Source organism: Gobio gobio (genome assembly GCF_949357685.1).
Source record: "Gobio gobio genome assembly, chromosome: 15".
Lineage (NCBI taxonomy): Eukaryota > Metazoa > Chordata > Actinopteri > Cypriniformes > Gobionidae > Gobio > Gobio gobio.
The window spans coordinates 14,525,225-14,597,313 of record NC_137108.1 but is presented as its reverse complement, the minus strand read 5'-3'; the positions used below and the strand labels follow the sequence as shown (position 1 = coordinate 14,597,313).

Below are 72,089 nucleotides of genomic sequence, written 5' to 3'. Positions count from 1 at the left end.
ATTTCACAAATGCCAATCAACAGGCAGTGGGTGGTGCTTGGCGCTGATTGTTTTGAAGTTGAAGAGTCGACAGACATGACAAATCGATCTTTGTGTGGTGTGGTGACATCACGGAACACCAAGGGTGCTTCTCTTTGGCACTTAATCTGGACTGAAAGACGTTACTTTAACCCTAATAGATGTTAGTTGTTACCTAACCCTAACTCCTCGCTTCTTTTCCTTGCATCTCAGTGCCACCCCCGATACGAGGGAAGGGTGCAAGGAAAGAATACGAGGATCAAGGAGTCGAAGAAAAACTTTTTTGTATATTGGAATATTCTTGATCACTTGTGGGTCTGCTCAAAATGCTATCAGCCTCGCTCAAGGGCTCTGCCCTTATGTTGATGAAGTTAGGTTATTTTAGAAATTCATTCATTTTCAAACAAACCATTCTCTTCTACATCATCTGCAAATTACAGCAGTGCCCTTTTAACTTGATCAATTCCTACCGCCATATTAATTTCCAATCAATTCCCCAATTTCCTCTTGCCACTTGCCAGACCCAGACAGACAAAAATAATAAATCTGAAAGGATTATCCAATAAGCGCCAAGCATCGCCCACTGCCTGTTGATTGGCATTTGTGAAATGTCTTCTAATATTATGAAAAAAATATTTGGGAAAATCGTGCTTTGGAAATGCATGATTCGTCAAATAGGCGTCTTTCGTAAATGCAGCATATTATTATGAAAAACGGCTTTATGAAGAAGCACATTTAATAATGAAAAAAATGTTTTTTTAAACAGTGTGTGTGGAAGAGGTAGTTGTGAAATATATTAAACAATAAATGTTGTGTTTTCATGTAATTTTACAAAATAAATACATTTATTTATTTAATTAATCATTAATTATGAAATTTAGGGCTGCAACTAACGATTATTTTGATAATCGATTAATATGTCGATTATTTTTCCGATTAATCGATGAATCGGATACCAAAACAATTATTTCCAATCCTTTATTCAAAAACAGAACTGACAGGGCAAATTCACAGTGCAAAAAATCTTCAGAAAGTGCACAGGTTGCTACAATAAATCTATAAATCTTTTTTTTATTTTTATATAAAGAAAAATACTAATCAGAAAACTTAACAGGATGTTAGAACTTGTTCTCTACACTACACTCTGACGCACACACTCACAAACAAAATTAAATGGGTTTAGTTAAATTGTAATGCATTAAGAATTTCTCTAAAATGTCCAAACCCATTATATACTCCTGGAGAAAACATCTAATGTATTAACCTATTAATATGAATGATATTAAAGTTTAAACATGCAATACAGACACAGATTTAACTGCTGTGACATATAAAAAAATATTATGTAACAATTAAATAAAACTACTCCTCCTAAAGAAGAACACAATGTCTTATTTTCAATGAAATGATATGAATTCTTTATAACAACTTGCATACAACATTCCTTATAGATGAAATATGGATTGAATAATTAATGTATAATAAATATAATGAATCCTTATTAAAACTAAAGAGGTGATTTTCTCTGTCTTTTGTTGTTTGGTTAATATTAAGAGCACAAATGGAAGCAGGTAAATGGACTGCTGTCACTTTAAGACCGAAAAGATAATAGATATTAGTCATAGTTTTTGTCATTCAAAGCTGGTTTTGATTTTCATCTCGTTTTTGTCTGTGAAAAATGTTGTTGATTAAAATATTGATAAATTATGTTGAGCCTTGTCTGACAGCAGATACTGAATCAGGACAACGCGCTTCTCTCAGAATCTGACAGAAGTGTCACCAGTTTTCACACATATCTTTCAAAATAAAGATGGCATCGAAAAAACAGAGTTATGTTTGTTGTTGTTTCTTTGACTGCACACAATGCGACTCGCTCAAAACAGTCTTGCAACCCACCAGTTGAGAAACATTGACGTAGTCTATAGCCTCTTTTGTTCGCCATTCACTGTTGTTCTGCTGAAGCTCATTCGGCACCTGTACCTGACTTGCGCCTGTCGCTGAGATGTTGGAGTGCGCATCTGATGTCTGAAGTCTCACGTTTTTTGTGGTCTTAAAGAGACGTTTTTGCGTTTAAATAAATGAAATTCTTGTCAAAAAAAGAAGAAAACAAAAAGATACACAGCAGTTGTGAGCGGGGTGGCCAAAGGGGTGGCCAAGCTTAAGCCAAGGGTGGCCGCAAAGTGTGTTTGATATATGGACCAAGTTTTCAGACCCCACTTAAGGGGGTGCTGTCGAGTCCCCCTGCCACACCCAGGTACCCGCTTCAGCCCAGCTCTGATGGCCGCGCATTCCGACGCGTGTGCAAAGTTTCAAGAGTTTACTCCCTACCCCTAAACCTACCCATCACAGAAAACATTCTGCATTTTTACATTTTTAATAAAACATTGTTTAGTATGTTTTTAAAGCTATTTAATTTACGGGGACACATGAAATGTCTACAAATGTATGTCCTCATAAATCACATAAGCGCACACACACAGAGAGAGAGAGAGAGAGAGAGAGAGAGGCTTAACAATCTCTTTATTAGACCATTTGTCTTTCTACCTCAAATCATACAATTATTTTACAAAATAATTTACATTATACAAATTTAAAATCAACATTTCATTTTCTCCAATTTCACAAAGAACTTCCCCCACTGACCAAACTTCAGAAAACATTACAATGTCATTTACCAATTTATAATATGTATACTCTATCTTAATTCTAGCTGTTATCATCCCTTTTAAAACCATCTCAGCATTTATTGAACCAATCCCCAACATTTTATTTTTCCTAGTTTTCCAGATAGACAATTTTGCAGACCCTAACAAAAAATTCAGTAAACATTTCTTCCTCCTTTCCTGAAAATTATATTTTGGTCCACTTATAAAACTCTGATAAGAAAAATGTTCTCCAAACCTTATAAAGGTTGAACCCGGATGAACCCGGATGAAGATCATCAAGGTGTGGCCTGCGGGGGTTGATTCCACACTCCAGGAAAGGTTTCTACACACAGACTGGAGTGTGTTTGCTTCTCAAGCCACCAGTGGTGCTCACACAGACATTGACTTCTACACCTCCTCTGTATTGGATCATATCAATACCACCATTGACAGTGTTACAACCCAGAAACAGATCACCACATACCCAAATCAGAAGCCATGGATGAACAGGGAAGTGCGACTCCTGCTGAAGTCACGCAATACTGCCTTCAGATCAGGAGATGCACAAGCCTACAGTACATCCAGAGCAAACCTGAAGAGGGGCATCAAAAAGGCCAAGCACTGCTACAAGCTAAAGATAGAGGGTCACTTTTCCAACTCTGACCCTCGACGCATGTGGCAGGGCATCCAGGCCATCAGTGACTACAAACCCCCCCACTCCACCCCCGCAGCCACTGATGTCAACTTCCTGAACGAGCTAAACCACTTTTATGCTCGCTTTGAAAGAGACAACAGAGAAACTGCCACCAAGCTCAAACCCTCAGCTGACCCACCAATCACACTCTCCACCACAGATGTCTGCAAGTCACTGAGCCGGATCAGCGCGCACAAGGCTGCTGGACCAGACAACATCCCTGGTCGTGTTCTCAGGGCATGTGCGGAGCAGCTCGCTGAGGTTTTTACAGACATTTTCAACCTGTCTCTTGCCCAAGCAGCTGTACCATCATGCTTTAAACGCACTTCCATTGTGCCAGTGCCAAAACACTCTAACCCGAGGTGCCCTAATGACTACCGCCCTGTAGCACTCACATCCATCGTCATGAAGTGCTTTGAGCTGCTGGTCCTGGAACACCTAAAAGACTCTCTACCATCCACATCGGACTCACACCAGTTTGCCTACCGCAGCAATAGGAGCACAGAGGATGCCGTTTCCATGGCACTGCACTCTGTGCTCACTCACCTGGACAATAAGAACACTTACGCACGCATGCTGTTTGTTGACTTCAGCTCAGCATTCAACACTGTCATCCCAACCAAGTTAATAGCCAAACTTGGAGACCTGGGCATCAATACCTCAATGTGCAACTGGATTTTGGACTTCCTAACTGACAGACCCCAGAATGTTCGTTCAGGATTCACCTGCTCCACATCCATCACTCTTAACACTGGTGTACCACAGGGCTGTGTGCTAAGCCCGTTTCTCTACTCCCTCTTCACCGCCGACTGCAAGCCTGTGTACGGATCTAATTCTATCGTCAAGTTTGCGGACGACACTACGGTGATTGGTCTCATCAGCAACAACGATGAGACTGCCTATAGGGAGGAGATCCAGCACCTGGCCACATGGTGCACCGAAAATAACCTGCTCCTCAACACCACCAAAACGAAGGAGCTCATCGTGGACTTCAGGAAGGAGTCAAGAGGCACACACGACACCATCCACATCAATGGAATGGCTGTTGAACGTGTCTCCAGTTTCAAGTTCCTGGGGATCCACATCTCGGTCACATGTCGTGGACAACCAACACCTCCAGCCTGGTCAAGAAGGCTCACCAGCGCCTCTTCTTCCTGAGGACACTGAGGAAGAATCAGCTCTCCTCGGCTATCCTGGTGAACTTCTATCGCTGCGCAATAGAAAGCATCCTGACCAACTGTGTGGCAGTGTGGTATGGGAGCTGCTCTGTTGCGGAGCGCAAGGCACTGCAGCGGGTGGTGAAAACTGCCCAGCGCATCACAGGGACTCCACTACCTGCCATTGAACACATCCAGAGGAAACGCTGTCTGCATCGAGCTCGCAGCATCCTCAAGGACTCCTCTCACCCAGCCCACAGACTGTTTTCTCTCCTGCCCTCCGGCAGGCGTTTCAGGATCCACCGGACCAGGACCAGCAGACTAAAGAAATTTTTTTTCCCCAGAGCTGTCTCTTTACTGAACTCAAACCCCCGTTGATCCACTCCCCTCATATACTGATAACTCTCCTACCTCACATCCGCCTTCACTTTGTTATTTGCACTACCGACTGTTTATTACAGTAACAACTGTTTACTTATGCATTTTGCACTACCACACCGTAACTGGATGATGCTCATTTGCACTGCCGACTGTTTTTACAGTACCAACTGTTTACATTTGTATTTTGCACCGTACTTCTAACTGTAATATGCAATCACTTCCACTGCACTTTTACACTTTTTTTTCGGATAGCTTCTGTCCATAATTTATTGCACTACCTTAATCCACTGCCATATTCCTCATTTTAGCCTAACATATCATTGTATACCTCTATCTGTAAAATTCTGTTTATAGTAAAAGCCATCTGTATATTATATTCATAGTACATATCCACCTGTAAATTCTGTTTATAGTAATAACCATCTGTATATTATTCACTGTACATATTCACCTGTAAATTCTGTTTATAGTAATAACCATCTCTCTATTTATAGATATATTTATATATACTCAGTACATATCCATGTCCTGCACTTATGCAAACGTTGTATATTCTGCACTTGCTGCTATTGCACTTCTGGTTAGACCTAAACTGCATTTCGTTGCCTTGTACTTGTGTAATGACAATAAAGTTGAATCTAATCTAATCTAATCTAATCTAATAAAACATTGTGTTAAAAAATAAAAAACTCCCTTCAGCCTAAAACAATCAATAAATAAGTGACTAACCGTTTCTTCTAAACCACAAAATAAACACTCTGTCCCCACTGCTGGATTCAAGCGTGCCACGTGTCTGTTCGTAGCTATAGCCCCGAACAACAATCTCCACTGCAGGTCTGCAGTACGCTTTTCAACAGGCAACTTATAAAGAGACCTCCTTAAAGTCTGTTCCAAACACTTCCGACCACTTCCATGTCTTCACTCCTCTTAACACAGTCTGATGAGTAACTTTTACACACGTTATATACATTTCTTTCTTCTTAATATCTTGAAAACTTCCCAACTCGGGGTACTCAAACGACAGAATCGAATTTCCAGCTCCCTCATTCTCCTCCTGTACAGCAGCAGAAACTTTAATGGGTGGAAATGTATAATCCTCAATCCAATCCTGTGATAGTGCCTCTCTACTAGCCCCAGGTAGAGCAGCCCATACCTCTTCCATTATTCTTCTCAGGAGGCGAAGAGATCTCAACCCAGTCGCACTCTGCAAAGACTCCGCTGTTTTCCAGCCATCTCCACTTCTCAGATCCCCCAACTTGACAAAACCAGCCTTTACAAAACAGCTTTTCACATATTTAGAGGACAAAATATTTGTTCGTATTAATGGGTTGTGGAACAACGGTTCTCCTATTATCCAGTCCTCAGGTTTTAAAATGTCTCTGTGTATAAAAAATGTCTTCTTCCAAGCTGTTCTCATTGACTTATAAAAAGGGGTTAAGTCCTTCAAATCCACTTCGTCAATTTGCAGTAGAAAAAGCTGTTTGTCTTACAATAGACCCGATGTTTTCCGTAGAAGAGCACAAGCAACATTTATCCACCCAGCATTCTCTTCAAACAACAGTCTCTGTGCTGCTTGTAGTCGAAAAGCATTTATGCGGCTTCGTACATCTATTAGGCTTTGCCCTCCTTCATGCACTGGTAAATAAAGTGCAGGCCCGGGAATTCATTTTTGACCAGACCAGAAGAAATCCACCAATTTCCTCTGAATATCCTTAATACTGTCCTCTGGTGGCTCAAGTACGTTCAGTTTGTGCCATAACATAGAAGCTGTCAGGTTGTTGGTAATTAAGACTCTGCCTCTATATGATAGTTCAGGTAATTGCCAATTCCATTTAGAAAACTTGGCAACAACCTTTTCCAGCAGACCCTCCCAATTTCTTTCTTTATACTTATCGGTCCCCAGAAACACCCCCAAAACTTTAATGCCTCCCCTTCCCCATTTCAGTCCTTCAGGAAGTTGAGGTGGCCCCTTATCAACCCAAGATCCCAGAGCAAACCCTTCACACTTTGCCCAGTTAACCTTGGCTGAAGATGATTTTTTATACAGGTTTATATTTTTACAGAGTATCTGAATATCATTTTGACCAGTAATAAAGATATTCACATCGTCTGCATACGCAGATATAGAATACCTTAACCCTGAATTATCACCTGGTATCATTAATCCTTTTAACTCTTTTCTTAGTTTAAACAATAAGGGTTCAATGGCTAAACTATAAAGTTGTCCTGATAGAGGACATCCCTGCCGGATTCCTCTTTTAACAGGGATTGGACAACTCAAGCCACCTCCTATCTTAAGCATAATAGAAGCATCTTCATACAGTATTTTTATCCACAAAATAATATTCTCCCCAAATCCAAACGTTTTCAGCACAGTAAAAAGGTACTCATGACCTACCCGGTCAAAAGTCTTCTCTTGGTCAATAGATAAAAACCCCACATCAAGATTATTTCTCATAGACACATCAATCACATCCCTCATAAGAAACAAATTGTCCATTATTGTACGCCCAGGAATGCAATAAGTCTGTTCTCTTTCCACCACAAAAGGCAAAATATGTTTTAGTCTGTTGGCTAAACACTTAGACAGTATTTTATAGTCTGAACATATTAACGACACTGGGCGCCAATTTTTCAACAACCCTAAGTCTCCATTTTTTGGCAGCAGTGATAACACAGCTCTCTGACAGCTTTTCGGTAGACAACCCCTTTTAAAACTTTCACAAAATACATCATACAAATCATCTCCTAAAACACCCCAAAATGCTTGATAAAACTCCGCTGGTAACCCATCGACTCCAGGTGACTTTCCTGTAGAAAGCTGTTGCACAGCCTTTGAAAGTTCATCAAAAGAAATCATCATGTCCAATGTCTTTTGTTCCTCAGGCCTTAATTTAGGAAGGTCCTTTAAGAACTGGTCCATAGATGCAACATCACAGTCCGTATTGCCAAATAGTTCTTTATAAAAATCAATGCCCAACCTTCTCATCTCTATTGGATCTGAAGTCATTGTTCCATTGTCCCTTTTAAGATGAAACATACATTTCTTTTGTGCTTCTTTCCGTTCGAGGCCAAAAAAATAAGCAGTTGGAGCATCCATTTCTTTAATTGCCGATATTCTAGCTCGAACTAGTGCACCTTTCACTCTTTGTTCCAACAATGACTTCAACTCCATTTTTTAATTTTTTATAATATTCATTGACCCACAATCATCAACATCATTCCTTCTTTTTTGCATTTCATTAATCTCAACCTCCAAATTTTTCACATTTCTCTTCACTATGGCCGAAGCATTATAAGAAAATTGTTGACAAAAAACTTTAATATGAGCCTTTCCAACCTCCCACCATTGAATCAGATTTTCAAAATGAGATTTCCTCTGTCTCCAGGTATCCCCAAAACTACAAAACTTCTCAAAAAAATCCTTGTCTTGTAGTAATTTTACATTAAAATGCCAATAAAATTTAGGTCTTGAAGTTTTTACTATGTTATAATCTAAAGTCACCATATGATGGTCTGAAAAACCATTTGGTAATATACAAGTATTAATAACTCTGTTTATCTCAGATTTACTTATATACAACCTATCCAATCTTGCTCCTGTCACAACAGAATCTAGCATCTTAAACCAGGTATATTGCCTCACCAACTTATTTCTACTTCTCCACACATCCACTAAATTAAAATGATTTGTGATATCAAGAAGTAATTTACTAGATTTTAAGTGAGGCTCTTCCCCATTCCTATCCATTAAAAAATTTGGTGTGCAACTAATCGCCTCCCATTACAACACAGGTATTTCCATCATCATTTTGTTTTATTGCATCCTTTAACTTTTGAAATGTTATTTCACGCTGCAATCCTATATTCGGAGCGTACACATTAATAAAAAGGAATTTAATACTTGGAATTTCAGCTATAACCAATAAAACTCGACCTTTTTCTATCTCTATAGTTTTCACAATTTTTAAATCAAGAGATTTTGAAAAAATAATTGCTACTCCCATACTAAAATTAGTTCCATGACTTAATTTACACTCGCCTTCCCACCATCTATACCACTCTACTTCATTATTACTATCAGAATGTGTTTCTTGTAAAAAACTTATTTTAACATAATTTAATTTAATAAATTCAGAAACCATTGCTCTTTTAACTCTATCTCTTCCCCCATTGATGTTTAAGGATCCTACTCTAACAACCTCCATAAAATTGCAATAGAGGGAAAAGAGAGACAGAAAAGATAGAAAAAGAGACACCCTTAGTGAATTACAAATCATTTAAATTTCCTTTTCTTTAGGGTTTTCCCCTTCCTTATTTTCGTGACAAGCTTTTTCAGTCGAAACCTTTTCCTCTTATTTTGTTTGTCTTCTCCAACTCTTTTCATCCAATATAAAACCGAACGTTCAAATTTCTTTGTATCAACAAAGTAATCTTCCACTTTGCTACTTTCCCAAACGTCTCATCCAAAAATTAATCTATTTCTTCCAAAGAATAAAACTGTTCACATCCCATCTGAGATAAATTGGACACCTCTGAAACATCTGACAAAGCATCATCCTCACTTTCTTCCTCTCCTTCATTCTCAACCATTTCTCCTGATTGTTTGTCCTCTAAAGTCACCATTCCCTCATTTCCTGACAGATCCCCATCAACTAACATAACTTTTTCAGCACTTTCTACCTTTTCCACTTGTTCTGCATTTTTCACAGTTTCTGTTATCACCATTTCTTCAACCACCCTGGTCTCACCATTAACAATTTCTACCATCTTATACGTTTCCGTACTGGTCTCACCCTCAGTAGGCTTACTAACACTAACTGAATCCTTATCATTTTGCACATTTTGCTCCTCAGTTTCCACCTCTTGTTCCACAGTTTTCTCCATACTACTATTCGTATCATTACTCTGACCTGTCTCGTTCAGCACTCCTCTATGTGGGCATGACAACCTAACATGTCATTTGAAATTATTACCCTTACCGTTGGGGATATTAGAGGCTGAACAATGACAAACGCTCCACTTACCACAATTCCGCTTTCTACCAACCGGTTCACCAACAGTTCCTCTTTCAAAAACACCACCACGGCCTTATTCATCCGGGACGCTGAAATTATGTTTTCATGTCCCACTCGCTCAGCTACATCCAGCAACACCTCCTCAACTGTTATTCCAACTTGAGTGATGCATCTGATTCCATGACGGAGCGACAGAGACGGCGTTCGCACCAGGTGCGACGCCATCCCTGCACCCACTACGTGAAAAACAAACTTTACAACTCTTCGATCAAACTCAAAAAATTTAACTTCTAGATTTAATATTAAATCTAAATATCGATTTTATTCAAAAGAAGTAAGAAAAGACAATAATCGAAATTAGAAAAGTCCATAAACCATCCTCTCCCACAAACCGGAAGGGAGAGAGAGAGAGAGAGAGAGAGAGAGAGAGAAAGAGAGAGAGAGAAAGAGAGAGAGAGAAAGAGAGAGAGAGAAAGAGAGAGAAAGAAAGAAAGAAAGAAAGAAAGAAAGAAAGAAAGAAAGAAAGAAAGAAGGTTTTTTTATCCTGCTTCAAAACGAACACAATGCTGCCATCTTGTGTTCATTGAGGGAAGGGCAGCACACACAGGCACAATAGATTATTCAAAGAAATATTTATAAAATAAGTAATAATTAATTTAAAGACATATGCATCATCCGTGATCTTGGCAAACACATCACATGACGATTTTATTTCAAGTGATAGTTATTTATTTGTGATAGCCTATATGAAAGGGTTAAATGTTAAATTATCATCATCAAGAGAGAAAGTCTCACACACACACTCTAGGTGTTTCTCAATGTCAAGGATCCTTCCTCTGCAGGACTGGTCCTTCCAAGTCACTTCCTTCAGAGACTAGGCGAGGCTCCTCTTTAGCATTCGGAGAACAGGTAAATGGAACAGGCTAGCAAGTGCGCGTCAGCCTCATTACGTCAGTGAAAAGGTCCGTTAGCCATCAATAACATCATTTGTATAACGGTTGTAATTTGTACTGGCATTTAAAAGTTAAACTTTACTTACATTTACTACGGTTATAACTAATGTTTGGTAACGTAAATACTTACACTTGAAAGCATATTGCCCCGTTAACGCTCCGCCAACGTCCGATAATTTGTATTTTTTGAACAAGATAGCAAAGCTGCGCGCATAGGATTGTGGGTGATTTGAGAACGCTAAGTCCGCGAAGTCTACTCGTATGCATCCTTTCCTGTATATGGCATATCTTTCGAAAGAAGGACTCAGACCTTGGTTGAAATTCCGAGGATCCTCGACATTGGAACAGTCCTTCGACGGACGTCGATGACGTAGCATCCTCGGAATTCTGGCTTCCGAGGATCCTTCCTTGACATTGAGAAACGCCTACACACACACACACACACACACACAGAGTGATAGAGAGGGGGAAGGGGAAAGACAGGCAGAGGGCATTCCATAGACTTAATGGTTTTTATACTGTACATTCTATCCCCCCACACTACCACTAAACCTACATATCACACACACACACACACACACACACACACACACACACACACACACACACACACACACACACACACACACACACACACACACACACACACACACACACACACACACACACACACACACACACACACACACACACACACACACACACACACACACACAGAGAGAGAAAGAGAGTTTCAAAAATAACAACACTGCCACCTTTTAGTGAGGGGAGGGCAGACAGAATAAATATTCAGAAGATTCAGAAGAAATATATTAAATAAAATAAATATATTGATCTGAAAAATAGTATGATTTTTTTTTAAAGCTATTTGGTTACATTTTAATAAAACATTGTTTAGTATGATTTTAAACACACACATACACGTTGTAATACCAGTGTAATACCCATGTCATTATACAAATTTGTGTCCTCATAAATCACATAAACAAGTGCACACACACACACACACACACACACACACAAAGACTGATTTGCAGATGAAAAGAGAGATGGAATTTTTTTTATCCTGTTTCAAAACAAACACAATGCTGCCATCTTGTGTTCATTGAGGGAAGGGCAGCACACACCGGCACAATAGATTATTCAAAGAAATATATATATATATATATATATATATATATATATATATATATATATTCATCTGAAAAATAGTATAGTCATTTTAAATTAATCTAAGTTCACTTACCAAACATACAATCTCAATTTAATTGAAATCAAAATATGATTTTACAAGATATGAGACAATTTCTGTTCCCCTTTTTTGTCCTTATTTAATCCCTCGCCATGGCAACACTGTTTGAGATATCCAATATCCGTTCGCATTTTAGCATCTTCCGTATCTTTGTTTCATTTTGACCGAGTTTGGTGGAGATTGAATAAATCTCCTACGAGGAGAACTTAAAAACTCAGAGCCCGATTTAACCAAATATTCACGTTCAAACCAAAATATCTGACGTCCTGTTGGTCAGAGCTAATGACTGTAAATTAGAAAGTTGTCCGGCTCGAAGAGAACAATATATGTTCCGAGTTTGGTGACTGAAGATAAAACTAACCCCCCCACTTTTGTCAAAAGGTGGCGCTATAGAGCCCCTCATCCCCGCCCGTTTCTGAGGCTTTGCCCATGTGTACTGACTGACATCTCTGATGTGTGTGTTGAGTGTCAAGCAGTTTCAAGTTTGACACGTTGCCATGGCAACAATATTTAAAAAATCAGGAATCCATTTCATACGTCTCTATCTGTCATGTTTTCACACTATACTGATGAAGTTTGAAGTAAATCGGGTGAAAATAAGATGGTGATTCAAAGCATTTTTGAAAGTGACACACTTCCTGCTGCCAGTTGGGGGCGCTATAACTTTGACTCACAAAAGTCATATCCGTGTGATCGGCCTCTTACAACGAACACACAGCTGAAGTTTCAACCAAATCAGTCAATGTTTGCACAAGTTAAAACACACTTCCTGTTTCCCTTTTCTCGCCATAAATTCGTTGCTTCGCCACGGCCAAACCATTCGAGATATCAAAAATCCGCTCGCAATTTAGCATCCTGAATATGTTCACTTCATGCTGACCGAGTTTGGCAATGATCGAAACAATGGCCTCGGAGGAGTATATTAAATTCCAGAGCATGCGTTTTCCGAACAACCCATAATAGCTCACTTGCTGTTGGGCTAACGCATAACTATGAGCACGAAAGTTGTTCGGCCCGATGAGATCTATATGTGTACCGAGTTTCATACATGTATGTGCAAGTGTGTTTGATATATGGACCAAGTTTTCAGACCCCACTTAAGGGGGCGCTGTCGAGCCCCCCTGCCACGCCCAGGTACCCGCTTCAGCCCGGCTCTGATGGCATTCCGACGCCTGTGCAAAGTTTCAAGAGTTTGAGCATGTTAAGTGCCCTAAAAGTACCCGAGAAGTCGAAAAAAAACAAAAACAAAAAAAAAACAAAGAATAATCTTTAGGGGAACAATAGGGCTCTGCGCCCTTTCAGGGCTTGGGCCCTAATAATCCTATTGCCTGCCGTGCACAGTTATGCTGATGCCACTGGCGTGGCGGTGCCACCGGCTTGGGCCCGTCATAGCTGCTCGCAGCTTTAATTCTTCTTTTACTTATTCACACTAAAGTGATAGTTATTTGTGATAGTCTATGATATGAAACGGGTAAATTATCATCATCAAGAGAGAAAGGCACACACACAAACTCACAGGGTGAGAGAGAGACCCCCCCCACAAACACACACACACAGGGTGAGCCTGAGAGTGAGGGGGGAGGGGAAGGACAGAGAGAGGCACTCTGCACATTGAACAAGATTCACAAGATTTTAACAACAAAAATAAATAAAATCTAAATAGTGGGAGAAAGATTTTTTATTTCACTCTCTGAAAACATTATTTTTAATATATTGAATATATTTGAAATCACAGATATTGGGTGAAAACATTATTTTTTAATATATTGAATATATTTGAAATCACAGATATTGGGTGATGAGAATTGTAACTCAAATATAATTTAGAAAACTAGTCCTGTCTAGTGATATAGTGTCATAGTTTAATTTCAAATGTGAAGTTATCATTTGCTGCAATACAAAGTTAAACCCACTAAATGTAAAATAACTATATCAAAGTCATCAGAATACACGCGAGAGAGAGAGAGAGAGAGAGAGAGAGAGAGCGAGAGAGCGAGAGAGCGCGAGAGAGCGAGAGAGAGCGAGAGAGAGCGAGAGAGAGCGAGAGAGAGAGGATTAAAACACTTATTTTATAACAACTTATGCCTCATACATATTCACAATAATCATATAATAAAATATTGAAAAAAACTAAATTAAACAATTAAATATTCAAAAACAACGGACCCTCAAACACCACACAATATATCTTTAAAACCCCAAATATCACAAAAATCAATTTCATTATTCACAAGTTTATAGTAAGCAAATTCGATTCTGATTCTTCCACCCACTAATTTTCTAAACATCATTTCCACTTCAGTAGTCCCAAGTTTTGCCCCTTTATTCTCTCATTTTCCAGATTGACAATTTTGCTGTTCCCAACAAATAATTTAACAAACATGTCATCCTCCTCATTGAATACCGATACTTAACACCCCCAATAAATAATCTATCAGAAAATTCTTCATCAAATTCCTTAAACAAATCTTTAAGAAAATTAAAAAACCCTTGTAATCTTCCACATTTTAAAAATAAATGCTCTAAGTCTTCCTGTTCCCCACAGAATCTACATTCACCACCCACTGATGGATTCAGGTGCGCCACATGTCTGTCTGTAGCTATCGCCCCGTGAATAAGCCTCCACTTCAGATCTGCTGTCCTCTTCTCTATGGGAGGCTTATACAGGGTTCGCCACCTGTCTCTCACAAGGAAGTCTGGTCCCAAAAAACCTGGCCACTTCGAAACCTTTATTCTCTTAAGAGAAACTTGATGTGTGATTTTTACTGAAGAATAGTAAATATCTTTCTTTGATGTTGATTCAAAACAGTCCAGCTGAGGAGTATCAAAATACAGAATTGAGTCCATATTTTCTTCCACTCTCTCTTCAAGTATAACTGGAGACACTCTGATTTTTGGAAAATCCTCTTCTGTATCTCTTAAGTCCATCGGTCGACTCTTTTCAATGTACGCTCTGTTCACACTTGGTAATACATTCCAGATCTCCTCTATCAGTTTTGAAAAAAGACGTTCAGATTTCAGTCCCGTCATTTCCTTTAGGATTTCAACCGACTTCCATCCATCATCATCCAAGAGGTGTCTCATTTTCACAACCCCATGACTCTTCAAAACTGAAGATACGCTTACTGAAGACAAAAGCCTTGTTTGGATCATCGGAATGCTTACAAATGCTTATCCAACCCGAGCCCACCTGCGTTCTTCAAAATAAGTCTTGCAGTATGGGCCCAAGCTAAGTCTTTTTTATATAAAAGTCTTTGTGCTGCTTGTACCCTGTAAGCCATCAACCGACTTCTCACATCCACCAGCCCTTGACCTCCTTCGTGGACAGGTAAATAAAGCGCTGCAGCATGGATCCAGTGTGCCCCACTCCAAAATAAATTCACGATTGTCCTTTGTATTTTACAAACCAACTCAAATGGAGGCTCCATAACTGTCATTTTATGCCACAATGTCGAAGCCACCAAGTTGTTAATGACCAAGACTCGCCCTCTGTACGACAATTGTGGTAATAGCCATTTCCATTTAGACAATCGGGCTGACACCTTCTCCAGCAATCCCTCCCAGTTTTTCGTCTGAAATTGCTCATTTCCCAAAAACACACCCAATGCTTTTATCCCCTCTCTACCCCAATGTAAACCACATGGTAGTTTTGGAGGTCCTACTTCTTCCCATTTACCAATAATATACCCCTCACTTTTTCCCCAATTCACAAAATTTTTGTTAAAACCTTCACATCATCTTGACCTTTTATAAACACGGTGACATCATCAGCATACGCTGATAAGGATACTTTAAATGTACTCTTTAAATCTGGAATTTAAATTCCAGTTAGTTATTTTCTTAACTGGCACAAAATGGTTCAATTACAAGACTATATAACTGTCCAGAAAGTGGACAGCCTTGTCTGATACCCCTGGACATCCTTATAGGTGAACTTAATCCACCTCCAGCTTTGACCATTACAAAAGCATTATAATACAACAACTTTTTTAAAACAGAACTCTTTTAAAACAGTGAAAAGATACTCATGATCAAGTTGATCGAAAGCTTTCTCTTGATCAAGCGAAAGTACTCCTAAATTAAAACTATTACTTTGATTAAAATCAATCACATCACGCAATAAAAATAAATTATCCATAATTGATCTATCAGGTATACAATAGGACTGGTCTCTATGAACTAACACAGATATTTCTTAAAGGTCCCATGGCATGAAATTTTCATTTTATGAGGTTTTTCAACATTAATATGAGTTCCCCTAGCCTGAATATTGTCCCCAAGAAGATAGAAATGTTGATCGGTGTAAACCCGAGTTCTGGCTGTCTTTCTCTGCCTTTGAGAAAATGACAGGCCAGACGAGCCAATCCTGAAGTCTCCTGGTTTGACGTCCAAGCAGGAGCGGTTACCTCCCTTTCCTCCGCCCAGAGAATCTGGCACGCCCATGCAAACGCTCGCGAGATCATTGCCTGTGAACGAGTGAACGCTGGCAGTTTCTCAGTGTTTGGATGTACAAATGAAAACAGAAGTCTTTTTTCAGTTCCTTCTGATCTGTGATCAGTGATTTCTTATGTGTAGCTAATTATTTATTATTCGTGGACACGCTGTGGCTTCTCTCTCTCCCGACAGAACGGTGTTTTCGTGTTTTCTATCTTGTGAGTCAGTGTTTTTGTACGTCCTCGTCGCGTCTATCTGTTCTACAATGTGCATACAGTCGTTTCTGCTCAACATCAGCAGAGTAACATCTTTAGAGAAAAAACCTCACGCACGCCGAGGCTCGGGCTGACCGGTCGGCCTTCAACATCCCCGACCCCCTGTACTGCATCTGGCCCACAGCGGAGGCACCAAACGCGGCGCGAGATTAAGCAGAAGGGGGGTAAGCGTGAGGGTATCCGGGCTAGGCTAGCCAGCTATTCCCACAATAAACTGGATTACATTCGATTAATGCTGTTGTGTCTTTGTTTGCGCTGTGTACTCAATGCGCGTCACTGACGCTTTCCATATGATAGGAACATATCTAAAAATAATGGTATTATCAACACTTACTCATAACTCGTTCATCTCGACAGCTGTAATGGTACTTTGCATGTGTTACAAAGTTGGTAATAATGATGAAGACGGACTCGGCGTGACTGGGACTCGTGTTTATTCAGAACTCTCAAATACAAACACAATAAACTTGCGCTGACTGACAGCGCTCTCATAACTCAGTAGTTACTATAAATACCTTTATTAGCAATCGCTGAGCTCAGTCTCTGGTACATTAGTGATGTCCGGTTCGCGAACGATCTTTCTTTTGAACCGGTTCTTTTTAGTGAACCGAATCAGTTCACCAAATCGGACTGAATCGTTCTAAACGGTTCGCGTCTCCAGTCAGCGCTGATCCATAATTTACTAAAGTTACTAACTTTCTGACATGAGTGACAGCCCCTCCGACTAGAAATAGACTAATAACCTGAAGTATATGCTGTAACTAAAACAGTTCACTGAACTGAGACTGACAGAACCGATGTGAAGTGAACTCCAGTCCATCTGTCTCTCTGGCAGCAGCTCGTGCCTGCTCGTGCCTCGTAGACCACGTTAAACCACGCCCCCTCCACTCAAATGCAAAGATGTCAGCCAATCACAACAGTGGGCGTTTTTACTGAAGTCTCACAGCAGACACGCCTCTTGTAACAGGGCCTTCAGCCACAGGGCAAACAGCAGTATAGAAAAAATGCCTTTTATTTCTACATTTTATGATGTAAAAATCATACTAACAATATAAGTACACCTCAGGAAACATTATAAAATAATAGAAAAATGCCATGCCATGGGACCTTTAAGTCTTTTTGCTAGCACCTTTGAAAATATTTTGTAATCCGAGCAAAGCAACGACACTGGTCTCCAGTTTTTTTAGTAGGTATTTAGAGGTTTTTTTGAGGTATGCAAATGACACATTTCTGAGCGTGACTTAAAGAGAGTGACACATTTAATATTTAAAAAATGATTTTATTTACAACACGGAAACACCTGGAACTCAAGGAAGTGTTGTGACGCATGACAAAAAATAAAAGACTGACAGCAGAGGTGTTACACAAAACTGACGGTTCGGTACGTACCTCAGTTTTGAAATCATGGAGTTCGGTACAGCAGTTTTACAAAATTGCTTTTTAGATTTAACAGTTGTTTACTGAAGAAGAAAAAAAGTGTCTGTCCTTGAATTAATTAAATTACCGGTATATCTAAAAGTGTATTGAAGATATTGCTGTAAACTATATAGGGAGCCCTTACTTGCACATTAATATTAAAGGTTAACAAAATAGAGCCCAAACTATTCAGTTGCTATTTATTTTTAGGTATAATAATCAACACTCAAATAACACATTGTTTGCAAACATGTAAACTTCACATAAGGCAGTTTTTGCATTAACTTCTAAATCTAATTATAAAAGTTTTCTCCAATTTGTTGTTAAAATATAATAATTTATACACAGTGTCTGTCATTTTCATGACAGGTTTATTTAACATGCATGAAATAATCAAGACATCACTAACAGGTTAAGTAAAATGTAATGAATATATAGGCTAATATAGAGCTTTTATTTAGTGAAAGAGTTGATTTCTCTAGTGTATAAAATTCTGTGCACACTGAATGACTGCCTGGGGTAATTATGTGATGCTAACGTTATGGTTTAGTTTACAAGCAGTTATATTGACGTCATTGAAACACTGATTTAGCGATTACACCACATATATACATGACAGTAAGTTGTAATGTATCCTCAGCATACCGATCACCGTAAGAGATGATCGATCGCCTTCACAGATGATCGCGTTCACGCGCGGCCGCTTGAACTGTGATCATGAAGTGACCAGTCACGCCATATATATAGAGCGTCAAAACAGCATTTATCGTTTGAATCTCGTGATAAAATGGACTGAATACTTAATATGTTCGTGTGGGAACTCGGATTGAAGTGTGTTCCGCGCTTCAAACAAGCCGACTGTGAACTGTTAAAGATTCGGTACCGGACCGTTCGGTAACGTTATACGCGTGCACGGAGCATTCATTACCTTATTAATCCAAATCTTCCCCAAATAAAATCTATCTAACCGAGCACCACTAACTTGATTACTTGATACCTTCAACCAAGTATATTGTCTAACTCCTATATTCCTACTTCTCCACAAATGTATTAAGTCAAATTCATTTATAATTTTAAAGGGGTCATAGAATTACATTTTTGTACAAGTTAATATGATTCTTTAGTGTCTAAATGAAAAGTTTGTAATATACTTTAATTAAAAATTCTCATTAGTATTGTAAGAAAACACTCAATTTACCTGGTCAAAACCAGCTCAGTTTTCAGCAAGTCATTTCAGTGTATGTGACTTTAAATGATAATGAGCTTTGCTCACCCCGCCCCCTCTGCTCTGTGGGGCGTTTGGTTCGACCCGACACAACACCACAACACACGTGGAGTGTTGCCTTGACAACATTTGAGGGTATATTTTCGAGAAATAATGGCAACGGGAGTCTCTGAAGACACATCTAAGCAACCTTATCATTTTGAACCGGAGTCGGACCAGGAACAGATGACGAACCCATCGAAGTTCGAACAGGACGTTTCTGAATGGTTGGTTAACGTCATGTCACTTTGATCTATCTTTGTACTGGCAGAGTAGCGTAGTTGCTATGTGTTTACTGATGTGTTAGTTCATTGACAGATTGATGTTATGTTATAAGATTTTTTTTTTTTTACATTACTTCTTAATCAGTAACAGACGCCGTTATAAACCATGTACAAAAGTAAGCTTAGTGTAGTGTTACCACGTTAACTTTATCACCCGAGTACACAGTTTGTAATAACAAACATAACGCGTTGTTCATTATAAACGTGGGATTATGAATTATATTGAGAACGTCATACACAGAAAGCATGCCGTAATGTAACTTACCCTGTAAACTTTAGCCTCATTCATCGTGAAGCGTGCAAGCGATTTGCAAAGATTAATATAAAGGTTAATAAAACGTTACACTCACATCTTCGATCTTCCTGAGGTGCAGGAACACGATCCTTTTTTCAAGAGCAGCTTATTAGCAAAACCTGCTTTATACTGACGCTCGTTTATAAAGCAGTCTGCTGAGAAATGATTGCGCAAACATTGACGTTGATCGGGGGGGAATATTCCCTTCTAAAACAAAACTCAGCACTGCAGCCACTGGGTCTTCAGCAGTTCGGATTTAGGAACATCAAAATGACTGCTGTGTTCGTTATTACACCCAACAACACAACACCACAATCGCTTAGACGCCATTCTGCTCCAGCGTATCAACAATGGCGGACTGATGACAGCTCGCTCAGGGCGGGTCTGTGTTGAAACGCTGCTGTCAATCAACAATCGTGGGAGGGGCGTACACCGTGTAACGTCACATGGTCAGACGGCTCGATTTGAGACAGGGGAAAATATATAAGGAGATTAAAAAAAAACACTGGATGTATTTTTATCATTATAGGATGGTTGTGTACAGGCACTGCCAACACACATTTCCGTATAATCAACTTGTAAAAGTGCATGTACCATTCTATGACCCCTTTAACAATTGCATACTTGACTGATTGTGCGGTTCCTCTCCATTCCTATCAACTATGAAATTTGTTGTGCAGTTCCAATCACCCCCAATTATCATGCACACAGTATCATCAAACTTCTGAATAACTGACCTCAATTCCATAAAAATAAAAAAAAACACTCGTTCATGTCCATTATTAGGAGCATATACATTAATTAAGACAAATGTTATTCCTTCAATCTCAACTTTACTTAAAATTGCTCTTCCTTTCACAATTTCATCTACTGATAAAATATTTACATTCATTTTTTGGAAAAAAGAATAGCTACTCCAGCACTTGTATTTGTTCCATGGCAAAGAGCATATTTCCCTTCCCACCACATACCCCACTGAGTCTCATTATCATTACCTGTATGCGTTTCTTGCAAAAAAACTATATCAAATTGCTTAACAAACTCTGAAATCATAGCTAATTTATTCCCATCTCTGCCCCCATTTATATTTAAGGAACCTAGTTTTAGAAGTTCCATAGAAAGATAGAAAAAGAGAAAAAAAAAAATGTAAACAGATACATGAAAAAGTATGAAATTCACCCTGTGCATTGGAGCATTCTATTTTTGTAAAGCTCTTTTTTCTTTCCTTAATTTAGCTATTATCTTCTTCAACCTGAATCTCTTCTTTTTACACAGGGCTTCATAACAACTTTCTGCATTGACACCACTGACCATATGAATTTTTCTATATCCGGAAAAAAAATCCCTCACCTCAACAGTTTTTCCAAACGTCAAATCCAAAAAATCATTAATCTCTTGCACAGAGTAGGTTTCATCTATATTCTGTGACCCAAACTCAGAAATGTCAGATAACTCAGATAATGTATCGTCATCCTTCATTCCATAATCCTCACGTTTTTCAACATCATTTGAGCTTTCAGTATTTTCAATAGGCCTACTGATCCCTTCACAAACACCACTTTCACTTACTTTCTCTACCACTATTTCTGCACTGTGTTCCAAGACCTCACGTTCCTCTACCACATTCACTTTATCTTCCTTATGAAGTTTTAGTTCAACACTTTCACATGATTCATCACTCTGAGCAATACTCTCCTCTTTAGACTGAAAAGTTGTACTATTTACCCCAATGACAGGTAACGTTACACCACTAGGCCTGCGGCCTCCTCATTCGCCTGTGCTCTGTGTGGGCATTACAACTTTTTATGCCCAATATCCCCACAGTCAAAACACTTCAAGCTACCTATATTAACATAAATCATGTACGACTTTCCTTTATGTACCACTCTGAAAGACACATCCAATTCCGGTACATTCAGAAACATAAATACCTGTCTCCGAAAAGACAACACGTTTCAGTGCTTCATGTTTACATCCCAACGGGATCATTTTAAATCGCACTAGCACATTTACCATACTGAGCCAATGCACGCTTCATATCCTCATTCCCAATAAACGGGGGTACATTCGATATAAAAACTTTTGTCGTAGGTGTAACCAGCGGTGAAACAGTAACAAAATCGCCACTTACCACAATCCCATTGCTAACTAGGCGGCCCACTAGTCTCTCCTCTTTAACAAAAATCAAATTGTAATGAGTTCAGAATACTGTTCGAATGCTGATGTTGTATTATCCTAACACTTCTCTTCATGCGTTTTTTGACCTACCTTAGCTACCGTTTCTGCACCAATCTTATGCACCATAAAGAGTGCTTTTATTTCAAAATGGGTGGTCCAATAAAAAAAAAAATTAATAAATGGAGCCAAATCACAGATACAGCAAAGATGATTTTAATATCAGTGTCAGGTAAGAGTAAGTTGCGTGTCTACATTTTATGGAAGTTTATTATAAACAGCCACTTTTATAAAATCATGTGAAATTTATGTTTAAATTAATTATTTACTGATATAATATAAATTTACTAAAGACATATGCATCATACGTGATCTTGGCAAACACTTCACATGGCGTTTTGATTTCAAGTGATAGTCATTTGTGATAGCCTATATGGCCTTTCAGGGCTTGGGCCCTAATAATAAACAGAGCAATTCCAATAGGGTCCTCACACCATCGGTGCTCAGGTCCTAATAAAAATCAGAAAAGGGGTATAAAGAACCCAGCTGCAGTTTAAGATGTTTATTTTAAAAATAACTTGAGTACAAAACATACATTAAAAAAAAAAAAAAGTATATCAGGAAAAAAAAAAAGTCTTAAGACTTCATACATTACATTCAAACATTACCTGCTTTCAGGTGAGAGGACTTTCTTTGTATATCCTTTAGTGTTAGATTTCTTGTTTTAAAAATTGGCAATTTACTGCATTGGCAAAACATTTCCCCTTTCAAGACACATGTATCAATAAAACCTCTGATGATCAAACCTCCAGCGTTCTCAGCACATCTAGGAAAATTAAGAGTTGGCTTCAAGATCATACTGAAAAGGGTCAAAATGGAGTCTGATTGAATCAGAGAGGCCTTAGAAACTATAATCATGTTTTCATGCAAATTCTTGTCAATATGTGTTATTGAACAAAAATGTTGTGTTAAATGTTTTGTACAAGCATTCAGCTTCATGGCAAAAAAATAAAATTAATAAAAAAATAAAATACTAATTTAAAAAAAAAATACTAGGTGGATGCAGAGTCGCCATTAAGGTGGCAAAATGGAAAGTCCAAGAGGACTGCATTTACACCATTACATGAATTTGAGGGTGGGGGAAAATATGTAAAATGCAAGAGAACATGAAACTGATTCAAGTTACCCTTTAAATTGTAGAAATAGTATGTCCTTAATTAGGAGATCTCGCACAAATAGTCAAAAGAGAATACTAATTGGTTAACCTAAGACAGTGCATATTCAAGTAATTCAACGGATACTTTTAAAGTGTTAAATAAAATATACAACATGGATGGGAGTATACAAGTCTGAGGGGGGAGATAAGTTTGTATCATTTGCTCCGTATCAAAACGAAGTGCATGTCTGAAAGACCAGCAGATGAGCAAGTAGTATGAAGTACACACAAGATTTTAACATGCACAAAACCACAATCTCAGCTATATGGATTTGAACATGATAAAATAATATGTACATACAAAGTGCTCCATAGTGTAATGTCAATTTACATTCAATTCAAGAATTAAAATGTAACTAAAATAAAAAAAATAAAAATTATTGCACAAAGATAGTATATTACGTAAAGATTTACAGTACAAAGTCAATCACAGCCTAGCGGTGCCACAAAAAGATTTCAGTTATCAAAAATATTCTGAAAAGCAATAACAAGAGATGAAAAATTAACTAAGAGGTATCAGACACTCATACAGAAAAAAGAGAAACAAAAAGAAAGGAAGTAGGAATATGTACAAATATAAACAGGAACATTTAAATGTGTGGTCACAGGAAGAGCACTAGACGAAACAAATCAAAGTGCAATTTCAGACACCGCCCATCTTAAGCAGAAGTGTTACCTTTGCCCTAGGAAAACAAAGGTCTTGGGCAGAAGTGGAAGTGGTGGACAAGTGGTTGGCACTATCTGCTGAGGCTCATGGGAACAGTGTCCCTTCGACGCCGACGCCAGCTGTTACGGCCATACTGAGGATGATGTCCTCTGGGAACAGTCACAGTGTTACGCTCTAAACAATTAGTGTGTGGAGGCCCCTTGAACCTCTGGCCATTCTGAAACAAAAAAATGTAAGTATTTTAAGCATCTTGAGTATGATAACAGCCAGCAGTAAGCATTTATAAATACTTTAAGCAACACAAACAACCAAATTGACTGATACAAATTAAACTAGTAGGTGTAAAATTCAATTGAACTTTACTAATTACAGAAAATACATTTAACTGCAAATTAATGCATTAACATCCGGTTAAAGACTGAAAACATCAAACTCTATGTCACTCAGTCTGTCCAAAACTGTCTATGCAAAAGAACAATATGAAGTCCCAATTTACATCAAGCACTGCCTTGTGTTTAGTTTACGAACTACTAGGTTAAGATCCTTACAAACAAGCAAGTCCCCAAACATTAATACGATCTAGGAGTTTAATATGATCAAGCTAGTCCCTTACATTAGTGTAGTGACTCTGGCTGGGTATTGAGCTGGAGTAAACAGAAGACATATGGAGTACTCCATTCATATGAGTCAAACCATCCATACACTGTTTGGTGGGTAATGGGTGTGACTGAAACAGGAAGAGGGAATACAAAACAGTGCATTAGTAACTACAACCGCAAATGGAATTCCACTGGCCAACTTAAAACAAGCAAAAATTTATTTTGTCAGAACATGAGCTCTAACACAGACATTCAAAGGAGTTCTTAAGTAAATGCTCAAATAAATAACCTGTTCAGACACGCTTAAAATATAGATGATTGCCCGATAAAAAGAGCAGTTCATTTAAAAAATAAAAAAAAACCATGGTGGATAATGTAGAGTTGATGAGACATATCGGCTGCATCCGAAACCTGAAAAATCATGCCTCCACAGGCAAGATAAGGCAACAAGGCACATCTGAATCCAAAGGTCATGCCACATCCTGTCTACTAAGGCCCAGTCCACACGGAGACGCGTTAAAATGTTGTACCGTATCAGCGTTTCGTCCACACGGAAACCGGGTCCCAGAGTGGATAAATCTGAAAACGACACCCTTGCGTTTTCGGGTGTACAGCAAATCCGTATATTTTGTGAAACGGTGATGTCATCACACCACGTCCTGCGCGGGAAAGACTAGAAGGGATACAACTACGGGCACTGGGCATGCGCACATCAATACTGCGTTGTTTAATTACTGTATTTGCAGTATTGTAAGGGTAGGTTTAGGGTTTAGGGATGTCAGGAAAGCTGCTGGGCCGGATGGTATTTCAGGTCGTGTTCTGCGGTCCTGTGCTGATCAGCTCGCAGGGCTCTTTACATCCATATTTAACGAGTCCCTTGCTACATCTGTTGTCCCCACCTCTTTCAAACGATCCTCCATCATCCCTGTACCTAAGATCAGTAAACCCTCTTGCCTAAATGACTATCGTCCAGTGGCTCTCACATCTTTAGTCATGAAGGTCTTTGAGAGACTCATTAAAAACAACATTTGCTCCTCCATTCCTGACACTTTGGACCCTCTTCAGTTTGCCTATCGTCCCAATAGATCGACTGAAGATGCCATCTCTCACGTCCTTCACTCCTGCCTCACTCACATCGACAGCAAAAGTGGGAACTATGTCAGGCTGCTATTTATTGACTATAGCTCAGCCTTTAACACCATAGTTCCCATTAAGCTAACACACAAACTCCTGGATCTAGGCCTGAATTCTTCTCTCTGCCTCTGGATTGAAGATTTCCTCACTGGCAGACCCCAGGCGGTGAGAGTAGGCCAGTTCACCTCCACCTCCATCACCCTGAGTGTTGGAGCTCCACAGGGCTGTGTGCTGAGTCCCCTGCTCTACTCTCTCTACACCCATGACTGTTTGTCCACACACAGCTCCACCTCGATCATCAAGTTTGCTGATGATACTGTTGTCCTGGGTCTCATCTCCAACAACAATGAGACGGCATACTTGGACGAAGTGGAGCAACTGACATCATGGTGCCAGGACAACTGTCTCTCTCTGAATGTTAACAAGACCAAAGAACTGATTGTGGACTTCAGGAAGAGACAGCATCGGTCATACTTCCCTCTCACGATCAGCGGGACACCGGTAGAGAGAGTGAGCAGCTTCAAATACCTGGGTGTGAACATCTCCGAGGATCTGACCTGGACTACACACATCCAGACACAGGTGAAAAAAGCCAGGCAAAGACTGTACCACCTGCGCCAGCTGAGGAAATTCAGGGTTTCACCAGCCATCCTGAAAACTTTCTATCGAGGGGCGATAGAAAGTGTCCTGACTCAGTGCATCACAGCGTGGTACGGGAACAGCACCAGTCACGACTGCAAAGCCCTGCAAAGAGTGGTGTGCTTATCCGAGCGCATCTCAGGCTCAGCTCTCCCGTCTCTGCAGGACATCTACACCAAACGCTGCAGAGGTAGAGCTACTAAAATCATCAGAGACATTAATCACCCTGCAAACTCTCACTTCACCCTGCTGCCATCTGGTAAGCGCTTCCGTAGCCTGATGGCAAAGACTGAAAGACTCAGGAGGAGTTTCTTCCCCCAGGCCATCAGACTCCTGAACTCAGTCACGTGACTTCACTTCACCCCCGCACACACATAAACATCCAGTTTAAACATTAACATCCACATACTGCCATTGCACTGCACTTTACTTTCCTATTGTTACTGCGTAACAACCTGTAATAAACCTTGCACATTATACTTCTTTATATATACATATATATATATTTATGTTAAACCACTTATTTCTAAGTCTACAGTTTATCTCACTTATCATATCCACTTATTTTTTTTTATATTTTTATATTTTAATTTTTATATTTTTATTTTTATCTTATTTCCTATTTTTATCTTTTACTTGATTTATTTATGATTTATTTATAATTCTACTTATGTTAATACTTTTTATTCTAATTTTATTCTATTTCCATTTTAATTTCTTGTAACTGTTATTTGCACTGTCCATGGAGCGGACCTGTTTACATTTCACTGCCAGTTGTATATTGTGTATATAACTGTGTATGTGACAAATAAAACTCTTGAAATCTTGAATCTTGAAGGGTTGGGGTAGGTGTAGGAGTTAATAAAACACATCTGGGGCCCGTTCTTCGTACCTCGCTTAATACATCTAAGATGATTTGACAGATCCCAGATCTTTTAATCGTGATAACTGATCTCTGGCTAATTTGGTTCTTCAAACGAATTTGCGGATTGGATTAAAATATCTGGATTAAATGATCTAAGATCACTGCGCGTTCTTTTTTTCCCTGAAGAGGGCAGATGCATCGATACTCGAAACCACGATCAGCAATGCAGCGATTGGCTGGCGTCAAGACAGCAACGTAATGACATCATATAATTAAAAAGCCACCTGGCAAAACTTGACAAATTACACAAAAAACCCCCACAAATTTCTGAACCTTTATAAGGAAACAGCCAAACCAAGAGAAAAGTTATAATAGATAAATGATAAATGTTTTTTTTTTTAACATGATTACCAATTATTTAAATTCACTATTTTATACAGTATTTGTACACCCTTTACATTTTTATTTCAATGTTGTAATTTAATTTTTAATTCAATTTGAAGCAGATTTGTAACGTGACAGTATTTAAGTTTCTTATGGGTCAAGATCAAATGATCGATCTGCATCTCTTGCGCTGCATCAAGCCACTCCCATAATATCTGTGATCACTTAAATTAATGCACGGCTCAGAGTAACTGTACAACATGTGTGTAAACCAATAAAAACAAAATTATATAAAGTAATTATTCCATCACAAATAAATCGCTCAGTCAAGTGGCTGTGTCTATAGTATTATACATTCTCATATACATATACAATATAACATTTTTATATTATTATTTAAAATTATTATTATTGCCCCTGGTTCAGTAATGCACTCTTGTAATAAAGTAGCAGTGGCTGGGACAGATTTTAAGTATCACCTCAAGATGCAATCTAATCCTGTTTACATGAAATAAGCCTGCTCATGAGCAGGTTTAAGCTTACGGACCTGTTACTATGACCTGTTACTATGACAGCAAGTCCAGGATGAGCTTCGAAGAACCAAACAATCCAAGATCATGTCAAATCGTCAACAATCAAATCCAGCTAACGGAGTTAGCAACGTACGAAGAACGGGCCCCTGGTAAGTAGCACATTTATTTATTGTTATTTTATAGTGAGATTTTGCCTCACCTCTGACTGTTGCTGTACCCCTTCTAGCCACAACTCTTCTCCGTTTTTAGTGCATTTCTGTGGCAGAATTACAGTGCCACACACTGGCCTGGCATGTATACTACATCGTTTTGAGCCGTTTTCAATGCTCTAGTGTGTACGCAGATATTTATTGAAACGAGGGGAAAAAAAAGATTTGATGGGGAAAGCTCTGGCTTCATGTGGACGGGGCCTAAGATACCTTAATTTGATTGATTTAAGTCAATCTGAGCAGCACCAACCACAACTTTTAGACGGCATATTTATTTTTTTGCTAAATTGTCATGGAATTGAATGCACAGTAGTGTGGAATATCAAAGGCAGCAAAGGATACATCTATGCTGCCTTTGATATTCCACACTACTGTGCATTCAATTCCATGACAATTAAGCAAAAAAATAAATATGCCGTCTAAAAGTTGTGGTTGGTGCTGGTCAGTTTGTGTAAACGTAAATTTTTGACGAATGGTTTCCCCTTTCAATGTCATTTCTAAAGAGAAATTTGTATTTTAGTAATCAAATATTTGCTTCAAAGCTCTATTTTGTTGTAGATCATTAAACCATTACACTGCCTCAGAAGTCTGTCCAAAATCAGTTTCACATCCCATGCCTTCCTGCACAAAAAATGCCTGCAAAGTCATTGTCTGACAGCGAGGCAACAAGTCAGCTGCCTAATCTTTCGGATGCAGCCATTGACTCCTCCTCATTCTCTAATGACCGTGTATATGTATATATATATATATATATATATATATAAAAAAAAAAGAGGAATGTTGGCCTTACCTTACTTCGAGAGTACATGAAAGTTCCAGATGCATTTGCTTTTCTCTGTTGTTTCTGATTGGTATCTGTCATGCAGGACATTGGAAAGAATTCATGAAGAACTGAAGCTTTGCACGGTGTGTCAGAATCCTGAGAGATAAAGAAAGAGACCACTAAACCTCAAATATCAGATTTAGCAATTTACAAAGCCAATGTAAATGACAGCAAACTTGATGGTTTTATATAGGCTGACTAAATGGATAATGCAGAAGTGTGCTGATATTTTCCTTTAATGAGTTCTCTTGCACGGTCAAGAAACTACACCAGGAGCTTACAATGTCACTCTCAGACAGCGAGGACACAGAGGAAGATGATGAAGAGTGCTGTTGGACGCTGGACAGCGACACAGGTGAGCCTGCACTGTGTGGTGATGAGGAGTCTCTTTGATGTTCCTCACTTGATGTCTGCTCCAAGTCTTCTACAATATTCTGGACTAAAATGACCAGAAACATTGTTAAAATCCACTTGGCCTTCATCCTCCAACATGGTGAGAAATTAACACCCGCCACCAGCCAATGGCGGGTACTTTTTCAAAGTAGCGGGTGACTTTGCCTTGTATACCAGCTACAGTGGTGGGTGGATTGAATTGAAAAACATTTTTATTGGTTACTACTTAAAACCTGCCTTGTAACGGATTGGACAGCTTTTGTCAAAGAATGCTGTTGCTAGTAACAATAATGCACTTTTGTCGAGTAACTCATTTGATTGGTTTTCAGCGCTGAGCTGATACAGACGAAAGGAAAATTATTGGTTAAAAAAACATGGCGACATATCCCCGGTATTAAGAGGCCCACTGCGGAGTCAGCATCTTACAGCTTACTCTTGCTGCTCACTTTTCATAGGCCTTATCAACATATGAAAATAAAATGGTTACACTTTACAATAAGGTTCATTAGTTAACTACATTACTTAACGTGAACTAATAATGAACTGCACTCATAAAGCATTTATTTATCTTTGTTAATGTTAATTTCAACATTTACTAATACATTATTAAAATCTTGTTAACATTAGTTAATGCACTGTGAACTAACATTAACATACCATGAACAGCTGTATTTATATCAACTAACGTTAACAAAGATTAACAAATACAGTAACAACTGTACTGCTCATGGTTAGTTCATGTTAGTTAATACATTAACTAATGTTAACTAATGAAACCTTATTGTAAAGTGTTACCAATAAAATAATATTATAGGCTCAAATTTAAACAGCCCAACTATGAAACTAAATAGGCTATGGTTTATTTAACTCCCTGTCTGACGAAGGTGCCGACGCGTTCTGATGGATTTTTTCCTTTATGACAGCGGAATATTACAGATAAGTGCAAGACATAATTATAAACTATAAACTGTCTACTTTTATGTGTGTACACTCAATACCAACAAAGGCCGTGAACTGAAGGAACGGATTATTTTGCAAAAAAATGTATTTGATTTATTAAACGCAAAGTTTTTAATTTGAAAAGTATTTCTAAATTCAGTTCATATTTCCAACAAACGAAATTCCAAGCCAAAATAACGAAATGGTAAAAAAAAAAAAAAAAAAACACCAGTTACCACCATGCAAATTCAAACATTTCGCTCTTTTAATTGTATTTAATGCTTGAATAACACGCCTATATCTCCTTCCATTAACAATAATGTCTGGTGCGGTGACTGGGATATACAAACCAACATACGTGGCATAATTTGTGGAATTACTTATCACGAGAAAAAAAAAAAAGTCACGTAACATCGGTTAATGGAAACGCCGTCATTTCGCAATAGTTTATCGACATTTAGAAATTATAAAGTTTTGCGCAAATCTGAATGGCTAATGGAAACGCGGCTACTGTCGAACCTACGCGTCGTCAGAAAATGCAAACAATTAGTTTGTTAGAGGAACAACTAACCTTAAATTAGAGGCAATAAAAGACCACAAGTCATCCAAGTCTAATATCAAGTGCACTGCCATACAGCCAAGTGTTGGGCAGTAGCGAGATACAAGTTGCGACACTAGCGCTTAACTACATTTTTCAGTAGCGCAGTTACTTTTAAAACAGTGTAGGCTCACCGGTAAAACAACGTTCCCTCAAATCCCGCTCAGACATGACATTTATCTGTACTGTAGCCTACCTGTTGTAGCCATTAAACAATGTATTTTGTTTCATATTTATGTTTAAATATTATAAGGCTATTTTTAAATTTCATCTAGGCTATATTGATAATTAAAAGAGCAAAAATGCGTAATATATGTCAAAGACATAGGGTCAGAAATGATTTAGACCACTTAAGGGTTTTTTTGTAGAAAGTCTTTCTTTAAAGTGAATTTTGTTTTGTATAAATTGTATCTTAATTTTAATCGATGTTTCACCAACCAATTTGCCCGGATTTATTAAATAAGAAGCAAATAGACTATAGCAGACAATCTTGACATGAAGGCGCAGGAGCGATCACTTGCATTGCACATGAACTGGAGCTAGTCTCATAAATAATCCGAAACTCAGCGTATAGGCTACTTCTCACAGACATGAGAAATATGTGTATAGAAAGCTTGAAATGTCCTCTTTTAAACGATTACAAAACAATTCGAAACGAAAAGAAAGCAAAGCGTACTGTTCACGTGAGCAGCTCATGACTGGCGGTTCTGTTCAGAATGCTGTGAGCTCCATCACTGCGTGTGCTGTGAGTTTAACCTGCATTAGACTAATCCGGACTCCTGAGTATTTCATTTAAGTTGCATACATTTTGTTCTTGCTCTGATGTTAAATTTGTATCCATTTTGCACTTTGACAGCCAGTTTGAGATATAGGCTATATTTGAGTACTGTGTGTGTGATAGTTTACAAAATCAAATGATTCTGACAGTTTTTGCTATTGAAAAGAAGTGTCCCAATCAACCTGAATTCACCCCATACTATGCAAGCGCACTTTCTTTTATAAATTTGAGTTCTGGAAAAAGTGGCTGGTAAAAAAATATAAGTGGCTGGTAAAATTGGGCATCCATCAGCCACTGTTAAAATTAAAAAGTTAATTTCCCACCCTGTCCTCCAAGCATTAAAAAAGGGTACTTTCCACAAAAATAATTTCCAATGACTTACTTTTAATGTCAATCATCTTGGCATTGTGTCGGTTTCCCCACTGCTGAATGATCCACTCCCTGTAGTTAATTACTTCCTGGGTCACTTTAATGATGCGTCCCAATGTGCTTAAGATTGAAAGTGTAAAAAATATTATTTCTCCAACAAAATGAGGCTGACAGATTTCAATGCACAGAAAAGTCTATCATGTTAAAAGCCCAAAACTAATTTGTGAAGGATAAGATAATGAAAAAAGTTGGTTATATATAGTTACAAAATTACAGTAATAATTCTTTAACCGCTCATACATAATGCAGAAAAGATTTCCATTGCTATTATGTAGAAGAGTGCCATCACAGGACTGAATGAACTAACGTGGTTGTTCCACATACGTACGCGTGCATATATATATATATATGATAATAATAATGAAACCATAAACAAATGTATGTGTAACATGTACATTCATGACCACGCCCCAATTACATCATGCAAATATTTAAATAGCTCAATATCCACATATTTTGATGATTAGGACAGTCACATCGCAGGACAATACCAATATTTACATGAAAATGCTAATAAAATACAAATAGATAATTTCACATTTATGGATAAAATACTTACTCCACTGTCTAGCCACAAAAATTAAAATAAGTCCTTACATTGAGAATGGTAAAATTCACAGCATGTTAACATTCAAAACAAGTGAGGAATAGTTAAAAAAAGAAATAAATAAATATTACATTTACTCACTCTTGTTCTAAAACCACATCGATTTTTGCAGCTAACCTTGCGTTCCCTTTCAGACGCAAAATTTCTGGGAGGAGAGTATTTACATGAATCCCGCAAGGTGATTTACAATGGGTGATTTGCGCTAGTCAATGTACTGGTGTTTTGACCCCTTATTTACTGCCCTAAAAAAGCTAGTCTTAAACCAGACGCTAATGGTAGACTGCGTTGGAAATTATGGAAATGATCCGGCTGCGTCTGTGTTCATTCATTTGCACGTTGTCAGTAGATCATGCACAGAACTGTCCACTTCCATGGATTTATGGAATTGCCCTCTTGCTAATTTTCCCTGTTTAGTCAATCTGGCCCAAAGTGTCTTTAAGTGCCTTTAGGAGCAATAGTTGTGGACTCATCTGGGACTAACCTTTCCATATTTCTGTTGGGGTAGGAGCGGGATAGTGGAAATACAGCGTGACTCAAGACGAGGTATGCACAGTTAAACACCTCCTTCACCTGCATGGCACCATAAGAGCTCCGGCCGACATCGTTTCCTAATAAACAGAGAATCATTCATTCAAAAGCTTACGGTTGATTTTAATTCTGTGAGGCAAATCATTCTGTAGCTGTACTCTGATTCATTCCTGAGGTTCTAGTTGTCACAATCAAAAATGCAAGTGGTACAAAGACAATAAATCTGACTGACTAGTTTCCTTTATTGCAAGGGGATAAAACTGGTTGATCTATGGTGGTTTTCACTCATACCTGGTAAGTTTGGGTCCTCAATACAGAGCATTGAGGGCCTGTATGTATTGTCCATGACTTTCATGATCTCCTCTTTGGCCAGATACGCTCCTCCGTCCTTCACACGGATGCCCGTTTTCAGATAATTAAAATGCCGTCCATACAATTCAAAGAATTCGATGAGCAGGATGCCCAAATTAATATTAGAAGCTCTGCAGTCTATTCTGGGATGGAGCTGTGAAAAACAAAAAGACAATGTCTGTTTATTATAACAATTAAGACATTAATGACCAAATCAATCAATTTTGTATGTCTAATCAATCATGAACATCAAGGTTCCCAAGCGATAAATACAAATTACGGTTAAATGGCTCATTGCAAAATGAGGATAATTGGTATCAATTAGCAGTTAAAAATATATAAATAAATACTTTTTTTTTTTTTTTTTTTTTAAACGGCATGCGTAAAAGCACAATGTTACCAGTCAACTCTTCTTGGTGCCTCACCTGCAGGAAGCTAATGGCCATTAAAATGAGGCTGTAGGAACTGATACCACCCGTAAACACCTCGTTCAAATCTCTCTGGAGCAGAAACTGCTTCAGCACAAAGATCAGGTATGGCAACACTGAGTATTTCTACATTTAAAAAGAAGAAATAAAAGAATTGCAGCACATAGTATGTTCAATATGAAATATTTAGATTTTCATATATGGTCAGGTTATGGCTACATTAATCATTCAATATCAATGCAAATCAGTTTTCAGTTCTGCAGTCCCAAATCAAGCACTTGATATTGGCTCAACATGCTCAAATTAATTACAGAAAGCTCTCACCTTAAGATGATCCTTAATAAACCGAGCTGCTTTGACACCAGTTTCAACATTAAAGCTGATGTCTACCTTCACATCTGTCTCTCTGTCAGTCAATTTAATTATTGGTACCTGTTAAGAAAAAGACTTGGATTAATAAAATGATTCCTCTTAGCTCTAAGAAAAACACATTATTTGTATTGGAATTACTGTTATTTTTCCCCAATCACCAGCGAACCACAAAAAAGGTGTAATTTATAGTTTTTTTTTTCTTGTGGACTGGATATAAGCCCTGATTGCAAACGTAGAAATGATGTCTATCAAAGTGCAATTATGAAACTAATATGTAGCCCTGTACAGAATATGTGCTTGAATGCCATTGTCATTCACAATCCTCCAAATTGCTTGCATGTTCATTTATTTTGTTGTTCAACTTCATAAAATATTTTTAAATGGTTCATATGAGGACAATGAATTTTGATACTATAAGTTTCAGAACTCCAAATTCCTCCTTAGTCCAAAAAGTTAATAAAACTAAGCTGCAAAGACTCGGTCACAACTATGCAGTACAACTAGGGCTGCAACGACGCGTCGACGTCGTCGATGACGTCGACTACGAAAATACGTCGACGCGTCGGCGGCACATCATTTACGTTCTAGAATGGAACAGAAGATCTAGAATAATGGCAGCTTCTGCTCCCGGGCATAGTGAAAATGATCATTTATCATATAAAGCCAGACCGCGACATTCAAAAGTGTGGGAGTACTTTAAACAGAAGCCGAATAAAACTGTGCTTTGTTCGCTCTGTAACGCCGGTTTCACACTGCACGCGGTGGCAGAGCAGAAGCTGTGCGCGTGGAGAGCGGGAGCTTTCACACTGCAGTCAGTGTTGCCAAGTCCGCTTTTTTCCGCGGAATTGGGCTACTTCTACACTGTTGCCACGGGCTGTGTCTCATGTCCGCGGGTTGAAGCAAAAAAACACACATATTTAACCCCCCGAACGCGATGTTTGCCAGAGAACCTCCCCGAAACGCGATTGGGCTTGTTTTGGGCTAGTTTTGAGTAACGAATGGGTGGGTTTTGTTGTGTAAACCTGGCAACCCTGCTGCCAGTGTTCTCTCGCGCAGCTGAACCGTGGCGCGTGTATTGCAACAGACGGTCACATTTTCCTGGGTTCTTCTCCGACCCGAGTACGTCTCCTGCTTTTATTTATTATGGGCTGCATATATCTGCTGTTAATGCGACCTGGTTCCGCTCTGTCCCAAACACATATGCATAATAACTTGTTGTATATAGGTAGTTTACATGATTAAAGTAACATTAAAGTTAAGATATGCCTCTAGCTTTAATAATTTAAATGTGTCTTTGAAGTTTGGGCAAAAACTTCTGGCAGCTTTAGTCGTTGTTTATGCACATGTATCTTCAAAATAGACGACTAGTTATACATTAACACTATGCTGAAAGCTCCTGTATGTGAAACTTTTGCAGATAAATACAAGTGCATTTTCGTTTACTATTGACACAAATCAATAAGTAAATCATACTCAACTACTATAGTAAACAACTTTTCCTAATTAGGCCTACTCTGTATACATTTTATGATGAATAGTATCATTATATATTATGTTTAAAAAGCTTCTTTTGTTCATTATATTTCATTATAAAATGGCATACTATGTACACTACCCTTCCTGAAATACAATTAATATTGTCATCATTCATTGATTTCATGTTAAAATAATATACAAATTCACTACCCTCTTTGAAATACAATAATCAGTAAAAAAGAATAATAAAATTAATAATCGTTAGATTAGTCGACTAATCGAAAAAATAATCGTTAGATTAGTCGACAGAAAAAATTATCGTTAGTTGCAGCTCTAAGTACAACACAAAGATTTAACAGGTCACTGATCACTTTAGTCTGAACTCGACAAACTTCTTCACACCAAAAAAAGAAAATAACTTTTACTCTTGCAAAAGAGATTCTAATCTCAATTAGTTTTTAACCTGGTTAAAGAATGAAAAAGAAAAAAAGCACTTCAATAAAGAGGCAAGAACTATGAGCTTGAGTTGCTCACTGAAGAACAAGGCTGATAATGACTAACCGTAGCCTTGTCAAGTAGTTTAATGGTGAAGGGCTCAGCAACATTATTCTGCCTGAGTGCCTGGTCCAGCTGCTGCAGAGGTGGTTTTTCCCATTTTCCAAACACAACCAGGTCAAGATCACTACATAATGCACACACAAAAAAAAAAAACAATAACAATAAAATAATTCAATTTATCACTGCAAGTTCAAACATCTGTCAACTTTCATATACAATACCTGGTAGGGAGATAAAGTCCTGTACTGAAGCTGCCAAATATTTCAACCTGAAAGATAAAATGGCACTTTAAAAATGACGTATGTGCAGTATTCACTGCAATCTTAGACACTCAAAAGAAAAGATAACTTTTTAGAAAGCAAAGACTGAATGTCCCCTCTCCTTCTTAAGATGAACTTGACTTTACCATGCTGTTGGCGAGATGTTTAATCCTTCACTGAAAAAGTGCTGACTCAACCAACACACTGTAGATGGTTTGATGAAGTGATGTGTATTGCTTCGAAAAGACAACCCTGATTATAAAACTACCCCCTTTTTTCAAAATGTACCTTTAGGAAAAAGGCTTTTTGAAGACCAAATCTTGTATTTTATAAAGAAAATGCTTTTATATTAAAATACATTTTCATATTGTAGATTTTTCATACCTTATTTTTTTGTATTGAAATTATGGTAAATACTGGTAAAAATGTACAAACGATCAAATTTAAAAATAAACTCTTTCTGGCATACCATAAAAATAACCTGTAGCCCACCATTTTGTTTTTTAAACTCACGCACAGGCAGTGTTGGGTGTACCTAGTTACTAAGTAATTAGTTACTGTAATTTAATTACTTTTCCCTTGAAAAAGTAAAGCAAGTGATTACACTTATTTTTTTCTGTAATTTAATTAGTTACTTCTGATTTAATTGAAATAAATACTGTGTATAGAATGTAGAACAATTGTATAATTATATATACAATTATACACACACCTAAAGGATTATTAGGAACACCTGCTCAATTTCTCATTAATGCAATTATCTAAATCAACCAATCACATGGCAGTTGCTTCAATGCATTTAGGGGTGTGGTCCTGGTCAAGACAATCTCCTGAACTCCAAACTGAATGTCAGAATGGGAAAGTAAGGGGATTTAAGCAATTTTGAGCTTGGCATGGTTGTTGGTGCCAGACGGGTCGGTCTGAGTATTTCACAATCTGCTCAGTTACTGAGATTTTCACACACACCACACACACACACACACACACTTACTTCTAGGGTTTACAAAGAATGGTGTGAAAAGGGAAAAACATCCAGTATGCGGCAGTCCTGTGGGCAAAAATGCCTTGTTGATGCTAGAGGTCAGAGGAGAATTGGCAGACTGATTCAAGCTGATAGAAGAGCAACTTTGACTGAAATAACCACTCGTTACAACCGAGGTATGCAGCAAAGCATTTGTGAAGCCACAACACGCACAACCTTGAGGCGGATGGGCTACAACAGCAGAAGACCCCACCGGGTACCACTCATCTCCACTACAAATAGGAAAAAGAGGCTACAATTTGCACAAGCTCACCAAAATTGGACAGTTGAAGACTGGAAAAATGTTGCCTGGTCTGATGAGTCTCGATTTCTGTTGAGACATTCAGATGGTAGGGTCAGAATTTGGCGTAAACAGAATGAGAACATTGATCCATCATGCCTTGTTACCACTGTGCATGCTAATGGTGGTGGTGTAATGGTGTGGGGGATGTTTTCTTGGCAAACTTTAGGCCCCTTAGTGTCAATTGGTCATTGTTTAAATGCCACGGCCTACCTGAGCATTGTTTCTGACCATGTCCATCCCTTTATGACCACCATGTACCCATCCTCTGATGGCTACTTCCAGCAGGATAATGCACCATGTCACAAAGCTCGAATCATTTCAAATTGGTTTCTTGAACATGACAATGAGTCCACTGTACTAAAATGGCCCCCACAGTCACCAGATCTCAACCCAATAGAGCATCTTTGGGATGTGGTGGAACGGGAGCTTCGTGCCCTGGATGTGCATCCCACAAATCTCCATCAACTGCAAGATGCTACTCTATCAATATGGGCCAACATTTTCTAAAGAATGCTTGCAACACCTTGTTGAAATCGATGCCACGTAGAATTAAGGCAGTTCTGAAGGCGAAAGGGGGTCAAACACAGTATTACTAGGGTGTTCCTAATAATCCTTTAGGTGAGTGTATATATACACACACACACACACACACATATATACAATAGTGAAATTAACAACAACATTTAACGTCTAATTTTAATATGCAATGTTTATGCATCCTTCTCATATTTGTAATACTTTGGTCAGTTAAGAATAATTTGTTTTTTTTTATGAATTAAAAGAGCTGTTTCATGTCCATCCTTGAATCACTTAACTAGTCGAAGTTGATATAGGATTTAGAAAGCAATAAGCAATTAAATACTTTTTGGAGAGAGTAATTTGTGAAGTAATGCAATTACACTACCAAAAGATGTAATTAGTAACTAGTAATTAAATAACCTGTTTAGAGTAACTTCCCCAACACTGCGTATGGGGGAAGTTTGGTCCCGTCAGCGAGGCATGCAAACACGAGTCACACGGCTGTTATACGGCAAGCTTTGACTTTGTCTTTTTGCGCTCGCAATCTTCTAACATTACACTCTGATGCACCATATGTCTTGGCACACTAATTTTACGCATATTTGCCGCCACCTATTGTTGCGTGTGGATTATTGACATGTAAAAGTCTAGACCCTGAATATAAGATGAACCAGTTTTTTTTTTTTGATGCATTTCTAATAAAAGAAACATTGTCTTACATTCAGAACAATATGGTACTACATTCAGCTTTAAAAAGAGCAAATACAAGGTTCAAAAAAAGTTTTAAAAAAAATTAAACATGGTCACTTTTCCAGCACTTTGATGACCATACTTCGATGACTCATCTGAACAGAAAAGGACCTTTAGTATTTTTAGACCTTTAATGAATCTTTGCATTTGCCATCTACTGTATTGGTTTGTTGCCTAAAGATGGACTGTTTGTCAGAATGTCAGACCCGCATGGGGTAAAGGGGAAAGTAAAGTGTATGAACCCCCCCTCCCCCCCTCCTCCCCCTGTCAAGCAGCAACATGTAATCTCTCTTAGCTGGACTCACCTTTGCTGTAGGCCACAGATTTTTGATTACAGCTTCAATACGATTGACAACATTTCTCCTCATTGCTTCCTCTTCAGGGCGTGGGGACATGAAATTATAAAAATCCACAATCTCCTCATGCAGGCTGGGGAGGATAAATATCACAACCTTTAAAATAACTTGCTTCCTATTGAAGACCTGTGAATAACATGAAACTAGAGCTGTATGGTAAAATCTCAGAACATAACTCTCTGTATACAGCATCAGTGCAGAAATATGTCTATTGCATCATGTGTTAAAAACAAAACGTTCCTTGTCTTGTGTGCATCTGAGCTCATAATAGGCATATGACAGCAGGGGTAATAGAAAGATCCTGTCCCAGTAAGTAAATGCACAAGACTGTCCCAGGTCAGAAAAATGTCAGAAAAGTTCCTTATTGCATGCTGAATTCACGCTTTGGAACAGAATTTGAGGGCAAGTGACACATATACACTCTTAAGAATAAAAGTTCCAAACGGTGAACCTTTTTAACAACCTTAAGAACCCTTTGCCACTATAAAGAACCGTTTGTGGAACGGAAAGGTTTCAATGGATGTCAAAGGTTCTTCATGGCACCATCAAAGGTGATGAACTTTTATTTTAAGAGTGTACCATAGTTCATTAAGGAGCTTATGTGCCCCAAAATTGCACAATGCAGAGGAAAACTTTACAGTGAAAGTTAAATTAGTTATTGCATTTAATTTAGAAGTTAAACGTAAAGTGTTGCCCACTTTTATGAGTTTGTGTATTTTGTAAAACGTTTGCATTTTATCATCTAATAATTAGAAGCATCACAATTACTAAATTGTGTTGTCGGTTACATAGAGCCTACTGAAAACTAATTTAGAGTTAATTTTAAAAATAAAAGTAATAAAGTGTATATAAAGCACCGTAAAAACATGCATTTTTACACCAATGTTGTAAATGTGTTACATTGGTGTAATCAAAAGTTCTGCACACACTTGCGGTCTTCATACCCACTTGAACAACTGGACCAACTACAAGAAATACATCATGTAAGTAGACAAATGTTCAAGTGCAAAGACCTCAAGTGTGGGTATTGGGACAGGACCAAAGATATTTCTGCCAGAAAACAATACCATAATGAATAAGTGATGTTCTTATAGGTTTTTGAAGAGTGTATGTGCATGGAAAATACTAGATAACAGAAGTAATGAAAAGGTATGGAGAAAGCTGCTCAACACAACTTGTATAAGGGTTAAGAGTACAATGCTAACAAAGTGCATAAATGTCACTTTTGTGTCTTAAGCAGTACTCTAATAACAGACTTTTTGCATGTGCATGTAAACATACTTATTAAGTCTGAGATGAACTTGAGAACCAGATCAAATTAAATTCAACATTAAAATCAAAATTGACTCCATTTATTTTGTTAGAGCACATTAGACCTTTTTTCATGGATTTACTTTCACTGGTGAATTGTTCACAACCAGACTTTGTAATCTTTAAATCAAAAACTGAAAATGTGCTTTGTCTCTTGAATGACTTTCCTTCTCTTATTACAGAAGCGCAGAGGATAGAGCAAAACAAAACTTGGTTATCGCGAGAACTAGCGAGTGCTGAAACGGCAGTCTTTCGTGAACGTGCATACTACGGTTATCAGAAGTTAGACATTACCGTTTGTAAAGTTTTAAATATGGATATTTTTCTTACACAAACAAATTGCTTCGCTTATGAAAGGCCTTTATTAACCCCGGATCCGTATGGAGCTCTTTTATGATGGATAGATGCACGTTTATGGACTTCAAAACAGAAACAGCCATTCACTGCCATTATAAAGCTTTGATTTGACAGGACATTTTTTAATACAACTCCGATTGTATTTATCTGAAAGAAGAGTGTCATCTACTACACCTAGGATGATTTGAGGGTGAGTAAATCATGGGGTAATTTAAATTTTTGGGTGAACTACCCCTTTAACACGCACCAAAAGGTAGTTACTTAACTAGAGCTTAAATAAGTTTTACTTTTGGTTTATAGTAATGCAAACAAACTGCCAATCTGTCTCAGCAGTTATTATAGACATCTAAACAGCTAAAACCAAGTCCCTTTTTCCCACCAACACACAACTAACTGAAATCACAAATTGCTCCAACCTACTAACTAAACTAAAAAAAAAATAGAAACTACAGTGAAAAGTGTCACCAAATATTAATGAAAGTGCTCTTACCCATTAATACCCAGACTGTACCTTCTGGTTGCCCATGGGGTCCCACTTAAATAACTGTCATTAGAGTGGGACAGAAAGTAGTTCATTCCATATGTGCTCGCTTTATTGTCATGTCGCTTTCGTCCTGCATGTTGTTTAAGCTGGATGTCCATCATTATTTGAGTCTGTAGCCGTTGATAATGTTGTTGTTGTAAACAATTATTGACATTGTGCATATGTTCAGTAAAGTTAAAGTGAATTTTGGCTGGGTTTGCGCTCATACCGTCACCAGTAGTAGAAGATGAATCTGATGTCGGACTGTCACTTTCGGAATCTCCTGAAGATAGAGGTGATAAAGAATCACAACCGTTGACCTCCACAGGGGTGACATACGGAGGTGCAGGATAGGAACACGCGTTTGGAGATATCACGGCACCAACATCATTACAAGGCTGATTGGTGCAAATGTGAATAGGTTTTACAACTGTGTTGGTGGGTACCAGCGTTAACTGCTTCATAAAACCGGCAGCCAACGCAGGTGTGTTCACCCGCAGCGGGTGGAAGTGGTTTCGCCTTTGCGAGGTTTCCCATACGCGCATCCATAAAGCGTTGGCAGGTCCTTTCTGTTCGGGCTGGATGCAAGCCACCCGAGGATCCATCCGATGATCCAACTTTACCGTTACAAATCTCACAAACACTCTCACCTAAGGGCAGACAGGCGTCCTCAAGAGTTACAAGACTCACGTGAATGTGTGAGACGCTGAGTAGAAGTTTAAAAATCCCGGGAAAGACTAAAGAAGCCGGTGGTTCCTCTGCGTGTCGCGTGAGCTGTTTCTCAGCGAACTGTTGAATCAGAGCATTCCAATATGGCGCACAGGGAATCTCGACTGAAGTGCGCATGTCTGTGAATTTAAACTCTTTCTGGAAGAGTAACACACCCCCTTCTATTTCTCCACCCACTTCGCATGTGATGCAACCATTTTCCAGGAGGTTTTGCAGTTTGGTGAATTATTTAAAATCCTATATATAATCTTTGGTTGGTGTCAAAAAGTGATTTTGCCATTATATTTCGTCACAGGGCTTATAAACGGTAATGATATTTAAGTTCACCAGTTTTATGAAATTAAAGCAGCCAAGCCAAAATTGTGGTTTACCCAGCAACATGATTTAGTCTCCAGTGGGGAAGACTAAAGTAGCCAATATGATAGTAGCTTTAAAGAAATGTCTTACAAAAATCAGTTCACAAATGTATTGCTTTGAGTGATGATAACCACCACAGCTTATTACTCGCAATATTGCAGATGAAATTGTAAATCAAGTCTAGATTTACCTTTAGTCTGTTATTAACCAAAACACTTCCATACGCACTAACATTTTTAGTTTCCACTTTTTTTAATCAAAACCTGCTATGAAAATGATAAGAACTAAAATTAAAAAATGTTACATTACATAAGGAACCAGTCTCCAGTGTCTATCAAGAATATAATATTCAAAGCAGCTTAAAATAAAGACAAACAAACCATACAACCTTTATATTTCTGTATATTAATGCTGACTAAACAACAAGAAGTCAAAAACACAAATTTTCAAGTTAAATACAAATGTTCTTTATGGTATAAACATAATATCTTTAATATACATAATATACACAAATGTACAAGAACAGCATAATTTCTGTGTTTTTCTGTAACCACTGAACACACATTCTGCTTTGATAAAAAAAAAAAAAAAAAAATTCAGGATTTAATCTGACGACAAATGGAGCCGATTTGAGTGATGCAGCTGGTCACAGCAGGGGGTGCTGGCTGTGTGGTTTCACTTCGCCATGATGCCAGAGCCTCCAGGGCATCTTTGGGGTTGCAGGGTGCCAGGTCATAAATGGCATAGACAGCAGACAATTGCACCTCCTTGGGCACACCTACAATCATATAACAAATTGTTGTATTGTGGTGTGGGTTGCTAACTACAAAACACAAAAACTAAGGCAAGTCATTTTACTACTTTTTTACTTTTTATCTTTAATTGTCTATTACTGTTGTGCTTCAATGGTAGATGTTCAGTACCTTCTGTAATGCCATGTTTTCCAAAAAGGTTTATAGCTTTTGCAACGTTTTGGACTGATTTGCATAGCATCTGATTCATTCCTAACTGACCAAGTCGTCCTGAAGAAATACAGAAAACACACTGATAATAAACAAAATGGGAAAAAAGTTTGGTTCTACAAATCTATTAAAAGGTTGTTTTTTATACAACCCTAAATCAGAAAAAGTTGGGACAGTATGGAAAACGCAAATAAATAAAAAAAGAAGTGATTTCTAAATTTACTTTGACTTGTATTTCATTGCAGACAATATGAACACAAAATATTTCATGTTTTGTCTGGTCAACTTCATGTCATTTGTAAATATGCATCCTTTCCTGTCATTCAGACCTGCAACACATTTCAAAAAAAGTTGGGACAGGAGCAATTTAGGGCTAGTAATGGTAAAATGGTAAAATTGTTAAATAATGATGTGATTTGAAACAGGTGATGTCAACAGGTGATTGTAATTATGATTTGGTACAAAAGCAGCATCCAAGAAAGGTATAATCCTTTAGGAGCAAAGATGGGCAGAGGATCGCCAGTTTGCCAACAAATAAGTGAGAAAATTATTGAAATGTTTAAAAACAATGTTCCTCAAAGAAAGATAGGAAGAGATTTGGATATTTCACAATCAACAGTGCATAACATAATTAAAAGATTCAAGGATTCTGGAGGAATTTCATTGCGTAAAGGACAAGGGCGGAAGCCTAAGCTGAACAACCGTGATCTCCGATCCCTCAGGCGGCACTGCATCAAGAATCGTCATTCATCTAGAAGCGATAATCACCACATGGGCTCAGGACTACTTTGGCAAACCTTTGTCAAGTACCACAATACGTAGTTACATCCACAAATGCCAGTTAAAACTGTACTGTGCCAAAAGGAAGCCCTATGTTAACAGTGTCCAGAAGCGCCGTCGACTTCTCTGGGCTCGGAGGCATCTGGGATGGACCATCACACAGTGGAAACGTGTACTGTGGTCAGATGAATCAGTATTTTGAGGTATTTTTGGGAGGAATGGACGCCGTGTGCTCCGGACCAAAGAAGAAAAGGATCATCCAGACTGTTACCAGCAACAAGTCCAAAAGCCAGGGTCTGTCATGGTATGGGGTTGTGTCAGTGCCCTTGGCAAAGGTAATTTGCACTTCTGTGAAGGCACCATTAATGCTGAAAAGTACATAGAGATTTTGGAGCATAATATGTTGCCTTCAAGAAGACATCTTTTCCAGGGACGTCCATGCATATTTCAACAAGACAATGCAAAACCACATTCTGCACACATTACAAAGTCCTGGCTGCGGAGGAAGAGGGTACGGGTACTTGACTGGCCTGCCTGCAGTCCCCACCTGTCTCCAATAGACAACGAAGACCCCGTACTGTTGCCCACCTTAAGACTTGTTTGCAGGAAGAAAGGGACAAAATTCCACCTGAAAAACTTCATCACTTGGTGTCTTCAGTCCCTAAACGTCTTTTAAGTGTTGTGAAAAGGAATGGCAACATTACAAAGTGGTAAATGCTTTACTGTCCAAACTTTTTTTTTAAATGTGTTGCAGGTCTGAATGACAGGAAAGGATGCATATTTACAAATGACATGAAGTTGACCAGACAAAACATGAAATATTTTGTGTTCATATTGTCTGCAATGAAATACAAGTCAAAGGAAATTTAGAAATCACTTTTTTTTTTATTTGCGTTTTCCATACTGTCCCAACTTTTTCTGATTTGGGGTTGTATGATTTGTGAGATTTTATGCCATTGTTAAAGACATTTTGACTTGTAGTGTTGTTAAAATGCACCGTCAAGCAAAAAAAGAAAATGTTCACGATACTAATCATTAAAGAAGTTTAATATTACATTTTTTTGTTTAATAATTTTACTTTTATAGATTTAATTCATTATTTATTTGACATTTAATTTATAATAAAGTATTAAAATAAAAATAATCTAAACAAAAAAAAACATTAATTTAATGTTACTTTAAATAAACTAAATACGTTCAGTATTAATCACTTCATGCAAATTCTAATTTAATAACTTACCGATCAATCGCAGAACAGCTGCTACAGAAACATCACGGACTGGGGATTGCTGAAGCCTCGACTGTGTCACCCAAGTGTTCATAATGGGCCATAGCTCTTTGCTGTTTAATTTAAAAAGTCATGATGAATATTAATTATCCATTCTATATATTATTATTAATATATTAATAATCCATTAATTTGAATTATTTAGCATTCTGTACTTGGTAAATAAATATACCCAATAACATAATCATGAGTCCACTTCCACTTCATATGTGTACACAAGAGATCCAATGTATATATATATTCCCAAGCAGTTGGGCAAAGGTCGTGACCATGACGATCATGCTTCTGGAATGTCAAAGCTTTGTCTTCTTGAAGTGCCTTCAGTGTGTTGCTGATCAATTTATGGATGTCATCAGGAGGACTCTAGGGAATATTAGGGGCAACTGTTAAAATGCAACTTAATCAAATTATTTAAATTATTAGTTATTAATTATTTGTGCATTGAATTAAAGGGTACAAAATTTCACTGTTGTGTGCTCGCTCTTCATACATATGATGCACAGAGGACAAATAACAGGGTAAAGCAAGAAATTACAGAATCTATAGGCTTTGTAATAATAATTATTGGTAATGGAATGAATCATGGTAGTTGTTCACTCGAACCATTAGAGACTGCAAGTAAAAGAATGGGCAATGAAGCATACCTTATCCCAGTGTAGATATTTAGTTAGGTAATCCAAAATTTCTTCTTCTGATTTAAGCTTGGCCACTGTATGAATGGCTTTGCACAAGGTGGTCTCATGGAAAAGCACACTTGGCCATGTTGTGACCATGAACAAAATAAGTTTAGAGGCATCAGGAAAATCTGTGAGTAAAGAATCTGGATTGAATCAACAACTTAAAATAGGAAACATGCCATGTCTCTGAAAGTCTATTTAAGTTTAGTAATACCAACACTTCAAGTTCTCAACTCTGGCCCTCCAAGGTCCACGTTCCTGCAGAGTTGTACTCCAAATTTAATCAATCAAATAAACAAGCTAAAAAAAAGGTCTTCAGGATTACTCAAAAATTATAGGAAGGTGATTTTGTAATTTGGAGCTAAACTCTGCAGGAAAATGGATCTTGAGGGCCAGAGTTGAGAACCCCTGACTAAAAAGGCTTAACAACTAAAATGATACACGTTTAAAGTTTCACCCAAAAATGAATCAGTGAGTCGATTCAGCGGTTTGGATCACCAAAGTCACGTGATTTCAGCAGTTTGGCGGTTTGACATGAACAATCCGAATCATGATTCGACTTGCTGATTTATAACGCTTTGAAGCTTCATGATGCAGTGTTTTGAAATCAGTCATCACTATATAAGTCGTTATTTAGGTTTTCTTTGCGCACAAAAACTATTCTCGTCGATTCATAAAATTATTGTAGAACCACTGTAGTGAGATGGACTTTGTCACGACGTCTTTAGTACCTTTTATGGGTCTTGAGAGTGTAAAGTACATTGTGCCAATGGAGGCCTTTCTGAGCCATCGAATTTCAACTAAAATATCTTCATGTGTTCCGAAGATGAACGGAGGTCTTACGGGTGTCGAACGACATGAGGAAAAATGAATTTTCATTTTTGGGTGAACTAACCCTTTAATTAGCATACCATATAAATATAAACACAATGGGAATAGTTGCTGTAAACTCACCCTCTTTGAGAATGCTGTATGCAAAGGCAAGGGCTTTCTGACTGTCTCCTATCTGTCGACATATCCCGGTGTAGACTCTACACAGAGCTTGTATATTTTCACAACTCAGAATGCTCCTCTCAGTCTTTAGCTTAGTCAAGATGGCAGACATGAATTTTTCTGCTGAAGACTAAAAGAAACAGGAAAATAAATGCAAAGGTGTGCATCAATATCCTCAAAGCTGCATTATCTAGAAAAAAACATGTGACTTATGCAAAGCATAAACACATACCTGATTTACACAGAAATCAGCAATTACGGCCTTTTCTTCATCAATCAAAATCGGCACCTGAGATATTCTCCCAAGGAACACATGGCTCTTAACAGCAGGCAAAACATCAATACAGGACATTTCAACTTTGGCCAGTGCTTCTGAGATTTGACAATTGTTGTCCATTGTGTTGTTGTCTGGCTTTTTCTCAATTCTCTGCTGATTGCTTTGTATTTCTTGGGGAGATTGGATGGACTCTGTTTTAATAACCGTTTGATGATCCTTTACTTGTTCTGCAGGAAAAGCAACACCAGGAGGAGCAGGTGAGCAGTTATCAAGTCTGAGTCTTTTAGCACTCTTTGGCAAAAGCATGTTCACACCTGTCTTTTTTGGTTTCTGCTCTGTTTTGGTAAAGGCAGTAGATGAAGAACTGATTGTTTTATTTCCTGATATCTGGTTAACAGACGGAGGGGAGGTACCATTCTCATTGCCTGCTCGGTTCAGGTTAACATTCCCACGAAGTATGTTTAATGTGCGGGCACGTGCAGAGAGGTCGGGATACATCGTATCCAGCATCTGCATGGAATTTTCCTGAGAAGCAGCGGGAGGGGAGGAGGATAAGGCAGATGATGGGAGCCGTCCTGGGACCGGAACAGCATGTTTTGGAGTAGCTGATCCAAACTGAAGTGGTGAGGAGGGAACTCCACAAGATGGTGACGGAGTGGTCAAGCACGGAGACATTGAGGCATCTGGAAGAGCGGAATCAATAACAGGCACTGACGGTATCGTCTTAGGTGACTTTGGTCCATCTGTTGGTAATCCTGATGATACTGAAGTAGGCTTTAAAGGAGTGTGATGCTTTACAAACCTTGGAGGAGTAGCAGTCAGTGGCATAACCACTGGAGGTAGGGGTGGACCCATCTCTGTTCGAACCTTCCCAAGAGATAAACATGAGGTTGGTGTAATATGAGTTTTGGTGTGGAGACCTGGAACAAGTGAAATATTTTCACCTTTTTCAATGGTAGAATATACTGCATCCAGAGTACCTTGGCATGGTGTGCTGGTCTCCTCAAGACTATCTACTGCAGAATCTCCTGATGTTTCCTTGTGGTTATAAACATCACTGACCAAATTTCTGACACCAGGGTTATAGGCATCAGTTGATATCTCCTCTGCCTGCTGAGATTCAGTATTGATTTGCACTGGTGTTTTTCTTGGGATGGCTGAATCATTTTCTTCAGTATCTTTAGGGTTATTTTCTTGATTCAGTAACTTGCACACATTTTGAACAGTCTTGTCATTTTCTGGCTGTTCAGTATCTCTTTTATCCTCAGAATGCATGATTACTGTGGAAAGTTCAGAGTGAAATAGTGCTCCGTTCTCAGAAAGCAATTCCTGAGGCTCATCTCTGGACATTTGCTTTGCAGTGGAAAACTGCTTATTCCCAGAAACATTGTCCAACTCTTCTGAGGGGATTCTTCCTTCTGACCTTGAGTGAATACCCCTAACCTTTCTCTTCAAACCAAAAAATCCTTCATCTTCTGATGATGATGATGATGATTCAGCCTTTGAGGGTCTTAAAGGGCATGCAGCTCCCTTTTCTCTTGCATCCAAACTTTTCTGATCTTCTGTAGGCGTTGAACCATTATTCTCAGCACTATCTTCAGGTTGACCATCCTTTTCAGCCAGCCTTTTTTGAATGTCATGTGTTGATAAATCTGCAATAGTCTCCATTTCTAGAGGTACAGAACTCTTTGATTCCTTATTGTCAATACTGTCTAACTGACTACAGTTAACGACAAGTGTTGAAACGCTCTTGACATCAGCTTCCAATGTCACATTGGGCTGTAGCTGAGAAGTTTTGCTTTCTGTAGATTCAATAGAATTTGTGTGCACTAGCTCAGACTTTATATCCTGCTGAGGATCTACATTTTCCAACAGATTTTTAAGATTATTAGTGATTTTTGTATCCTCCAATTGTGTTCCGTCACCATGTTGATTCATCAATGGAAGCTCTACCACAGTTTGTGTGGTGTCACTTTCTAAGGAACTTTTCACACTGTGTCCATTTTCGATATCTGTCTTTGCAGTTTGACTCGGAGTGTTGGCCTCACAGCCATGCGTTACCTCAAACACGTTCTCTACCTCCATGTGTTGGCTTTCAGACAAAGTGTTTTCAAGATCTAAATTATCAACAGTTACAGCTGATCTTGCATGAGTGTTTGGGGACAAAAGTACACAAGTTTTTTCCACTTCTTTTAGTAATGACTTCTGATCTTCAATATCTGAAGGTTCTAATTTTGCGTTATTTTGAAGAACATCTTTATGTAAGCTTGACAGTGTTTCTGGTTTTCCATTATTTGATTGATATTCCTGTTCAGTATCGGACATTGGTAGGTGATCATTCACACTGACCTGAAAAAACAAATTAAAAAAGTGTTATACTATAACACAACTGGCCAGACAGAAATATTATTACAGTTACATTTTACAAGCAAGCATTACAAGGATTTAACGAATTGCCTTAGGCAACATAATTGTTGATTGTTAAATCTCCATGGATACCACTATATTTGGGGTGACATGCAAGACTTGGATTGCGAAATCCTAGAGCACAATTTCCATGTGCTGAATATAACTGGGGCCGGTTGCATACACCGTTAAGAATAGTCTTACAAGTAAAGACATTTTTTTCTCAGAATGCATGATTACTGTGGAAAGTTCAGAGTGAAATAGTGCTCCGTTCTCAGAAAGCAATTCCTGAGGCTCATCTCTGGACATTTGCTTTGCAGTGGAAAACTGCTTATTCCCAGAAACATTGTCCAACTCTTCTGAGGGGATTCTTCCTTCTGACCTTGAGTGAATACCCCTAACCTTTCTCTTCAAACCAAAAAATCCTTCATCTTCTTATGATGATGATGATGATTCAGCCTTTGAGGGTCTTAAAGGGCATGCACCTCCCTTTTCTTTTTTTTTACCTTTTACTAACTTGTTTAAATCAGTTACATACAAACGTAGATTGGCCTAATTTGATCCACAAAGACTGAATGCCCCCTGACTAACTGCTAGTGGATCAAACAAGGTCTTAAGACACTGTCTTATTATAATAACTATGTTTATGCAACTAGCCTCTGGTGTAGGTGTTGGTATGAAACTTCATATATATTTTTTCTAAACAATGCACATTTGATGCTTGCTAAACATATCGAATCTGATCTCAATAGAAAGGTTCAGAAGCAATTATTTGTTACAAGTTATCAGCTACAGTCCAAGTGAAGTCACAAATAGTTAATTGAAGTAAAGTCAAATTCATGTCAGATGCATTTTAATATTTGCCAAGTAAAAGACCATGACTCAAGTCCATATCTCCGAAAAATCACAGTAATGGCACTACAACTTAAATCACTTGAGCATTACAATGTAATTGAAACATAAATGTTCACTCACCAGCTCTATTGAGGGGCTATGCACAGGTGATAAAGCTGTGGGCAAAGGCTTGAACCACTCTTTGATACCCTGCAAATCCATAAAATAATCTCCATGTAAGAAGTCTCCATCTGTCTTTTCCTTTAGTGAAGGTCTATTGGCATCATCAGTCCAAGTGTTTACATGCTCAAGCACATCTAAACTTACTTTCCTCTTTCTACTTGGTGTACAGAACTGTTGGTCATTATTCTGCTTTTTCAGTTTTTGAGGTGATGATTTAGGCCTACTGATCGCTAGATCGCTAGATCGCGGTGATTTAGATGTGGAGCATTTTGAAGACTGAAATTGAGCTTCTGGACTGGGATTGCCTAGAGATGGATGGGAAACCTGTCTTCCTAAAGGTCTGTTAACAAGTGGTTGAGAAGGTATTCTTTTAAGTTGGCTTTTCAAGAGTGTTGCCTCTTCCCCTGTAAAATAAATATGCATCGCCTCTTCATCAGAATTAAGCTTGGTGACTTGACAATGAAAAGTAAAGTACTTCAGCAAAGTAAAATTTTGCGTAAATCAACACAAGAAGGATTACCAGCGATAAACAATTTTTCTTGCGTTTGGGATGAAGTCTCCACACAATGCCAGAGTTCTTCCAGCAGCATTCTGACTTTGCCTGATAAGGAAACATTATCAACTGCCATGCGATCCAGATATTTTCTTTTAAATATCCAAGCATTTAATTGAACAACTGAGTGTCTAACAGTTTTAAACAATGCATACCTTTGTCAATTAGTGGCTCCGCATCTGTTTGAGAAGACGTACTCTTTTTTTCTAAGATAAAAATAATTCAGTTTAATGACTGAAAACAAATATACTAGGTGTAGATACTAGGTGGTGTTTGAATTCAAAAATCATACCTTTGTTGAACTCCTTCTCAAGTTTATTCAGTGTTTGCTGAAAATAGTAAAGAAAAAATTGCAAAAATAATCAGAATGAATGATTATGGGGTGCCTTTTACTTTATATTTCACCAGACGATATAATTTACAGTAAAAATTGTAACCTGTGTTGTGTACAGCATTTCTTCGAGTCTTCTCTTCTCATTGTTTAGGACACCAATTTCATTGTCCTGTTTAAATTTTGTCTCTGTGTACAAATAAACAGCTAGACTTTAACTTAGATTTGATCTCCAATCTATATAGTGCACAAAAACATTTGCTGGAACATAGGTAAGGAGATCAGAAAACAATCAAATATATGTTTTAATATGCTGAGATAGTACATATTCAGATAAGTTAAACAAATCTAAAGCTGAATTAAATTCATTCATGCAGTCTAATATGATTTATGTATAAGATCTCTAGCACAGACCTTTTAGCACCAAAAGTTCATTCTCAAGGTTTCCTTTCCTATGTAGAAAAAAACATACATGCATTAAAACATTTTTTTTTCTTTTCTGAAGATCAATGGCCAATTCAACACTAACAAAAACTTAGTGTATATATATATATCGAAAACAAATGGACAAGCATTTGTCATTATGATTTGTGAACAATTATACTTTCTAAAATAGACCCGGTGGGACTTACATAATCAGTGTCTTGGCATTCTCCAATTTGAGATTATCATGTTCCTCAGCGGTTTGAACATATTTTCTGAGAGAATTCTTGAAATGAAGAAACCCAAAAATGGGTCAGAAAATTAATAAACAAAAAACTATGACAAATCAATGAAATGCAAAACAAAGAGGCAAAATACAAATAGTATATTAACTCTAAATACTATATTAACCTTAGAGGCAATCTAAGGTGGTACTGATACATTAAAGGGGGGGGGGGGGGTGAAATCTTGATGACCTATAGAGTAGTATTGCATCCTTCATATCTCCGAAAAAAGTCTTTAGTTTTATTATATTTATAAAAGAAAGATAGGCTGTACTGAGTCTTTCCGAAAAAAACTGAGCGGCTGGCGGCGTATCGTGTGGGTGGAGCTAAAAAATGACGAGCGCGCGCAGCTATTGCGTTGAGAGCGTCTGAAAGCTCTGACATCCTTAAACGTGGACAAAAAAAACGTTATCCTAAATAAACCATGACTATCAATCCAGAATCAGATCTAGAGGCTGAAATTGAACAGGAGAAGCAGAAACGACGACTACAGCAGGACGTCTCAATTGTATGTACTACTGTAACTTATAACGTTATATGCTTAGCGGCTTGTCATGCTCGCAAGTTTTACAACATTTGTGTGTTTACTTGTGGTTTAAGATGACATAATTTGCTTTATGGACTATTGTATGCAATTTAATGTTAGCAGTAGCAAGCGGAACGGCTTTGCACGTCAGACTAGTGCGTGTTTACATAGAAAAACAATGGAATAGTAGCGCATGAACGAGTCGATAGGTAACAACACAAAGACATTTGAAGCGGTTTTACTCACCGCTTGCTTCCAACATACATTGTAAAAAAAAGAAAAATAATCAGGTCTTCAATTGAAAATTTTCAAGTGACCGATCACATCATTGAACTTCTGTGAATTGGTGCAATTTAATTCACAGAAATTCAATTTGGCCAACAAAAAAATTTAGATGTGATCTGTCACTTGAAAATTTTCAATTGGAGACCTGATTTTTTTTTTACAGTGTACGACCGTGAACCTTAATCGCTGGAACTGCTCCATCTTTCAGCATTAGACGAGCTACAAATCCGGAGTTGAACTGTACCTTGTTTATAAACCATCATCGCCGAAATTCAGGGAACAAACAAAAACACCTGCGCAACTCCGTTGCTGCTCCAGAAAAACAAACTCCATCCACTGTCCCATTAACGCTGGGTTTTTCGGGAAGCTGTGCAGGGTTGTCTTGCCCTGACAACCAAAAACACACTTCCTTGGTGACATTGTTGATTTCGTGAAGTCCTGTGACTGCAGCGTGCAGCTGATGACTTCCCTAAAGCATTTCCTCTCTCGCTCTAGTCGAGCGTGCGCGCCCTTCTGGATGAAGAGCCCGTACGGCCCGTACAAGGACATTCCGCCCTATCTGACGTCAGGTAAACCCATACTCGAAAAAAACTTCCCGAAACTTATGAGAAACCGGAAGGACAGGGCTCCAGACTGCGACCAAATGGTCGCATTTTGCGACTAAAATTTGAGAGTGTGCGACTGAATTTTACATCCAGTCGCACATGTGCGACCATTAAATTTGCCTGCTGTCGGTACTGGAGAAATTAATAAAATGCACTTACTATTTATAATTGATAGACGTTATATCTGGCAAATTCTATCTTTGCCAGCCATTTCTATATGAGATAATATTAAACCATTTGTCCGTGATGCATTTTTGCTATTCGCAATCCAGAAGAGAGAAAGCGGGCGAGCTCTCTCACGTGGAGCTCCAGCACAACACCACAGTCAGCTTAATGAGTGATGATGGCCAAGAGAACTAAACAAAAGTTTAGTCTGCTTAAACTTTAGGGATGTGCTTTGATATTAATTTTATTTTCGATTTCGGCTTCCAAGAATTATAAAAAGAAGATATGAGGTAAAACTATTCCTAGCCGTGTTCCGTCGAGCGCAACATTCTTCCCTTCACAGCCTTGCGCTGTCATTTCTCCCTAAACCTAAACTTAACGTCAGAATCAGTGATTGTTGTAAACTGCAGTCTCTACTGTTGCTAAACTGCGGGATGTGTTTGATAATAAAGAGCTATTAAATGCACAATAATCCGCGCAAGAGACGCTGTTTCCAACTTCAAGGCGGCTTATGTGTGTGTGCTGCGAAATGGACCGATTTGCGCTTTATTTTTAAACCATCAAATACACAACAAATAGCCTGTGTCAGAATGACCGGATTGGAGAGTAGTTACTTTAACAGTTTATATTTTAAATGGGCGTAAATAGTTTGGAGAAATAGAAGAATATGATATTATTAGTTCAGCGTTCGGTCTTAAAGGGGCAGCGTCTAATAAACCTGCTGACGATTGAGCCATTAATTCGAATCGAACAAAAGGCAAATAGAAAATATTCACATCTCTTGAATGAATAACTTTAGCTTTTATAAGCGTTAATCTATCAATTTATACAGTGAAAACTATGCAGTGTTATTTTACAGTTCATTACTTTATAGTAGGTTTGTTCTTTCTAAGTAATATTAATGTTAGCAGACCTTCCGAATGCCTGCACACTGGTCCATTTACAAATAGATGTTTTATATTTTTGTTCAAACATTGCTGTTTCTTTTGCTATAGATATTTTACTTTTCAGATTATAAAACCATGTTAATTATGTTCTTAATTATGTTTTTTTTTCTTAAAAAAAAAAAAAATTATATATATATATATATATATATAACGGTAAAGTATAATAAAAAGAACCGAAATTAGAAATTAAAATTGGAAATTAGTAGATTTGGTTAGCATGTTGATTTACAGTGTGCGCCCCTAAATTTTCTGGTTGTGCCCCGATACCGAGCCGATACCGAGTACCGATTTCTTGTCATGGTGATCGGCCGATACCGATTCCAATGCTTCACTGATTTGTAAGCTCTCTGATCACTGTTAACCTTTTTTCAGATTAAAAAAAAAACTATAGATGTTGCCTTTATTATATTTTTATGGTAATTAATTTAATGTAACTATTGTTTTAACAGGGTACTATATAAATCACAAGAATTATTTATTATACAGTGAACATTTTAATATGCCTTTTAAATGGGGTTTCTGCATAACACTATGCATATCAGGATACTTAAAGTAAATTGATTTTTTTTTTATCCAAATAGAAAAACTTAGAAAATATAGCCCTATTAAATAACTTTATAGGCCTGTATTTTCTACGTTTTTCTTTTTGGATAAAAAAAAAAAAATCAGTATTTATTTTAATAATAATTTTATTTCACATCCTGCCCAATGATGTCCTAAAAACAATGTTGATATTGAAGGCTATAAACAAATACAGTGAATGTAATGTAGGCATTACATTAATGTAATGTAATGTAATTAATAATTTTGTTTTTTAATTCACTGAACTAAAAATGAAAATAAAAAACAAAAGCATATTAGCCTATATTTGATTACCCAATTATAATGGTCACTGTCATAAAAATATACATACTTATAGGTTTAAAATTCTAAATATGGCACATTTATTGTCCAACAACAAATATTTTTGAAATATGTATACTTTAGTAAGAATTATTGCGTTCTATTGCGCTCTGTCTGTTTGGCGCGGATGCGCGCGGCGGTGCTCGCGGAAGTCTGAATTTTAGCGGAGATTCACATGCAGAAGGCTCGTCGTCTCCTGACAGCAAAATGGACATATTTGCATGACTTTCTAACATTTACAGATGGAGAATATCCCTGTGAAATGTAAGTTATAGACTGAGGAAAGCACCACATTTCAAACGCATTAAACACCGCAGGTATCTGTCTGTCTGTCAGCACAAGTATCTCTCAGAGCATCTGACAGGCCAAGATGCTTTAAACTATACGTGTTATCTATATCTTACCAGTTATTTTAAAGCCCTTAATATAAAGCATGTGTCATGTTTAGGACAAATTGTATCATGCACTTTCCCTGCATCAGCTCACTCTGCGTACTCCACTGTTTTTCAAATGCGTTCGTATCAATCTACTGTATATCGATACTTCCGAACAGCATTCGCCCATCCCATTGGACCAACTGACCCGTGTTCAACTGCTGTTCACGTGGAACCCTTCTCCACTTCTGCCTTTAAAGCTCTCGTTTGAATATTTGCTACTATTACTACCCCACGCGTCATGTACGCCCTCACGCGATGACGTCATGAAATTGCGATCGGTTCGTGAGGTCGGCCAAGTTAGTGAGTACCGATCGAGTCATAAAATATGATTATCGGTCGATACCGATCTCTGGCCGATCGATCAGAGCATCCCTAATTTTTGGCACAGAAATACTCCATCAAACGTCCAACTTTTCTTTTTTTTTTTTTACTTTGTCCAAGTTTAACATTGGAATCCAAGTCTTTAACAGTGTAAAAAGCTCAGTATGCATGAAACAGCACCCCCCCCCCCCCCCCCCCCTCCAAATAATGCACAGCTTTTGTTTGGACTGAACAATGCTTTAAATCACAGATGTAACTTCAAAGAACCTCACCTGAGTTTTCTGCAGATCCTCCTTGAGTGATTTATTTTCGGTTTTGAGCTTCTCATTCTCCAGGTTTTGCTTTTGCATTGTGTCTGTGAAAATGGTACAATTTCATGTTTATGGACAATACAAATTAGGGATGGGAATCTTAAGGCACTTAACAATTCGATCCGATTCTGGGAGTAACGATCTGATTCCCAAAACGATTCTTAAAGGGTTAGTTCACCCAAAAATGAAAATTCTGTCATTAATTGCTTACCCTCATGTCGTTCGACACCTGTAAGACCTCCGTTCGTCTTCGGAACACAAATGAAGATATTTTAGTTGAAATCTGATGGCTCTGAAAGGCCTCCATTGGCACAATGCACGGTTCACTCTCAAGACCCTTAAAAGGTACTAAAGACTCACTGATTCATAACGCTTCAAAGCTTTATGAGGCCGTGTTTTGAAATCGTCATCACTATATAAGTCGTTATTTAGGGTTTTTTTGCGCACAAAAACTATTCTCGCCGATTCATAAAGTTATTTTAGAACCACTGTAGTGAGATGGACTTTGTAACGACGTCTTTAGTACCTTTTAAGGGTCTTGAGAATGAACCGTGCATTGTGCCAATGGAGACCTTTCAGAGCCATCAGATTTTAACTAAAATATCTTCATTTGTGTTCCGAAGACGAACGGAGGTCTTACGGGTGTCGAACGACATGAGGATAAGTAATTAATGACAGAATTTTCATTTTTGGGTGAACTAACCCTTTAACATACATTTTTGGTAACTAATTATCCTGCTGTGCAAATACATGAGCTTTACATTTTAACCAAAATTGGAGCTAATATGCGTTTTGTTTTTAGTTAGAATATCTGTTTGACAGTATTGCCATATTAAAAATGATTATGAAGATTTCTTTCAATACTTTTATTTTATTAACAAAGTTATATTCAAGATTAACAAGCTCTAATGAAACATAGTAAGCCATACAATTGCAAAGAACAAATCTTTAAAACATAGGCTAATGCAGAAGAAAAACAACTTTAGCGCTCACTGAGAAGCCAAATTCAGTGTGTGTGCATAAAATCTCACATGAGAAAACTTGCCGAGCTGCAAGTCATGTTAGAGATATTTAACGAATCACTCACCAAAACAAAGTCTTTATTCAGAATTTTCCATTCGTTTGAAACATTGTGCAGTAGTTCAGCAATATTCGATAAGTCATTCCAAAAATTATGCCACAGATGTTGGTAGGTTTATGTCCCGGCCACAGCATCGGAGACATAGGAGTGTTATTAAGCATTATAACACTCCACTTCGTTATTTCGCCTTAGAATTTCGTTTGTTGGAAATATGAACTTAATTTAGAAGTGCTTTTGAAATTAAAAACTTTTCATTTAATAAGCAAAATACATTTTGAAATGGGGAGGCAGCCGCAGCGAGCGCAGACCGAATGGCCAGAGAAACGGAGGAGCGACTGCTGTAAGGCGTTTGTGCAAAACTGCATAAAACGTGCGGGTGTTGCCCTCTCACCGGGAAAAGTGTCCCCATGGGTGTGACGCCACTGAGCAGGTCGTAGTTTGTCCATTTTATCTTAAACGAAGCCAATTCACCAGCATACGAACGTTCGCCTATAAACAGATTTTTCTGTTTGGCCGGTGACCGCGCGTGCACGCACATTGGTGAAGTGGCCGTTTGAATTGAACACCGAATCGATTCTGAATTTTTGAGAATCGATTCTGAATCGTTGGATAACGAATCGCGATGCATCAACCTTTTCTCCCACCCCTAATACAAATATGATCCAATAATTCAGTGAGTGTACTGGTTTCAGTTTTGATCATGTTTTTTTCTTCTTCTTTTTTTCATTAATATGATCAGCACTCGTGGCATATAGGGCCTGTTCTAAACTTATCCTAAAATAATTTGTGATGTGTGTACCCTCTGATTGTCTTAAGGATTCTTCAGCTTTTTCTTTCCTGGGAATAGAGAAAGATAAATACTGTGAGTAGAAGACATCGTCACAAGCGCAACTAATCAACAGTGATACTTCAGGGGAGAGTGGTCTTACAGAGAAAGTGTCTGAGCACTTTCAGCTCTCAGTCTGTCGACATCTTCACATCTCTGCTGATACAATTTCAATTCAGCCTGTTGTATAAAAAAAGCAAAAAGAAAAGAGAAATTAGTATGCACATATTTCCAGTCCAGTTAGAGTTAGCGTCACTAACTTCACAATGAATGACCAACTTAAAAGGCCCAGATATACCTCAAGTAAAAGGAATGAACAAACTAGTGTGTCATCGTTGTTTTAGCCTAATATTGTTTTGAAAATGTTCAAACTAACCGTGGAGATTGGTAATAATAGGTAAATGTACTCTGATGTGGAAATCTCCAGTTCAGTTCTTCTGTTCAATCCATCAATGTCAGATGCAAGTAAAAACAAACACACTGGAAAGCTGCTGCTGCGCTTGTGCAAACATCCACATCGCTATGATCAGATGGTTTCTTAACTGCTGTTTTCTCACCACTGTAATTTATGCGGTGTTATTTTGTTATTTAGAGAAAAGTATGCAGCACGCAATTACATTTTCATCTTAACGCTGCTTTCAACAGCTTGGGAGGCGGTGGAATCGGCAACAGTATACAGCTGCAAAAGGTTTTTCAAACTTTTTTTACTCCAAAGAGAAAATTGGAAAAACTTCACTGTAAGTACATCGGGGCTTTAATTCAATACATAAGTGCAGTTTTTCAATCTCTCACACGAGTGAAGTGTTAGTGATCTGTAAAACTAGCTGATTAAACAATACTGCTGCTGCTAGTCTAGTTGGAAAAACTAGTTGTTTACATTTTTGCACATTTAATGTTTTGCTTTATTTTTTTTACATAAGGTAAAGTTAATATTTAATTATTTTGAAAAGTGCACTCAAAAAGGTCATCAAATAACCAAATGATATGTAAAATAAAAACAAAATAAAAAACGCCTTGACCTGACTGCATATGCCTACTACAGCACATGATTCCATTCAGAATTACTAAACACAGCAATTAAGAATTAATAAACCGATAAAACTATCGGTTTACTTTATTTAATTATGAAACATTATCCTGAAAGTGTGTGGAAACAATGTGAATGTACTGAAAAGTGTCTGTGCATAAAAACGATGTGCGATCAGTGCATTGAGAGAGCACATACACAGTTTGTTTGTGCATCAATATAACAGAATCACGCATGCTTACTGTACGATTCCTGTATGTCACCGTTAATCGTCTTTACCTTGATTGCAATCCTCATCCATCAAAACTTTACTAGCGAGACGCAGGTTTGCTTTATCCAGCAGAGAAACATTTTGCATATCATTTAGACATACAGCGTTGGGATGTTTTGACGTTCCGTTCAGTCTGTATTTCACATAGCGCGATGTGTGAGGGCTCGCACTCTTCAGAAACAATGACAGAATATGACAGAGCTTGTGTTTTAAAGCGAAACACACTGGAATGAATAATTCACTGAAAACACAATGTTAATCTCTATCTCTGCCATCTCTAATGTAATCAGCCTGGTTTTCTTCACATTAGCGCTGATCATTGGACTGAAAAATTTCCAGTTTAATGGCATGAAATGATCTGATTGCAAAAATGAACTGAAAAGCAAAATCGGGTCAAGGGGTTAGAGAATAGAAATTTCCGTCTACAGGTATTGTAGACACTTAGCGTCTACAAACTCCTGACTTCGGATATCATCTAACTGCGTGACGTTAATTACCTTAATGATGCAATTTCACGTGCTTCAGTAATTTACATATTTTTATTTACGTTAAATTACTTTAACACGTTAAGGATTTAGAATTAATTGCATGCGCTAACACGTTAACATGTACAACCCTAATTTATATTAATATTTTTTTAAAGAAAGTTGGGAGAATCTGTATTGAAATTGGCAATGAGATTCAGGGAATTTTACTGGAGTTGGTAGCGTTTAATGCAATTTTGGAATTGTTAACCCTAGTGTAGGGGTGTCGAAATTAATCGTTTCTTCGATGCATCGTGATGCAGACGAGGACGATTCGGTATCGGTTCAATAATAGACCATAACCGATTATAATGTGCGGTTTATTTTCTGACGTCATTTGTCACATACGTGCGTTGTCGCGGTAGCATACAATGGCAGAGGGAGTCGAGACACGAGTGAGAGTAATTAAAATGCTCCAACTACTGGGCACATTTTGGCTTTTATGAACAATCTGGTAAGCACGACCTGGAGAACACACATGCAGTGTGTAAATCAAAGCTATCCGATTTATCTAAACGATTACACCTGGGCACATGAATGTATCTCAGCAAAACGGATATAAATCCGATCTACATTTCCTGCACTATATGCAGATTTATTTGAGTTCACGTCACCGAAAACAACAGCTATGAGCTGCATTATAATGATCACCATTGAGCCGTGCGCACTCCTATAGGAGTAGGAGAGCGCGCGGCAAAAGCACTGGTCAGATCATTCCGTTTCTTTACTTTTAAAGAATATGATTGTATTTTGAGCACCTGCAACTTTACTTTCGGTAGTTTGTGCGTTTACTTGATGAAGAGATACTCAGCCGCTCGTCTGCGGGATGCGTGCTTCAGTAGCGCCGTCATATCTGGCTATGTCATATAGCCCATAACAAGCTCACACGTTAATTTTTTTAGCGTTGTTGCGAGGAGTAAAATTTACAAATGTGGTTTCAACAACCAGATGCATTTAGACTTTAGTTTTGACTTTATTGAGCGGAGACCACCTCGTGAAGTGGCATTTAGTATTTTATATTTGCTCTAAATGCTCATGTTGTCTTCTGTGCCCAAACTTGAGTTTTGTTAGATACATTCAAGAAGCGTGCTTTCTTTGAGCAGGTAAAATTAAAGGTTCAGTTCATATAACTGACTGACAAAATTGTATGAGGATACAATGAAATCGTCAATGCATTGTGATGCATCGTGATATCGAATTGAACTGAATCGATGGCCTGATAATCGTAATGGAACCGAACCGTGAGACCAGTGTAGGTTTCCACCCCTACCCTAGTGATGGTAAGACATTAAGGGGTTTGAACACAAACCTTAATTTTCTCCAGCTCGGTCTTCATCTGTTCATACTCCACAGTTTGTTTCTCTAAGGGCTCAAGCTTCAGTAGCACCTCATCCAACTGTCTGTGCAGTTTGCTGCTCTCTCTGTGAAAAACACATCAACATGTTTCAAAGTCATTCTTCAAATACACATTTAGTCAACATACTTAAAGGTGCGGTTTGTAGGATTGATAGTGGTTGAAGTGGATACTGTAGTCCAAATTCATAATATTGGCGAGCGTCGTTTCCCCCGCCCCCTAAATATTACCTAATTACAAATGACCTGTGCTAATATCAAAGAACTTATCTGTAGCAAAAAAGTGTAAATGTACTTGTACAGCAATGCCTTGGATTTGCATTACTTTAGTTGCAACATGACAAGTACAATATCTTTGGAATCATTAGGGGTATGCCTGTTCTTGTAACAGGCTGGTAAATGTGTACTGCAAATCACTTTGATAAACAGCAGCTACTTAAAGCATAAATGTCACCTAAAAATAAATCTATTACACATATAATTGTAGTGAAAAAGAAAATAAGTTCTTACCTCTGTGATTTCTGAAGCTGTGAATTTTGGTCAAGGAAAACCAAGATGGATTCAGAGAACAATGTTAACTTTCAAGTTTTGTGTTCACTGCCCTCCAGACCAGTGTATGTGAGTGGTACAGACTACGGAGTGGGTAGTAGAGTGCGATTGTGCCTGGGGCAAGGAGCACATTTTCTATTTAGAGTTGGAATATGTTTTTTTTTTAACTTCAGGTTTGGACGTTTCTCTAACTAGCAATGATGGAATAGGAAATGGAAAATCCATATTGGAAATTGGGTTGAATAATTAATTAAGTGATATTTTAAAGGAACAAGGAAAGGATTTTTCCCATTGCTGTAGTCAAATACAAATGCTTGGTAATAGGGTGTAGCGATACACTAATCTCACGATACGATACACGATATTCAGCTCACGATACGATATATATCACGATATTCAGCCAACGATACGATTCGATATAATTCGATACACTTACATCATTTTCTGAAAGATTTAAAGGGGACAGAGTGATTTTGGTGACATCTTGTGAGTGTTTCATTTACTTGGATTGAATTAACTGAACTGAAAACTAAAATCATCAATTACACAATATATGTCTCTGACTGGACAGAGAGTCTACAGCTTGCAAATGCTGGACAAAATGAATCAAAGAAGTGTTGAGAAAATTAGTTCCATTTATTGAAACAGTGCAAACTGTAGCTTACAAGCCTTTGAAAAGTAAATAAAGTGCAGTATTGCAATTAACAATGGAGTTTTAAAAATTGCAGCAAGTGGCCTGTTCTGAACAGTTTCTTTGACAGCTTTTTTAGCTTGACACTGACGTTTGGTAGTATTTCCAGAGTATTTCACGTTTGTGTCACACAGCTTGCAAATCAACCGCGATGCTTTGTCTAAGTCAAGGGTCTCCAACCTTTTTTCATTTGAGAGCTACTTTTTAAAAAAGAAAGTCAAAGAGAGCTACTCATGTTATATAATACTTAAAACTCTTAAATAATGCATCATAATTCTCATATTAACAACTATCCAAACTGTTTTACACCTGAAAGAGTATAGTAGTAGTTCCAGTAGTCGGTACAATACCACTATTTTTTTTTAAATAAATGTTTTATTATATATGATGATAATCATAAGTAAATAATACATAAACATGTAAAGGCTGCATGCTGTTTAAAAGTAAACATTGTTTATAAATGAAAGATCAAGTGAAAAATAAGCAACCATTAATAATTATATAATTAGTATTATTTATTTCATAATTATTATTATTAGTAGAGACGTATTATTATTACATAGAGACGTAGCTAAATTTACTGTAGGCTACAATCTGTAGTCAATCTCTTCACCTTAAACCGAACTTTTATTTTGACGGGTTGCTGTGATTACCAGTGTCTGTGTTCATGATGATATGACAGAGTGGGTGCGCGTCTCAGTCATTCAGCTCCCTAGTTCAGTCAGGGCACTGATCAGGGAGTCAGCCCATTGACTTGTGTCCTGATCAGTGCCCTGACTACTGAACCAGGAGCTGATTGAGACGCACCCAGTTTTCTCAAATGAAACGGTAAATTCTCATGAAGTGACGGTTTATGCGTTCGTGTCGGCAGAGACTACAAGAGCGAGTGCGTGCCCGCTGCGCCCGTCATCCACACAGACGCATAACATGCAGGAGTAATTTTGCAGTTTATTATTTACAGACACTAGTATATATTCGGCTTCAGTCTGGAGCCCTGCGCTTAAATTAACACGGAAGCGACTGAACGCAGCTGCTATGGTGAGCTATTTTTAGAACAGACCCGCGGGCAATTCGTGTTGTTGACCCCTGAGTCTAAGTCGTCGCTTTCCTTCTTCTTTTTAAACCCAAAGTGCTCCCACACATCTGCTTTAGCATGAAGGCGCTGGATTTATATTCGCCGCCATTTTTTTTAATCTCCTCGCACTGATGCTGCGTTCTATTATTTATCCATGTCGGAGCTCCGACTAGGAAGACAGACGTTACCTAGCAACACGCACCAACACGCCCCCTTTCCTCGGATTTTGCCGCTCGGAAGTTTGGACAACCGTGAGGACACCGAGCAAGAATTCCGAATCGGAATACAAGATGGCTGCGACCTGTGTGACTTGTAAGTATGAATTGTTTACATTGTTTTTGGACCGATTTAGTTGTTTAAATGTTCATTTGGCAAAGATGTTCAGATATCTCTATGCCTAGTAGACCTACAACAAACGTTCATTAAAAAGGGTCCAGTACCCGCCTTTTTCAAACTGGCGCAGCGCTGACTCGTGGTAGGTAACGTTAGAAAATGCATGATTTGATTTGATAACGTTAACCTAGATTATTGTTAGCTATTATTAGGCGCATAACCAAGTGTGTGTGCGGAGTGTGGAAAGCGCACTGCATGACGAGGCGCCGTCCATGTTTTTCTCCGACTTGGACGCGCAAAACATACCAGAACGCTTGAAGTGTGGAAGTGACGTCATATCCGAGGGCCGAGTCGGATCGTTGACCATAATGGAACGCACCATGACTCCGTAAACAAGAAGAGGTAGACGTCGGCGTCTGTGTAAAGTTAGTAGTACGGGTAACTTGCTCTACAGCGATACTAGCGGCTGGCTAACCAAATCGCTCTTCCTGCAACGCAAATGGGGGTAAACACGGGGATTTGAATGGGACTTATGTATCGATACTCGCGGCTTAAAAATCGATACTTTCTTGGGAGAAAAAATATCTATTTATATCGCAGAATTTATAAAATTGCCCAGCCTTACTTGGTAACTTGCAACGTTTGACACTTTTGCTTCTTTTGTAACTATTTTACTTGGATAAGGGAAAAAAAATAACTGTCCAAATTGTCTAAAATGTAATGTACTTGATATCAGGATTTATAAATGGTTCAAAGAATGAAAAAGAAAAACTTTTTTGTCAAATGTTTTTATGCATTTCACACATACCAACTGAGCAAAGTTGCACTGTGATTTTACACCAGTGGTGTAATAGAACAGTGACACTGTCTGACAGTATAGAAAAAAAAGTTGACTTATTAAATGCAAATCACATTTACATCCAAATGTTAATTTATTTAATTTCAACCGGATACCATTTGGAAAGGATGCTGCATGATACAACGAAAAAATGCCATTAAAACATTTGTTTCCAATTCAGTATTAACTTTGTTTCTTAAACTCCTGTATAAAAGTAACATTTCACTGTCAACCATGCTGTTGTAATGACTATCAGCATGGCTGAGATTACCTGAGGCTTAGTGTGGCCGGGCTGATATTCAATACAATAGCACTCCTGCTCATGTGATGTTGCAGGTACCCACAAATACAATAAAATGAAGCAGTAAATCAACAGACAGCATGACAAAAGCAAGAGCAATGTTATCGTCTACATAGCTTTAAAAAGGATATCATCACACTTCTCTTTGTATTCACTCAATAGACGGCTGAAATAAAAACGTAAAAGTTAATAGAAGATAATACTGATATAGTTTTACTTGACAAAAGCAGATAATCAGAACCTGTTACTTGCTGACATTTCAATTTTATTACAGTACTTACAAAAAAAACCCTGAAAATATATTCCTTTAAACATTCTAGTTAGAACCCCTAACCCTAAATATTAAACTTTTGCAACTCAATTGCAATTATTAAAGTTTGAACCCTTTAACAAACATGTTCTATTCAAAATTAAGTCTTAGGTATGCTGTCTAATTTTATTAATTTACTGTAAAACGCATATGTAATTAAAGTGTGTTTAAAAATTAAGAATCTTACTTAGATTACGTACTTTTGTCAGTTAAATAAAGTTTAATTAACAAATCACAGATTCTTGTTTTTACTGCATTTTACAAAATGTCAACTTTTTCTTGATTTGGGTTTGTGTAACAACAAACGTTAACCAAAACTGGCAACATAAAAATTAGAGGTCGACCGATTCATCGGTTTTGCCGATTAATCGGCGCTGATAGTTGATTGGTGGAACAATCGTTATCGGCAAAAATCCACACCGATTTTCCGTGTTGCGTCTATTGCTGGAGCGGCTGAGACGGGTGCGCTGTCATCACACAGTACAAGAGCTCTGAGAAAGGTCTGCTCTGTTGGCATTATATAGCACGAGAGCGGCCTCTAGAGGCGAAAAAAACTCACTGACGCCTTGTGTTTACATGCGAGGCTGCACGCGGCGCTGAGCGGAGAGTGCGGACACATCAGATGCGCGTTAAAAAGAAGGCAGCGAAACGGTATGAATACAGAACACTACAGTACTTGTTTCCAAATCATTATAAAGTAATACATTTTTTGACTAGATGCTGCATTAACAGGTAAATAAATAACAGCAGTGTGTATGTTTGTCAACGAGGCTGAGAGAACGCTAACATTAGCAGTACCTCAAGCAGTTAAAACAATGTGATAAAAACACACGCAAGTCAGACCTAAATGTTGCAGTTATAAAATTATTGATGTGAGAAGGCAAACTGTATCGTCATGCTGCCGACAGAAACATACAAAGCAGAAGCGCATTCATTTTTTATTAGATAATCGCCTTCTAAAAAAGCAGACTGTTTGGAATTGTATGAAATGGTAACACTACAATAAGATTCCATTTGTAACATTAACATGCAACATTTTATTTTTATCTGTTAACCTTGGTTAATGTACTATGAACTAACATGAATGATCAAGGTACAATTGTATTGCTCATTATAATATATGCTGTTAAAAATGTATGCATAATGCATATAGGTCATGTAAGCTATACATCATTGTTGCATAGGGACTTGTGAAATGTACATGTTTCTAGGTTATAGGTAAAGAAACAAATTTGACCTGTAATATTTTAATGTTTAAATTAGATTTCTATTAGAACTTCTCATTTTAATATTCATATTTATATGTTTTTAATTTAGCACATTTTCATTGATCAGTACTGTTTTTTTTATTTCTTGTTATAAAGTTCAGCAGTGTTTTACTAATGTTTTTTTTATCCAGTATCCATTTTAAAAACTATCGGTCGATTAATCAGTTATCGGCAAGTACGGTCCAACCTAGTTGTCGGTATCTGTATAATCCACTATCGGTCGACCTCTACCATAGATATCAAACGATCTGTAACAATGCAATACAATCACATATAAAACAAATTTTTTTTACTAACATAAATGTGTTGCTTAATTCGTTCATGTGATCTCATCCTGTCTCTTGTTTACAAACGACTCTGGTTAAATGAACATACATGCAATGTCTTCCCCACGTGAGATGGATATTCATTAAAACTAAAGTTCATGAATGAAGCTTATGTGGTAAGTTTACTGCTTAGAAATTCAATGCTGTTTAGATCTATGCTGCTCTTAGCTGTTATGATAGTGGCACGAGTCGGTGGGCGGGGCTACAGAATCAGGTGTTGTTCTTCCTCTGTTGAGGCAGTGCTTCACTCCACTCTCACGTCACGTCATAGCCGGGCACATTCTAAAAATCGATCGTTTGCTGGGCCTGGTGTCTATAAAAGCTTTAATTTGACTAACAAGGAAGTTTTCAGCTTTGAAACTTACAGGATATTCTTATTTTACCATGACCTTTTATATATCAAAAGCTCAAGGGAAAGTTGATTTCTCAATTCATGACCCCTTTAAATTTTTAAAACAGTCCACCATAAGTGAATTGGTAATAGGTGAGGGTATCGTGATCGAGTGTAAAAGGAGCATCTCAGTCTTTGACAACGACGACCAAGGACTGTTGAGCAGCGGTCTTGTATCAGGTGAGATTGGGCAAAAAAAAAATCCACTTGCAAAACTCCAACAATTAGTATCCTCAATTCCCAACTAACAGAAAAGGTGATGTGACAGTGGTAAACATACCTTTATCCCAACTTTTTTTGTAGTGTGTTGCAGCCATCAAAATCAAAATGTCCCAACTTTTCTTGATTTGGGGTTGTATAATAGCTAATTAGGTTCTAATTACAGTTAGATATCATGAGCAACACTTCTCTAGCTACCATAACCAGATGGCAGTGTGTTACGGGCCGAGTACACATAGGGGCCTGGTGCTATAGTATAGCAAACCTAAGTGTCCCCTTCATAGTAGGTTATATTGGTGCCACAGCGTTTTCTACCACAGGAATAATTAGTTAAAAAATGAATACAAATAAATAATGATAATATCTTCAACATTAATACAACATTGTATTTATTATTACTACAGACAAAATTACATACTAAATTTGACACACCCTGGACCACAAAACCAGTCATAAGTGGCACGGGTATATTTGTGGCAATAGCCACAATAACTAATGTAAAATTATATATATATATATATATATATATATATATATATATATATATATATATATATATATATATATATATATATATATATATATATATATATATATATATATATATATATATATATATAAATATAAAGGGGCGTGACGTTTCCGACAAACTTGTACTGCGGTTGCCGGTTAGCGAATCACAACACACTGGGCCAGCTAACCAATCTGAGCCCATTGCGTATTTTTGAGGGACTGGCTTCATACAACCCGGAAACCATCAGACCGTTTTACAAGGAGGGACAGAGCAGTGTAGAATAAAGGTCAAATATATGAAAAATAATGCAATTTTTTTTTTTACACGAAGCATGAACACGTTACAGTGCACCCCACAAACACAATCAAGCCTTCAAAAGAATGTGTTTTACCACCCCTTTAAAAGGCGATTTTCTCAATATTTCGATTTTTTTTTGCACCCTCAGATTCCAGATTTTGAAATAGTTGTATCTTGTCAAATATTGACATATCCTAACAAAAGCTTATTTATTCAGCTTTTAGATAATGTGTAAATCTTTTTTTTATTTATTTTTTATTGACCCTTATGACTGGTTTTGTGGTCCAGGGTCACATATATTCGCTGCTGCTATCCGTCCTGAAACCATTCAAACATGATGACAGCTTGTTCGTCTGGTACTAGAGAGCTCCATGGACCACGTGACCGCGAGATCACAGAAGTGTGTCACAATTCTCTTTTTTCAACGGCTTTGCCACTGACATGTTCAACTGACAGAATGTTCAACGTTCAAATGTAACAGTGGTGTCACTGCAATACTTGCATCCATCTGCATACTGTCACTGCAATTATTGCATCCATTTGCATACTAAATTGTGAATTTCCAATGGGTTTCCAATTTTTCATTAGCAGAAAACAATACGCTGCCTTGCAAGCACTGGACTGCATTTAGTTGTAAGGAAACATATTGAAAGGATACAATATAATTTAAAACAATAGTAATAAATAAAGCACTCACTCTGTGTCGACGATCTTTTGCTTGAGAGTTAACAAAGCAGCCACATATTCATCTAAGTTCTGAAAACGTAGACATATTATTAGCTTTACTTGTAATCAACTGTAATCACCTGCCAAAAACTAAACTAAACTAAAAGCATGACACTGGTACCGGCATTAAAACCCAAATTAATAAACTAATAACCAACACTAATCAGTTGCGTGCCACTAACTGGAAATCACATTCATACGATGCGACTACAAATTTAAAAACAACAATGACTAAGACGGATGTAATATAAAAAACATATATCAAGTATTCATCCACTCAATTTTAATGTTTATAACAACCAAATAATTAACAAATTAACATATTGCGTTCTTAATTATTATTGCATGGCCATCATTACTTGGGTAAGTTAACTAATTAAGCAAGCAGTAAGTTATGTTTGAAGAATAAATTCACCTGGTTTAAAATAGTGCAGTTTTGACAAGTGTCAGAAGTTGCTTCAGAGGCGATTCCTCCGGCTTTGGACTGGTTCTCCCCCGGCATCATGGTAAACATTCAATAATATCGGCGGAATTGTTTACGTCCCTCCAAATATATAAAAACGTGCAACCAAAACAAGCCCATCAGCTCATTGCGCATACAGCACGTTGACTGAGGACCCCAGGGGAAGGGCCCCAACTGCCCGCTGTAGGCGCCTGAGTAAAAAGTGATACGGTTTCATGGAACTTTTTTAATTATAGTACGGTGATATTTCATTCAAAATTCATCGCTTTATAAAGTAAAATGTAATCTACAGTGTGAAACGAACGTGGTATACTTTAATATACTTGGAGTATAATAATGGAGTTGAATCTAGGCATATTATGGGGTAGCTTCTGGCTGCTGTGAAACAAAGGGATTCGTTCCATTCGACCGTCAGTGGACTGCGAAGTGGACTTCATAGGGTTTTCCGTCATCTTCAGTGAGATTCCAATCCAAAGGGAGCGAACATATTCAGTCCGCAGGGTACTGCGAACGGCGTAGGGAAGAAGGGAACATCGATACATCACTTCACAGGAAGTAAAAGTGAAAATCACCCAACTGTCTTTGACGCGTCGCATGCATCACCTGGGCTGCGTTCAGCACCAACAAAACGTTGCAAAACGTTTTTTAAACGGAAACGGTGCTGCGTTGAACACCCTGTTCTGAAGACGCAAGAGTTGAAACAATGGCAACTGAGAAGGCCATTCTTTGTGTTCTTTTTGAGGAATTTTCGGAGTCTGATGAAATCGATTTAAATACGTGTTTAATACTGTAAAATACATGCAATCACTGCCCTTATCGTCCAGAATGAAAGACAACATCCCAATCCCATTTAATGAACCTTTTTTTTTATCTCCTGGTAATTTTATTTTATTTCTAGTTCTTACTTTTTTAATAGCTTGTATTTTCTTTCTCATTTTTAT

At 37.9% G+C, this 72,089-nt stretch overlaps 2 protein-coding genes across 4 annotated transcripts; both read right to left on the bottom strand.

The window, feature by feature from the left end:
* Positions 1 to 22,469: 22,469 nt before the first annotated feature.
* Positions 22,470 to 43,007, bottom strand: LOC307138820 (terminal nucleotidyltransferase 4A-like). The gene is made up of 13 exons (XM_079837429.1): positions 42,156 to 43,007; positions 39,947 to 40,070; positions 37,009 to 37,055; positions 36,791 to 36,911; positions 34,706 to 34,813; positions 34,379 to 34,507; positions 33,894 to 34,107; positions 33,556 to 33,682; positions 32,421 to 32,527; positions 29,612 to 29,769; positions 29,298 to 29,426; positions 24,758 to 24,871; positions 22,470 to 24,361 (listed from the first exon to the last, which is right to left on the bottom strand). The coding sequence occupies exons 1-13, from the start codon at positions 42,791 to 42,793 to the stop codon at positions 24,215 to 24,217; spliced, it is 2,163 nt and encodes a 720-aa protein (XP_079693555.1). The 5' UTR covers positions 42,794 to 43,007; the 3' UTR covers positions 22,470 to 24,214.
* Positions 43,008 to 43,512: 505 nt separating this feature from the next.
* Positions 43,513 to 71,297, bottom strand: ice1 (KIAA0947-like (H. sapiens)). 3 transcript variants are annotated; one of them, XM_079837068.1, is made up of 23 exons: positions 71,101 to 71,297; positions 70,657 to 70,715; positions 66,766 to 66,800; positions 63,358 to 63,376; positions 62,804 to 62,915; positions 59,776 to 59,852; positions 59,646 to 59,683; positions 57,727 to 57,809; positions 53,191 to 53,267; positions 52,973 to 53,010; positions 52,665 to 52,747; positions 52,520 to 52,556; positions 52,383 to 52,433; positions 52,195 to 52,275; positions 51,819 to 52,078; positions 51,633 to 51,701; positions 48,207 to 50,600; positions 47,936 to 48,104; positions 46,949 to 47,109; positions 46,477 to 46,667; positions 46,257 to 46,357; positions 44,198 to 44,296; positions 43,529 to 44,052 (listed from the first exon to the last, which is right to left on the bottom strand). In XM_079837068.1, exons 1-23 carry the CDS (start codon positions 71,197 to 71,199, stop codon positions 43,871 to 43,873), a joined length of 4,515 nt encoding a protein of 1,504 aa, XP_079693194.1. In that variant the 5' UTR covers positions 71,200 to 71,297; the 3' UTR covers positions 43,529 to 43,870. The 3 variants fall into 3 exon arrangements, with proteins under 3 accessions (XP_079693192.1, XP_079693193.1, XP_079693194.1); XM_079837066.1 differs by having other exon boundaries at positions 43,513 to 44,052; positions 51,633 to 52,078; XM_079837067.1 differs by lacking the exon at positions 63,358 to 63,376 and having other exon boundaries at positions 43,513 to 44,052; positions 51,633 to 52,078; positions 66,747 to 66,800.
* Positions 71,298 to 72,089: the final 792 nt, after the last annotated feature.

Coding starts and splice junctions, on each gene's coding strand:
- ice1 (XM_079837067.1), bottom strand. CDS start 71,199: ATGTTTACCATGATGCCGGGGGAGAACCAGTCCAAAGCCGGAGGAATC. Junction 48,105..48,206: donor CTGATTTCTGTGTAAATCAG/GTATGTGTTTAT, acceptor TGTTTCTTTTAG/TCTTCAGCAGAAAAATTCAT. Junction 44,053..44,197: donor AAAACATGGCATTACAGAAG/GTACTGAACATC, acceptor ATATGATTGTAG/GTGTGCCCAAGGAGGTGCAA.
- LOC307138820 (XM_079837429.1), bottom strand. CDS start 42,793: ATGGATCCTCGGGTGGCTTGCATCCAGCCCGAACAGAAAGGACCTGCC. Junction 40,071..42,155: donor TACAGTCTGGGTATTAATGG/GTAAGAGCACTT, acceptor TATCCTCCCCAG/CCTGCATGAGGAGATTGTGG. Junction 24,872..29,297: donor TCATGTACTCTCGAAGTAAG/GTAAGGCCAACA, acceptor TTCCTGTTTCAG/TCACACCCATTACCCACCAA.